This window comes from Lynx canadensis, chromosome A2, assembly GCF_007474595.2.
Source record: "Lynx canadensis isolate LIC74 chromosome A2, mLynCan4.pri.v2, whole genome shotgun sequence".
Taxonomy (NCBI): domain Eukaryota; kingdom Metazoa; phylum Chordata; class Mammalia; order Carnivora; family Felidae; genus Lynx; species Lynx canadensis.
Genome location: NC_044304.2, coordinates 104,818,550 through 104,881,721, shown reverse-complemented (window position 1 = coordinate 104,881,721; position 63,172 = coordinate 104,818,550). Strand labels below are relative to the sequence as shown.

At 36.4% G+C, this 63,172-nt stretch overlaps 1 protein-coding gene across 2 annotated transcripts; it reads right to left on the bottom strand.

Annotated features, from left to right (window-relative positions):
* Positions 1-4,016: 4,016 nt before the first annotated feature.
* On the bottom strand, positions 4,017-21,302 carry TMEM106B (transmembrane protein 106B). 2 transcript variants are annotated; one of them, XM_030308031.3, is made up of 6 exons: positions 21,099-21,302; positions 17,856-18,077; positions 14,529-14,592; positions 7,842-8,001; positions 4,374-4,514; positions 4,017-4,123 (listed from the first exon to the last, which is right to left on the bottom strand). In XM_030308031.3, exons 2-6 carry the CDS (start codon positions 18,073-18,075, stop codon positions 4,073-4,075), a joined length of 636 nt encoding a protein of 211 aa, XP_030163891.1. In that variant the 5' UTR covers positions 18,076-18,077; positions 21,099-21,302; the 3' UTR covers positions 4,017-4,072. The 2 variants fall into 2 exon arrangements, with proteins under 2 accessions (XP_030163891.1, XP_030163892.1); XM_030308032.2 differs by lacking the exon at positions 21,099-21,302 and adding an exon at positions 18,520-18,961.
* Between the last annotated feature and the right edge of the window lie 41,870 nt (positions 21,303-63,172).

Below are 63,172 nucleotides of genomic sequence, written 5' to 3'. Positions count from 1 at the left end.
CATTTAATATAAATAAGTAAAAAACTCCAAATAAGTGCACTAGTCTAATAATTTATATGAAACTATTCAAATTCACAGAGGGCATCATGATTTTTTCCTCAAGTAATTTGGTTTAATTCTACTTACATCTTCAAAAACATTCAAAAGTGGTTCTTAGTTGCTCACTTGTCTTTAATGAGTTTAACTAAAAATTTAATAATCAACTATAAAAATGAAATAATTATGTCCTTTTCATGGTTTGCTAATAAATTTCCAAAAAGAAAAAAGAAAAAAAAGTGTTCCTACCAGTTTGCAGCTCCAGCAGCTTCTGCTCCAGGGAAGCTGATTTCATCTGTGATTCTTTGTGTTTGCTGATCTCTTCAGATTTGCATGGTGGTTTGCATTGCAACCAATACCAGAGAAATACAAACAATTATAAGAGAATACTATGTAAAATTATATGCCAACAAACTGGGCAATCTAGAAGAAATGGACAAATTCCTAAAAATTCACAAACTACCAAAACTGAAACAGGAAGAAATAGGAAATTTGAAGAGATGCGTAATCAGCAAAGAAAATGAATCAGTTATCAAAAATTTCCCAATAGGGGTGCCTTGGTAGCTCAGTCGGTTAAGCATCAGACTTTGGCACAGGTCATGATCTCATAGCTCTCTGTGCTGACAGTTCAGAACCTGGAGCTTGCTTCAGATTCTGTGTCTCCCTCTCTCTGCCCCTCCCCCACTGACACTGTCTCTCCCTCTCTCTCAAAAAATAAAAAAACAATAAAAAAAATTTTTTTTTTTTAAATCTCCCAACAAATAAGAGCCATGGGCCAGATGGCTTCTCAAGGGAATTCTATCAGACATTTAAAGAAGAGTTGACATCTCTTCTTTTCAAATTGTTCCAAAAAATAGGACGGAAGGAAAGCTTCCAAACTCATTCTATGAAGATAGTATTACCTTGATTCTAAAACCAGACAAAGACCCCACTAAAAAGGAGAATTACAGGCCAATATCCTTGATGAAACTGGATGTAAAACTTCTCAACAAGATCCTAGCAAATAGAATCCAACAGAATATACATTAGAAGAATTATTCACCATGATCACGTGGAATTTATTCCTGGGCTTGAGGGCTGGTTCAATATTTGCAAATCAATCAACATGATACACATTAATAAAAGAATAAGAACTATATATCCTCTCAATAGATGCAGAAAAAATATTTGACAAAATACAGCATCCTTTCTTGATAAAAACCCTCAAGAAAATAGGGATAGTAGGAACATACTCCATCATAATAAAGGCCATATATGAAAGAGCTACAGCTAATATCATCCTCAATGGGAAAAAAACTGAGATCTTTCCCCCTAAGGTCAGGAACACGACAGGGATATCCACACTCACCACTGTTGTTCAACATAGTACTGATTGCCTCAGCAATCAGAAAACAAAAATAAATAGAAGCCATACAAATGGCAAGAAAGAAGTCAAATTTTCACTCTTTGCAGATGACATGACACTCTACGTGGAAAATTTGAAAGAGTCCATCAAAACACTACTAGATTTCAGGGTGCCTGGGTGGCTCAGTCAGTTGAGCATCTGACTTTGGCTCAGGTCAGGATCTCACAGTTTGTGAGTTCGAGCCCCGCATCGGGCTCTGTGCTGATAGCTCAGAGCCTGGAGCCTGTTTCAGGCTCTGTGTCTCCTTCTCTCTGCTCCTTCCCCGCTCATGCTCTGTCTCTCTCTGTCTCTCAAAAATGAATAAACATTAATAAACAACAACAACAAAAAAAAACTAAACTAAAAAAAAAAAAAAAACCCTGCTAGATTTCATACATGATTTCAGCAAAGTCACAGGATATAAAACCAACACAGAGAAATCGGTTGCATTTCTATACACCAATAATCCTTTGCAGAAAGAGAAATCAAGGAATTGATCCCATTAACAACTGCACCAAAATCAGTAAGATACACAGGAATAAACATAACCAAAGAGGTAAAAGATCTGTATGCTGAAAACTATAGAAAGGTTATGAAAGAAATTGTAGAACTCACAGGGAAAAGGAAAAACATTCCATGTTCATGAACTAGAAGAACAAACATTGTTAAAATGTCAATACTACCCAAAGCAATCTACACATTCAGTGCAATCCCTATCAAAATAACACCAGCATTCTTCACAGAGCTAGAGCCAACAATTCTAAAATTTTTATGAAACCAGAAAAGGCCCTGAATAGTCAAAGCAATCCTGAAAAAGAAAACCAAAGCTGGAGGCATCACAATTCTGGACTTGAAGCTGTATCACAAAGCTGTAATCATCATGACAGTATGGCACTGGCACAGAAACACATAGGTCAATGGAACAGAATAGAGAACCCAGAAATGGACCCCAAAATGTATGGCCATAATCTTCAACAAAGCAGGAAAGAATATCCAATGGAAAAAAGACAGTCTCTTCAGCAAATGGTGTTGAGAAAACTGGACAGGGACATGCAAAAGAATGAAATTGGAGCACGTTCTTACCCTGTATACAAAAATAAACTCAAAATGGATGAAAGACCTAAACGTAAGACAGGAAACCATTAGAATCATTCAGGAGAAAACAGACAGCAACCTCTCTGACCTTGGCCAGAGCAACTTCCTACTAGACATGTATGTCTTTGGAAGCAAGGGCAACAAAAGCAAAAATGAACTATTGGGACCTCATCAAGATAAAAGGCTTCTGCACGGCAAAAGAAACAATCCACAAAACTAAAAGGCAGCCTACAGAATGGGAGAGGATATATGCAAATGACGTATCAGATAAAGGATTAATATCCAAAATCTATAAAGAATTTATCAAACTCAACACCCAAAAAATAAATAATCCACTGAGGAAATGGGCAAAAGACATGAATAGACACTTTTCCAAAAAAGCATACAGATGGCTAAGAGACACATGAAAAAATGCTCAACATCACTCATCATCAGGGAAATACAAATCAAAACCACCATGAGATATCACGTCACACCTGTCAGATTAGCTAAATGAACAACTCCAGAAACAACAGATGTTGGTGAGGATGTGGAGAAAGGGGAATACTTCTGCACCACTGGTGGGAATGCAAACTGGTGCAGCCACTCTGAAAAACAGTACAGAGGTTCCTCCAAAAATTAAAAATAGATACCCTACGACTCAGTAATTGGCACTACTCAGTATTTATCCAAAGGATACAAAAATGCTGATTCAAAGAGACACATGCACCACAATGTTTAGAGCAGTGCTATCAACAATAGCCAAATTATGGAAAGAGCCCAAATGTCCATCAATTGATAAATGGATGAAGAAGATATGTGTGTGTGTGTGTGTGCACGTTGGGGGGGTGTGGTGTGTGTGCATACATCTGTACACACACGTACACACGCACACACATATATATAATGTACACACACACACACATACATACAATGGAATATTACTCAGTGATCAAGAAAGAATGAAATCTTGCCATATATTATGCTAAATGAAATAAGTCAGAGAAAGACAAACATGATTTCACTCATATGTGGATTATAAGAAACAGATGAAGATAGGGGAAGGGAAGGAAAAATAAGATAACAGAGAAGGAAGCAAACCATAACAGACTCTTAAATAAAGAAAACAAACTGAGGGTTGCTGGAGGGGAGGTCAGTGGGAGGGATGGGCTAAACAGGTGATAGGCATTAAGGAAGGCACCTGTTGGAATAAGCAGTGGGTGTTATAAGTAAGTGGTCAATCGCTGGATTCTACCCCTGAAACCAATATTACACTATATGTTAACTAACTTGAGTTTAAATAAAAAATAAATAATTTTTAAAAAGGTGACAAGGTGTATTTGACCTTAATTATGAAAAATAAGAAAAAAATGAATATTAAGGATATAGACACATACTACACATAAATATTATGCATGTTGACGAGAGAGAAGACAATAGAGATGATCAGAGGCCAGAAGTATTCCAAATGTGATTTCCTGACTGCTAAGATTGTGGGAAATTAAAAAGATATCTATACACTCTATTCTTGATATTTTATAATTTAATGAGAGAACATTATTCAAATATCAAAACTTACTACATATAACTCATTTCTTCTGCTATGATAGTAGGTACCGTATAATCGATCTGAAAGACAAAAAGTGAAAATAAGCCAACTAGAAAGAGAAGCAAAGCATCAAAGATTTCAGACATGTTTCACAATTTCAAAGAGTTAGAAATCTCTCCTTTTGCATGGCTGAGTCTAAGACTTTCTCTTATACGTGCAAAGAACACATGTCAAGTTTGTGAGGAAATCCTCCCCCTCCCTCAGATTAATATGATATAGAAAGTCAAAAGTCATTGAACTCTTCCAAAGTATTTTATGATGGAAACTTACTTGTTTCATATCCAGTGGGCCAATATTGGTTATGTTGTTTAAGCGAGCCTTTCCAATAACAGTTTTTGAAAACTGAACTTGTGCAGTGATATTTTCAACTTCAACAGAATAATAGTTATTGTTTGTTATATTTAGTGTGTTCTGTAAAAGAAAAGGCAAAAAATGTATAATCATAACAAATATGTATCCAAAATCAATTTAAAAAAATGACTTCAGAGGTGCCTGGGTGGCTTAGTCCATTAAGCATCCAACTTCAGCTCAGGTCACCATCTCAGTTTGTGGGTTTGGGCCCCACATCAGGCTCTCTGAGGACAGCTCAAAGCCTGGGGCTTGCTTCGGATTCTGTGTCTCCCTCTCTCTCTGCCCCTCCCCCACTCATGCTCTGTGTCTCTCTCTCAAAAATAAACATAAAAAAAATGACTTCAGCTGTGGCCACACTTATTAGGGGGAAGAAAAATATTGCCAAAAATATCAAAGGATATTAAATAAGCTAATTATTTGGTTTTATGATGAATACTATGTACATAATATGCCGACAATAAGCACACAATTAAAAATTAACGGGTCTACGGGGCGCCTGGGTGGTTCAGTCAGTTAAGCATCTGACTTTGGCTTAGGTCATGATCTCACGGTTCCTGAGTTCAAGCCCCGCATCAAGCTCTGTACTGACAGCTTGAAGCCTGGAGCCTGCTTCAGATTCTGTGTCTCCCTCTCTCTCTCCTTCTCCCCTGCTTGTGCTCTCTCTCTCAAAAATAAATAAATGTGAAAAAAAATTAAAAAATAAACAACAGGCCCAGAAAATGTACATTACAGGAATATAGAAAATGAATGTTAGAAAATGTATTTATGGCCTTAGAAAAATTCTATAAAAATAATTTTTAAATTTCATCTGAATTTCTACTAAATGTTAATATATAAATATCTTCACAGACTATATTAGTAATGTATTTCCTATTCTATCAGGTACAAAAATGACCATTTAACATGTTAAACAGTACTTCATATAAACTTTTTTGTCTAAAAGAAATTGGTATTTTAACTTATACATGAGTAGAGATTTCTACTGGGTCACTTTGGAGAAGAAATGGGATAGATTCAAGTCTATTTGTTGGAAAGAAATTGAGCTACATCATTTCTGTACTTAACAGCAGGGGCAATTTCCACAATTCTAATTCACAGTTATGTCAAATTATTTTAGAAAATGAGCAGTGGGAAAAAAAAAATGTTAAATCAAGAAATAACAGATAACAAAACATCTAAAACAGTCATCACAAATGAAAATCAATAGTAACTAAATGATGAATGTTAAATATTCATAAGGCACATTGTAATGGTTACCATTTATATACAAAGAGCCTTCACAAACTGAAAAGAAAACGACAAAATCTTTAGAGGTAACAAACAAACAAAAAAAGTAAAGCATATGAATAAACAAATCAAAACAGTACAAATATAATTGGCCAAGAAACACTTAAAAACCCTCAAATTCATTTAGAGGTAGGAATAAGCTAGTAAACTTAATATTCATTAAACTAGTAAAGCTTGTAGAAAGCAACAAATTCTATTCTTGGTAGGGATTTGAGCACAAGGGTCAATTTTTACATTACTGGGAAACGTGAAGCATTGCAGCCATTCTGGTAAGTAATCTAGCAATATCCATTAAAATAAAAATACATATATCCTTTGACCTAGCAATCCTACTTTTGAGCATTTATTCCAAAGAAATAAAAACATCATGATGTGAATGAGAATAGTGGCAAAAACAAAAAGAAAAGAAAGTGAATGACCATCCACAAAAATGATTAGTATTAAATTATTGCATGGAATATTACACAGCCCATTAAAAAGAATGTAGTAAGTCTAAGCCAGAAATTCAGGAGAGATTTCTACAAGGTATTAACAAGTGAGAAAACCAACATGCGTAAAATATGTACAAAATATTCTTTTGAAAATAAATATTACTTTAAGAAAAGCCTACAGTGTGAGCTTATAAATTAATATAAATATGGAGAAAGATGAAAAGGTGCAATAAGGGATAAGTGGAAAGAAGAATCTTAGTAAAAAAGGATTAAAAAAAGAATGTACTAGTGACCAGCAATTACATGATCACATTTATGTATTAATTTAAATCATAGTTATAAACGTAGAGTTTTTTTTTTTAATTTCCTAATATAGTAGAAATAATCTTTACCTAAATATACAAACGTTTTTATCTACTTGGCTCTTAATACCCATGTCAACTTAATTTCTAGACACTGCAGGAAAGAGATTGTGAACTTGAGGTCAATGGACCTTCTGATACAGGCCAAAGAATGGGATTCAGAAGAATCTTGGAATCCTTTGTACATGCAAAATAATGTTGGTATAGGTCTTTTTCTGAAGTGCCACAGCTTTCATGAGAATATTAAAAGGATCAATCATATATTGAAGGCTAGAAAGATAACAAAGATAAACATTAAGACAGACAAAAAAAAAAAGGACAAAAAGTTTAGTACTAACAGACATATTGTTACTGACAGCAGTGAGAATCCACTTAATTTGTAAGTCAAGAGAGCACAAGCATAAGCTTTCAAATAATGATTTTTTTTTTTAATTTTTTTTTTTCAACGTTTATTCATTTTTGGGACAGAGAGAGACAGAGCATGAACGGGCGAGGGGCAGAGAGAGAGGGAGACACAGAATTGGAAACAGGCTCCAGGCTCTGAGCCATCAGCCCAGAGCCCGACGCGGGGCTCGAACTCGTGGACCGCGAGATCGTGACCTGGCTGAAGTCGGACGCCTAACCGACTGCGCCACCCAGGCGCCCCACAAATAATGATTTTTAAAAAAAATTTTTTTTTTAATGTTTGTTTATTTTTTGAGAGAGAGAGAGACAGAGTGTGAGCAGTGGAGAGGCAGAGAGAGCGAGAGATACACACAGAATCGGAAGCAGGCTCCCAGCTCTGAGCTGTCAGCACAGACAGCAGTGTTTTCCTGGACAGTAAAACACTATGGATATTTCCCCATATACTAATTTATAAGAGAAATCAAACAGGCACTTGTACCTTATCTTTAGACACAATACAGGAATAGTCTGTTAAAACGGTAAAAATTGTATTTCACCATATATAAGGAAAAGAAAATGTTACCTTTATAACATTTATAGAATCAACCTACTTTTAACACTTTGCAAGAAGCTATTCAAAGGCTGAAAAGTAAACGGACTATAAATATTCTTTTGTCAACAACAGTTTAGTTTATTTACCATTTTAAAGGCAACTTCAAATGCTAAATGATTATGTATACACAATCACCAGTACTTACTATTTGCCATTTTCGGCACAACCAGAAATGATAGAAAAGATCAACAGCAGATATACAGAAAGCAAACTGACCAGTGTCACATTTAATATTCTCTCAGAGGGACAAAAGTGTACTTAATATAATAAAGGAATGTAATCAAATATTTTAATGTAATTTTGTACTTACCGTGATATTTAAATATACTGTACGCTTTTGAACATCATAACTAACGTATGCTGATTTTACGCCAATGTATTTCACGTCAATAGAGCGAGGGAAAAGGAAAAACACAGCCAATCCAGAAAGGAGCAGACAGACAAACACAGAAGCCATCACATACAGCTTTCTGAAAACAAAAATGAGAGTATGAAAATACATGTGCATCAAAAATTACATAATGTAACATTTAGAGAAGATATTTTCAACTTGAATTTTTCCCCTATTATACCAGCAGGAAAAGATGTATAATTTTACCATTTTTTTATATTATAAAAGTAATTAGTAGTGTTGGGTCTGGTCTATAAAGTGTTAAAATGTTCTCCTTAAAAGATGTATGTACCTTTTTGGAGACTGGGATTTCAGGATTACTGAAGGCAGAATATTAACTACAGTCATTCCTAAACCAGGCTGCAACTAGAATTAATTAAGCTGGAGAACTTTATAAAAACATGGATTTCAAGAGTCCCTTCTCTCCCTTCTGAATTTAGCAGAGCAGAATTTTCACGTGAGTTTTGCACGTGATTCCCAAAGTGACTGCTCATCAGAACCACCTGTGAAGCCCTTAAAAGCATAATGACATAACCACAAGCCTCATGAATCTCACTAAGTCTCACTAAGACTTTTTGAGTCTCCTCATCCCAAAGTATTTATGTACTCAGTTTTTAAAATATTGTTTACATTAATCAACTCTGTTTTGATGATGCTATTAAGCTGTTTCTTGAAAATCAAGAAAGGGGATAATAATATGCAGATATAAGACAAGGAAAGAAAAAAAAAACAACTTTCCATGCCTTTCCTAGTCTTCTAACTCTCCTTGACAGGTATCTCTTCCATCTCCCGCTCTTTATTTCCAATCTCCAGAGATAAAAATTGCCTCTATCTTCAATTTTATCCTCAAAATAGGGTTTCAAAGTAAAATTATCCTGGTTTCTCCAATAAACAGCTCTCAGCTCAAAGCCCACAGCACCTTTTATTTTTTTTTAAAAACTAGGTCTTTTATATTAATCTTTTCTTTATGTCCTAGTCATTAAATACTCATTTTATCCTTTCTTCTACTTTCTCTTCCCCACCAATTCCCAAATGCCTTAATAGACGTAATCTTTGCCTGCCCCACAACTGCTATTTCAAATGACTCTTGCACATGTTTTATGTTTCTGAGTATTTTGTCTAAGAAAAGAGAACAAAATGGTTTAAAAAAAAAAAAACAACAAAGATTCGCTAAGTCACTACCACTAGGCCCACACTACTGTTTTGAGCAAACAAAGACGTTCCCACTCACTCACTCTAGATTTCCTCGAAACCTGAGTAGGGTGATGATCACTACTAGATTACCTACTGAATAGTTTAGCACACATTTATAGTACCTACTCTACACCAAACCCCTAAAAAAGGTATAAAAAAAGAGTTCAGAAATCACGACTAAAAAAAATCTGAACTTTGTTGAATTTTCTTCTATTTTAGTGTTGTTATTTTTAATTAGTGCTAGGTGAGCCCGCCGTAATCTATTTAGGATTTAGGGCCTATAAATCAGCTCCAGGTGTTAATATATGATCAATGTCCTAAATTACTCTGCACCCCAGGTTTACAGCCATGAATCTGATGGGATAAACATTCCACATAGTATTTCCTACCAAATTGAAAAACTGGCTAGTACACTGATGAAGACTATAGATGTCTATTATAAAATTCACCAGTCATCATTTTTCTTATGGCTCTAGGGACAGTAATGAATCCTAGGAGGTATAGAACTGATAAAGCTATAAAGATCATGTGGCTTATTTGGACTCAAGTTACATTTCTACTTTTGCCATTTGCTACTTGCAACACTTTCGGCAATTTACTTTTTTTCTCCACTCTAAAATGTGTAGATTTGTTTTCAGGATTAAATGATACAGCTAAAATACGCAGACAAAAGCAATAAATAAATATAATTTCCTAACTACCTCATCACAACTCCCCCAACTTAAAGAACCACAGTTGTTCGTAAAATATTATAGTTGCACTAAAAAATGAGTCATTGTTTTTTCATTGCACATCTGAAACTCCTAAAAATTCTTAAGGGGCTTCCTACGGTTTTCAGATTTCTTAGCTTACTAATGGTGTGGACCTTGCTATTTTCTCAAGCTTCATCTCTACCACTTTCCAACAGCAGCATTTACTTTAGGCAAAAAACCGGATTCCAGCCTGTTACTCTCATCTATGCACATACCGTTCCTTCCGTTGAAACGGTCTACCTCAACTTTTTCTACTTTTCTAAGATTCAGCTAATGCTTCATCTTCTTTGGAGCCTTCCCTAATTCCATAAAATAATTTAGATTCTACCATACTCTGCTCTCATAGTACTCTGGAAATACCTCTAACAGGTAAGACAAAGGTACTGTAATCACAAGCTTACATGTCTATCTCCTCGATAAATTCATAATTCCCTTATACCAAAGATACTTTTGAACAATTTGTATCCCAGGCCTTAGAACAGTGACTGATTTCACAGGTACTCAATAGGTGTCTAGGTTGCCGTCCAATAGTACTTTTCTCTTCATATTTCATTCTGAATACTTACTATTGCTATGTATTTAAATTCACTACTTTTTCCTGAAGTGTCTAATTTGCTGTTAACTCTTCCCATGTAGTTTTCATCTTATTCAGATATTGTAGTTTTCATTTCTAAACATTCTATTTGGATCTTTTTAAAATATCTTCCATGTCTATTCTTAAGCCCCATCTCTTGAAACTACAGAATATAGTTAAAGTAAGTATTTCACTGTCCTTGTCAAATGCTTTCTTCTACGCCATTTATTGGTCTGTTTCTATAAATGGTCTTTCTCATTATGGGCTATATTTTTCATCTTCTTTTCACGCTTGGTAATTTTTAATTGGATGACAGACTCATATATTTTACCATGTTGAATGCAGGATAGTTTGGAATTCCTACATATATTCTTGAGCTCTGTATTGGGATATAGTTGAGTTTCTTGAAAAGAATTTAAACCTTTTGACGTTTGCTTTTAGGTCTTGTTAAGCATGAGTACTGCAGCTTTTAATCTAGGGCTAATTCTTTCTGTTACTGTGGAAATAACCTTCTGAGTACTCCACCCGATTCCCTCTGAATTATGAGATTTTCCACACTTGGTGGAAACTATCCCTGGTCCTATATAAGCGTTAGGGACTGCTCCCTCTGTGTTGTTTTGTATGGTTCTTCCTTCAGCCTCAGGGGCTTTCTTCACACATAAACACTGATCAGTACTCAGCTAGACACTCACAGAGTACCCAGTGGTAACTCTCTATCCTCTGGTACTTTGCCCTACTAACTGTGGTCTTGGCCTCCGAGATTCCCAGGACCATCTATCTCCTCAGTTTAGGGGTACTGCTAAGCTCTGCCTGCACTCTTTCCATTGTACTGTGATCTGATATCTTTTCCTAGACAGTAAAGTGGTACAATCATAGGGTTTACGTCATTAGCTTTCCCTTTCTCAGATATCACTGGCCTGTACTGGCTGATGTCCACTGTCTAAAAATATTGTTTCATTTATCTGTCCAGTTTTTTAGTTGTTTCAGACATAAGAATAAACCTAGTCCCTATGATTCCATCTTTGGTTGGAAATGAAAAAAACAAATTTATTTGATTTTGTACTTGTATCACTTTGTTTTTAGGCTAAGAATCTTATTCCCTAATGACATTAGTACATAATTACTTATCTGCTTTACATAAAGAAGTTTCAAAATTACACTAACATTACTCCTAACAATGCAGCTACTGAGTACAGTTTAAGCTTTTGTTGGTAGTTATCTTTGTCATTTAGAACACATCTTCCTAGACACTGACAGTCAAAGTGCAATGTTTTCAAGTCACTTAAAGTGATTCTTTCATCTGCAGTCATGCCAACAACCGGATATACAGTTAGAATCATTTGTTTCAGTTTGTTTCAATTTTTAGCATTTTTTAAATTTTACTTCCAATTTCCAAACTTTTAAATTCTATTTTAAAAAAATGTACATGGTTGTAAAGTTCAAACAATATAAATATATACACATACACACAGAGATCTCACGTGCTTACCTGTTCCCTCTTCCAAGTTCCCTCCCAAATTCTGAGAGTAATCAATTGTATTAGTCTTAGGTTTATCATTCCATTGTTTCTCTTTCCTTCTCTGTATGCATGTGTGTGTTTTCAGATAAAACCGTACTCTAGATATGAACTGTAGTGAAATACAGAGTTCTTCCTTTTCCATGTTATCATTGTATAGATGTAGCGTGACTTATTCTACCCGAATCCTATTATTGGACATTTCTATTACTTCTAGTCCTTTGCTATTATAAAACACTGGCACAGTGGATAAAAACCATACTTTATTTGACAATTATCCTCAGGAAAACATTTTCAAAGTAGAATTCCTGAGCGAAAGGGTAAATGTGTTATGTAATTTTGCTAGATAACATCAAATTCCCTTTCACCAAGGTATGGATGTGCTCATTTCACACAGTGTTGCCAACAAAATACACTGTCAAAATTTGGAGCCTGGCTGATCTGATAGATAAAAAATGGTATTTCAATGTTTTAATCTGTATTTCTCTTATGATCAAGACTGAACATCTTTTCACATGTTTAAAGGACATCTGCATTTCTTTCTTGTGGATGAGCTGTTCATATCTTACTTTTTGTTTGGTGGTGGCCTTTTCCTCTCAAATTGTGAAATTACTTATAGTGTAAGGATATTGGCCATATGTTTGTGGTAACGTGCAGACATCGCTTCCCAGTTTGCCATTTATATTCTGGCTTCAACTAAGGTTTTGTTTTCAACCTGTAAAAGTTAACCTATACTTTGTCAAATTAATTAATCTTTTCTTTCCTCACTGGATTTTGAATCATACTTAGAGAGTTTTTTTTCATCCTAAGATTATAAAGGAATTAAGCCTAATTTCTTGAATATGCATAACCATCTACAAAATTTATAATAAAGGGTCACATTGACTTTTTAAAATTTTTGGTTCATCTTCTTTCCAATGATACATATTTAAATATGCTGCTCTACTGATTACTTGTTTGGAGCACTGTGGTCAAGAAGCATGTCAATCTGATTTTCTGTCCCTTATAAATTGATCCTTTTGCCTGGGATTTTTCAAAGGGTTTTTCTGTTTTGTTTTGTTTTTTTACCATCAAAGTCCAGTACTTTCACTAGGATGGGTAGCACACAATTTAAAATCATGGCGTGTCTTTTCAGTATGTAGGTTCATGTCTTGTTTTACCTCAGGGAAGTGTTCTCGAATTGAGTATTTAGTATTTGTTCAGTTTGATTCCTTTGGTTTTTCTACAGGGGCTTCAATTACATGTTTGTTCAATCTTCTTTCCTTGTGTTCTATACCATTTTACCTTAAATACTTTTCATTAATGTGTCTGTGTTTTCATTTACTCCTTTGTACGTTCTATATCCTTTGCCATACTTTCCATGGTATCTGTTTGCACTATGTTCTTTCAGTCTTGTCTTCATATCTGAAATTATTTTTTTCTAATTCTTTCAGGGGTTCATAGTCTTATTTCACATCCTCATATTGTTTAGTCATCTCATTTCTGAGCTTTTCAATTTCTGACTCATGCTCTTCTGTCATAGCTTCTATAGGTTTCTTAAGTTACAGTTTTCATCTGTTTTTCTGATATGTTTCCATGATCTGTTAACATTTTATTTCAGTTCACTTTCTTCTTTCTTTTTAACTGACTTTGTGTGACACTTCACTGCAATATTTTTTGTTGCTTGTGTTTAAATGAGATGTTTTTGTACATTTCACAGAAGCTTTCCATTTTCGTGAAGATGGGCCAGGTGGCTTTCCTGAACTCCATCCTCTGTTGTAATAAAGTTGTTGTTTTTTTTTAAGATGGCCTGTATGTATGTCCACTTCTATGGTTCTGAGATTCTCTCTCTAGTTTTTGAAACTTTCCTCCTTTTCCCCTATTCTTTCCCTGTACAAAATGGATCTAATCCCCAATAGGCTTTTCCTTAGGATATGTCTGTCCTTTTGCAAGAGTTTTTGGTGAGTTTTCCTAAGGTCTTTGAGGGCTCAAGGTGGTCTAGTTCCTTCTGATCTTCTCAAATCCCCTTAGTGAATCTCTGTGGCCTCTGTGTACCTTTTCTGCCCTCTCTCCAAGGTACGGGAAGTGGAGGCCTCCCAGGTTATTTTTTGACAGGTTACTCCCATAAGTATTTGCTGGAAGTGGGATCCTCTTCTTTTTGGGTACTAAGTATCAGAGCATTTGCTTGGTATATCAGGGCTCTTAGGACCTTCTGCAATTCTTTTTGTTTCTCTTCACAAATTCCCCACATATGCTAACACTTTCTGATCCTTGCTCTGTCTTCATTCTAGGGTGAGTAGGAGAACCTTAACACTCATTTTTGATGAAAATGTTTGTGTTTCCTACTGCTATTCTAGGTTTGTCTGTTTTAGTAAATAGATTTTTGAGGAAATTCAGATGCTATGCTGCTTTGAAGACCTTACCCCAACCAGGAATCCTTTTTTTTTTTTTTTAAATAATACAAAGCATCTGATGGCATAATTTAACAACCTGATGACATTTTTCATTTTAATAGTGTTAAACTAGAGTAATTACATATAATTCAAAAAGCAAAGAATACAAAAAAAAATTGCTATTTTCTTATCACTTACGTCCTTCTTGGCCTTAATCTCTGATCACTATATGGAATCAATGCCACAAGCTGGTTTTCTTGCCCTAAAAGTAAAAGTACATTTAGAAATTTATTAACACTATTAATTAAAATATAGATTTCTATCTAAGTGTGGTTTAGAAAGATCAGACTACAACCCAGCTCTCATCTCATTACTTTAGTAAACTGCTCTCAAATCTTCAAAAATTATCAAGTAGACATTGAGTTCTAAAAGAGGTAATTTATCTTTCAGAGCTTGATGTCTAGACAAAATAATACAAAGAATGAGAAAGAATAATCTTTTTACTGAAAAAAATCTAAAAAGTCCCAGCTTTCAGAAGATCTGAATTCACCAAGACTTCCTTCAACTGTGTATTTTCCACTTAGATTCTGATTTGGGTATCTGGATAAGGGCAGAAGAAATAGCGCTACCTTGCTGTCCTGAAATCACTATAACTACAGAGGTTCCTACACTATATTCTTGAAAATCAAAAGTGACACACAGAAAGTCTCATGCTTCAAGAGCTTATACAAAATGAGCCTTCCACAACTCATTTAGGCCACACATTGTCTGCATTATGTGACTCCAAAATCCATCCTTTATTTCCTGGGTTGGGCTATATCCAGATTTAACAGATAAGTAGATCTTTAATACGCCAATTTTTCCAATCTCATCAGAACTAGGCTGTTTGTAATAACTCTTAAAGCACTAGAGTCACATTCTCTTTTGTTTTTTAATGATTATTTATTTTTGAGAGACAGAAAAAGACAGAGTGTGTGCAGGGGAGGGGCAGAGAGAGACGGAGACACAGAATCCGAAGCAGGCTCCAGGCTCTGAGCTGTCAGCACAGAGCCCGACGCAGGGCTTGAACTCAGGAGCCATGAGATCACGACCTGAGCCGAAGTCGGACGCTTAACTAGCTGAGCCACCCAGGCGCCCCATAGTCAAATTCTCTTTTAAAGCTTCCTGCAATGCTTCCATTATTCCTCCCTGCCCCTTCCACAACTCTCTCCTCATTTACACTACCTCCCCACACCACATTTAAATATATATTACATACACATGTCTTTTTCTGTGTGTACACATATCCCGTCTTGTTTGGTGGTGTTCATTTGGCTAAACTACAATCCTGCTTAAAAGTAACCTTTTAGCTCCTACGGTGATATCCATACAGCTAAATATTAACAGAGAAAAACATACAACTATGCTCACTGGCTTCATTTAGATCACTAATCTCAAGTGGCCTTTAATGTCAGTCATCATACATTAACCAGGTCACACTCTTAATCTGACTCTCCAAAACCACAATTTCACACTTCAACTTTGTCTTCAGATCTCCAATAGCTCCTTCCCTATCCTCACTCTTAGCTCATCATGTGACAAAACAGAACTTCCACAAGCTCCCATCACCATGTCTATGCACCTACCTGTCTCTGTGTCCATACACTCTACATTCTCTCCTATTACAAAGAGTAAACTACAGGTGCTCCTCTGTAAGAGCAGCCCCCTGCTCTTGTGTGCTACATCTAATAATTCTCCCATCTCCTGCACTATCACCTTTTTTCCTCTATGTATCATTCTCATCAGCATACAAATTATTCACTCCATCTTTTAAAAACTCCCTTTCCTGACTCAGAGCCCCCCCTCCAGCTACCGTCTCTATTCTTTGCTTATATATATAGTAAAACTCCTCAAAAATACTACTTTCTTACTACATAACTTCACTCCTCCTACGCACTATTGATCCCACGCTATACGTGCTATATGCAACCTGCCACAGCTGCCCTTTTAAAGGTATCCAGTGGTCTCTATCCACATCACCAAATCCAATGGTCAGTTCTCACTCCTTACATTACCCGATCTATCAGTAGCATCTAACAGTTGTACACTCTCTCCTCCTTGGTACACTTTCCACATTTATTTCCAGGACACCACAGATACAACGGAATTTCCTCCTTCTACTCTAGGTGCTTTTTCATTGTCTTTGCTAAATCTTCCTCCTGTCACTGAGTTTGAAATGTTGAAATGTCCCAAGGTTCAGCATTAGGGTCTCTTTTTTTTCCATTCACACTGATAAGCTTGATGCTGTCATCCAACTCAGCTTTAAGTACCACCTGTATTATGATGACTCCAGCCAAGGCCTTGCATTTGAATTCCAGACAATTACAACTAAGTCCCTACTAAATAGGTCCACTTAGATGTCAAATATGCATCTCCACACTTACATCTCTAAAACAGAACTCCTGATCTCTCCCTGGATATACACACTCAAACCTTCTTTTCTCTGTTTTAATTAACGGCTACTCCATTCTTCCAGCTATTCAGACAAAAATACCTTCAGAGTCATCCTTGACTTTCTACTATCCACAATCCACTTCCAGGCTGCCAAAAAAGCCAAGTGGTTATACCTCAAAATCATAACCGGATTGCCAGAATGGTCCTTTTTTTTTTTTTTTTTTTTTTTTTCTGTCTTAGCCTAAGGCACTAATCCCTTCACCTACAAAAATCCTTTTATTCTGTATCAGGTACTTATCCCTGCAATGATAAAGCCATCACATTGAAAGGCCAACTCATAGATAAACTTCCCCAACCTAATGCATTGCTTAGAAACTCTGGTATACCTTATGTGGACACTGCCCTTCCCTCATGGTTTCTCCAGGGTTACCTATCAACTTCAACCAGGCAGAAAATGAGGATGGCACAAAGAATTTTCATGATTTCTACTGTCGCCACTTCTACTAAAGTTTGTGTAGGCTACAAACAACACATGAAGATTACTCCCTTCTGAATTTCCCTATGATATGCCACCAACTGATCCCCCCCACCCCCCCGTATGACCCATCTTCATTTACCAACCGTTTTCATGTAGTTCCTCTTAAAAATAACTAATTAGGGCATGACTGGCTTGCTATTATTCTTTACATCGTGAACTAAAAATATTAGGTCACCAAATTACTTAAATTGTTCCTAGTGCCCAACGTGACTATGACCAAATAGGACTAAAAATTTTCAGTCAAAAGACACTGCATATCTAGTATCACAAGGGGGAAAGAAAACAATACTAGACGTAGAGGGGTGGTTTTCATTACTGCTTTGTAAACCTGAATGTGTTTATGGGTTTTTTTTTTTAAATGTTTATGTTTGTCTCTTTGTGTCCGTTTAACTGAAGATAACTGATACACAGTTTTAACTTTAATCCTACAAGTTTTTAAGACACAAAGGGCTATGCTTTGATCTATGGGTTTGCTATCATTACAAATTCATTACAAATCCAGTGCAAATGCCTGGAATAACTCTTTAATGGAAAAATAACACAGTAACACATACCCCTAGGAATTCTTCCTGTTCCTTGACAAGTGGGACAAGTGACACTATCTCTTCCTGTAAATTCCACATACGGAAACTGAGAGACATCTCCACCTCTTCCATCTTCATTATGGACTTCATTATTAACCAGTCCATTCCTCATATTTTCAGTTGATGTGACTCCATCATAAGCATCTTCTTTATTTGAATGCAAAGGCAAATGAGAAAAAGACTTTCCCATGTCTAAAGAAAAAGAAATATCTTACGATAAAATCAGGGTAAAAGTACGTACACTCAAGAACATTATGGGATTTTTATACCAATATAATTAACATAGAGCAAACTTCAAGGGAATATTCAAACTACTTTTTGGATTAGAATTATATTTAATCAGGGTAACAGTTGAAACAAGGGAGCCAAGAGTCCAAAGTGTTTTTTTCTAACAAATTATTATAAAATGGTATCATATGAGACTCATGATGAGAATGGGCTCTCAAACATTAAAAGTGCACATAAGTTTGCACTTTTTAAGGTTCTCTGAAAAGAAAGCGGTCTTCACTAGAATACAACAAAAACATATCGTACCTTTAAACCAATTAGCACGAAAGGCTAAAGTTGCTTTAGGCAGATTATGACTGTTATTATATTGGATCACCAGGTAAGTTTGAAAGAAGACTTTAACTACCTCTTGTTCCTCCTCAGTCTGTACTTTCTAGGTGCTTAAATTCTTCTTTCCAGCTTATCTCTTCTCAGGCAAAAGACCCTGAGGGCCAAGCATCCTGTGATGGTAAGCAAAACACGCCCTTCAAGCAATGAGGGCTTTCCAGACCCCAAGACAATTATGATCTGAATTTACTGGCTACCTGCACGTACCCATCCACCTTTGTCCCACATTTTCCTTATATAAACTCAGAAGTATTTTTAGCACTGTGGAGACAATCTTTGTGACATTAGTCACGGTCTTCCCATGCTGACCTCACTGAAATAAATTCTTCTCTTGTTTCGCTACCACTTGTCTCTCTGCCTTTGGATATTGTTAGTGGTGAGTGGTCGAACCTCATCAATTTGGGACCCTCGGAACCAGGTGCTCTTGTACTGCTAAACCGTGGTTCCAAGTCAAAAGCAGTACTTTCCTGGAGCGCCTGGGTGGCTCAGTCGGTTAAGCATCTGACTTCGGCTCAGGTCAAGATCTCATGGTCCTTGAGTTCGAGCCCCAAGTTGGGCTCTGTGCTGTCAGTTCAGAGCCTGGAGCCTGCATGGGATTCTGTGTCTCCCTCGCTCTCTGCCCCTCCCCCACTCACGCTCTGTCTCTCAAATAATGAATAAATGTTTAAAAAAAATTTTTTTTTAATTTTTTAAAAGGTAGAAGTAGTACTTTTCAGCCTTTTAAAATTCATGCGCTTTTTGATAAGTAAAATCCACAATCCTTCTCATTCTCACATTTCTAGCTTGAAACTTTTAAAGTTTCAACAAAAACAACTCAAAACCAAATCCCGCAGATTTGTCTTTCATTCAACAGTTGACAGAGTTGAAATTTCAAAATTACGTTGAAACTAATATCCCAAGATATTTAACAGAATTCACCAATACAAAGCAACATTTAGAACAATGAATTTCAAAACTTTAGGGTAACAGTATCAAAAATAACATGGGTAAAATTTAAATTTACATTTAACATAAACTTAAAACCAAGTAAGAATAAGTGGTAGTACCTACATATATACCATACCTATACAAAATCACCTCCGCAGGTACGTAATGCAAGAGTACTGCAGTTGAGTCATACAATTTTCAGGATGAAATGAACTTAAAAGTCATATAATCCAATCTGCTGACATTCTCAGGGAAAATTAATAAAAAGGGAAAGCAGAATTACAAATAACGTTTCTGCTCTTTCCAAATTTGACCATTTATCTTTTATCAGTTCCTAAAAATGTATTATTATAGACATTCATACAAAGAGATAAGCATGTCTTTTAGAAATTCTTATTGATTTGAGTAAGGAAAACTGACACTCAGTAATTCAAGTTATAGTATAATATGGAGAAAAGTTTACTTTTTAATACTGGCATGGCACCCACATCCTGGGATCATTCAAACATAGTATATACAGCAGGATAAAAAATATTCACAACCAGATCAATTTAAAATTGTAGAAAGATGAAGGTGCTTATTTTCACTATTTTACTATTTTAAAAAATCTATGTACACATTATCCATGTAAACTGAAAAACATAAATGATCTATAACGTCCACAAATGCATCATCTTCTCTTGGCTTGTCTCAGTGACATTAAACCCAGGCCAAACCAATTTGCCAGTCACAGGTGGTTCAGGGGTGAATTAACATCACTATCTCCACACACTGACCTTGGGACCTGTCTGGAATATCAGTTGAGCAGGGATCAGGGGCCTCAGCAGTGTGGCCACCGAGCCATCCTTTCTGGGATCTTAGCACAACAGGAGTGTTAAGATGTATCCCAAAGAATCCTTTGGGGGAAGGGGGTGGGCGGACAGGGAGGCACAGAGGGCAAGATCAAGTGGCTCTCAGTCTGGACCTGTTTTCTTTCTGTATCTAACAGTTGTCTTGATGAGTCTGCCTCTGACAAGTGTTTATTTCAGCAACGCTAACTGACAAGCATCAGACTTAGGCACTAGGTATCCCCGCCCTCCCTACTGGATATTCCTCACATCAAACAGTATTTAGCCACTTTTATTCCTAAAAACCCATTGGTTTATGAAGAGGTGCTACACCCCCCTTTCTTTTCCCTATATGCAATGTTTTCATCGCAATCTCTTACTGAAAACCCAACATGGATCTAAGACTTAGCAGAGAGAGGAGGGGAAAAAGTACAGCATTCCATCCAATCTAAATGGGTCGTTTTCTTCTATGATAACGAAAGCCGGCACCTTTTGTAAGCTGCATAAACAAAACACAGCACACAGCCTACTCTGGAAAGGTTAAAGATAAGATCAAGGCAACCGTGCAAAAAAAAACTAAAGAAGAGCAAAAGCAGGGGGCACCTGGCCGCACAAGGTGTGGGAACCTGGAATCAACCCTAGGCAGGAGACTGGGTCCGGATAGGTGGTGACAAAACACCGCCATTATCCAACCCTGAGCGCCCCCTGGGTCGCTGGGCTGGGCTGGCTCCCCTGCGGCCTCCCCTGTTCTACCTCTTTCCCCCCGCTTGACTCTTCCCAGGACGCCTCCGCTGGGCTCTACTCCGAAAAAGGGACCGAGGGCCTGCGCGTTCAGATTACTCACCGGCACGCAGAGCGCTGCGCAGTCCCGAGCTGCTCCGGCGCGCACTGGCCAGGGAATAGGGTCACGGGGTCTGCAGTCCGGATCGCTGGGGCTGGGACTACAGGCCTACAAGCGGCCGCCGCGGATTCGGAGCGGGGGAGGGGCAGCAGAACGACGGCTTTGGCTGAGGCCTGGCGCTTCTGCAACCTGCGTCCGCGCCTGCGCAGCGCTCTCTCCTAGGAGGTGTGTGACCCAGCAGTGCGCACGACGCATGCGTCTTTCCTCCGCCCTGCTAAAGTCCGGAAGGGCAACTGCTATGATTGTGCACCCTCCAGGTTATGTTACCTTGGTCTCTCTCAAGTCTTGAAGGTAAAAATTGGCCGCTCCCGCCCTGGAAAATTTAAAAATAATAGTACTTCCTTTTTCTTTCTTTTTTTCCTGTCAGGCCTTTTCCTTTTGCAAAGGGGGAAAAAAAACATACACTATCTACTTCAAACCCTCAGCTAAGAAGCTTTCTATCCACGCCTTGCGAGTCGTCCGTGATTGACACTCGGCGACGCTGGGAGTAGGATAAACTGGTTGGTAGACATGCGTCTGACAGCCGAAAAATCACATCATTTAAAATTTAGAAACTAACCCAGTAGAAGGAAACCAAGCTTGGCAGGAGCCCTAGTTTTGTTTGTTTTGGTTTTGCTTGTGTTTTGCACATGGTTCACCGCCCTCCACTCCCCCTCCTGCCCCCTCCCCCTTAAGTACGTGGTTACAGCAGGATAAGATCCCAGCCCAAGTCCCTGTGCTTCAACTTATCGCTGTGGCTTGGGGCTACTGTCCCCAACGTCTCAAAGGCTAGGTTATCTCCTTTGGAAGATGAGAATAACAATACAATTGCAGACTAGACTCGCTGCCTTCAGAGAATTTAACGTTTAATGAATGTTACCTATTGTTACAATCACGGTCACAGCATACAGAGTAACCAAGAAAGGAAGTGACTGTTTTATTTCTCTTCTGACGGGATCAGTGTGTTTAACTGGTGGAATACTAAGATGTAAAAATAAGAAATATAAGTCAAAATAATATGCAATTTAAGATTTAAAGTTATTACATACACATGTGAGCCAATAAGCCTTCTCAGCCAATGTTGGGGAAAATGTAGTTTCATAACTTTCTGACAGGCATTTTAGCAATACATATCAAGAGAATTAAACATTTGGGGACACCTGTCTGGCTCAGTCGGAGGAGCCTGTTGACTCTTTAGCTCCAGGTGGTGAGGTGGTGAGTTCCAGCACCTTGCTGGGTGTAGGGATTACTAAAAAAAAAAAAAAAAAAAAAAAAAAAAGACTTTTTTAAAGAGTATTAAAACTTAATTTTCACATTCTTTCGCCCAGCAAGCCCACCCTTTGGAATTTATCCTAAAGCTAATGAGAACTCTCAAAAGATTTCTGTACAAACTGTGTTCATTTAACTTAAATGCCCAATAATGGGGCATTGATTAAATCATTCAGCCTCTCTTGTTTAGCCAAATCTTTCTGAAAGGTGGAGGAAGGGGGAGGGGCTGGCATCTTCCACTAACATTGTTTGACTTTTCAAAGTAAGTAGCTTGACTACACAAATCAGAATCTTGGAGACCCCCTCTTCTAGTGGCAAACAGAGATACACAACAGTATTTTGTATACATTTTCAAAGGGTTCACAGATTTTCATAAAGTCCGTCCATTAAGACCACTGGAAAAACCCTGGTTGTAAAATGACAAAGTATTAATGTGGCAAGAAAATGGGTTATAAAACCCATTTAGATAAAAATGGTTGTATGTAGACCTAAATCAGTACAATAACGGTGTTACATTTTCTCGTTCACAAAAGTTGTTTTAGGAAATTATAATTATGAATTAGAGATAGAGGATTCAATCATGGTATATTAATACTAGGTGACCCACATTTCAGAAAACTGAACAGATTCATCCTCTTTTCACAACTTTTTAAAAATTTCCTCAATTAACAAAGTATCATCATTATTTAAATTGGGTTTAACATTTGAAGGAATGAGTTTTAATTTTTATTTATGAAATGGGACACCCATGATTCTGGCTACAGGGGTTCTTCAGAGTTCTTCAGTGGCACCTAAGGTGATGAATTGTGGAAAGATGTCCAAATATATTCAGTGTTTTATGGGTCTTCATTTTAAAAAATACAAATGCCTTAACCATATAAGTAATCCTTTAATATAATGCAATAAATTTGAGGTAAGAATGAATAAAAAAATCAAATTAAAAATTTAAAGTGTAAGTCTTAAGGGAGCTTCTATAGTAAGAGAACTTATTATTTCCACATCTAGTATCCTTTGACTCAAAATGTTTTAAAAGATCTAGTTAGAGGGGTGCCTCAGTGGTTCACTTGGTTGAGCATCTGACTCTTGATTTTGCCTCAGGTCAAGATCCCAAGTTCGTAGGATCGAGCCCCAGGTGGGGCTCTGCACTGAGCCTGGAGCTTGACTAGTATTGGGCTCGACTAGTATTGTCTCTCTCTTCTTGCTCCCTTACCACTTTGCATGTGTGTTCTCTCTCTCTCTCTCTCTCAAATAAAAATAATTAAAAACCGAGTTAGAGCCCATAAATAAATTTATATTTTTTCATTACATATGAAATCTGAAATAGGAACTGGAAGTAGGTGAGAAACTGAAAATTGAGTAGCGATTCTGCATACGTAATTACTCAGTGTAACTCTCTAGTTCTCCAGTCTTCCTGAATCACCCTTTCTAGCAATATGCAAATGAAATAACCTGAACCTTCTGTAAGTAGAAAGAGGTAGGGGTCCTCAGAAAAGGAAGTCATTTTTAGGCCCCCAGCTATTTTCCATGATCTTACTGGCTCTCCTTGCCCTAACATACTTGCGGAACTCCCTAGAAGGTGTCAGAATTACAAATAAAAGCAGAAACCTCAGTAGTTAATGATTTTAAGGAAATCTTAATGATTTAAGGAAATTTTAAGGAAATGCAAAAACTAAAATCTCTAAGAGGCCAGGACAGAGCCTAACTATAACAGAGACAATAAATTAGTGATAAAACTCCCAGTGCCATTTTAAAAGTGAGCCAGGCCCAGCATGCCTTACCTGAGACCAGGAGCTCCAGACATCATCTAGATTATAACTGCTCTGCGAGCATGCCCATAGCTCCTTCTCCTTGTCCGACAGTTACCTCGCTTCATTATGTTAAAGTCTCCACCCATGGAGGAGTACAGGCTTTATTTAGCCTAAGATGCGTGTATCGGCATGTTTTCTAAGTGTGCCTGTGCATTGTTATACCCACCTTTACTTGTGATGTCAAAGCTCCCATTTCTGAATAGTCATCCTAACCCTAAATAAAAGAAACCCACTTAATGCCACTCAGGGAATCATGGCTTTGGAAGTTAGTCACAATGATCTACCGTAGTTGCTGTAAACAAAGTTTCCTTTGTGTGACAGCTTCACCTGGTGTTGTCTCCACCTGTGAGGCACCAAAGAAAGGACTCTAGTTACTTACATTACACTTCCTCAATGGAGTGCATTCCCCAGTTTTTCTAAATATTTCTGAGAAGAAGGGCTTACAGCTCTGCTGATAATTTACTGTCATTATTCGATGTGCTTAGCTCCTGGCTCAAGTCTTGGTCACTGTGTGCTGTCTCGTCACTGCTTCTGGATGCTTCTTTGTTCTCTCTATATCCCTTTGCCACACGTTTAAACACAGTTCTTTTCCATCATATCACAAGTCACCATGAACAAAAAGCTGTATGTGCAACAGTTTACCAAAGACTTGTAGAAATTAAAAAGTGGTTTAAGTACAAAAAACAAAAAAAACAAAAACCAACGGAACAACTTAAAACAATATCAGACACTGATTTTTCACTAAAGTTTGAAGTTCAATTTCTGCCAAGAGTCATGTTGTAGTGATTCCCCTTCTTCCTAAGCCCAGTCTCTTCCATCTCTCCTTCCCCAGCAGCCCACCCTCACTCTCCATTGAGCTTTTTCCCAAATGCTTTTCTATAAGTTCTGAAGCCCAGAACCCCTTTTTCTCAAGCTGCTAGAGATGAAAATGGGGAGTTTCTCTTGCACAGACCAGTTTGGGGCTACCTTTATCTCAACCTCTCTCTTATGAGACTAGCCTAGAGATTTCTTTTTATAACAAAACGACCAATTAATATTTGTTCACCAACACAGCGATATCCTTCCAGTGCTTTCAGAATGCAGTGACATTGGGGCGCCTAGGTGGCTCAATAGGTTAAGAGTCTGACACTTGATTTCAGCTCAGGTCATGATCTCACAGTCTGTGAGTTTGAGCCCTACATCCAGGCTCTGCACTGCCAGCTCAGAGCCTGCTTGGGATTCTCTCCCTCTCGCTCTACCTGTTGCCTGTTCACTCTCTTTCTCTCAAAATAAATAAACATTAAAAAAAAAAATACAATGACACTGTTATCAAAATTTTAGAATTCTTTCTTCTTTTGTTCCTCTATTCAAAATAGAATGACTAGAGCTTAAAAGAACTAACTATAAATATGGAAATTCTTCCTCTGAGATGCCAATTATCAGTTCAAGCACTGGAGGAAAGTGTTTATACCAGTGTTGTCCCACAAAAATGTAATTGAGCAATAAATTTAAGCCATATATGTAATTTTAGCTTTTCTAGTAGCCATGTTAGAAAAAATAAAAGGAAATTTGTAGGTTTAATTATAATAACCCGATATGTCTAACACATTATTGTTTCATAAAAAGTAATGAGATATTTTACATTTTGTTTCGTATGAAGTAAAAAATTTTGTGATTCAGTTCTGAGTAGCCACATGTCAAGTTCTCAACAGCCACATGTGGCTGGGACATATTCTTTTAGACAACACAGCTCCATACAATAATACAAAACACCCGTAGAGTTCCTAGGATTTTCTGATTACATAGAGCTAAAAAGTTTTAATTTAAGAGAGAAAATATCATTTACGTTTACTTAAAAATCTTTTTTTAATGTTATTTATTCTTGAGAGAGATAGAGAAGGAGCACGAGCAGGGGAGGGGCAGAGAGAGAGGGAGACACAGAATCTGAAGGAGGCTCCAGGCTCTAGGCTCTAGGCTGTCAGCACAGAGCCCGATGCGGGGCTTGAACTCAGGAGCCGTGAGATCATGACCTGAGCTGAAGTCGGTGGCTTAACTGACTGAACCACCCAGGTTCCCCTCATTTACATTTTCATCTTAATGTGTGCTAAGATTTTTGTGCTAACCTCAAACTGTCCTTTAATTTTCATTGTGCTTGTTGTCTCTTCCTAAACACTGCTTCTAAAGCTCCTCCATGCCTTGACTTCTAAATTATGACAGTTTGGTACAGATTGGTCTGTTAATCTTACTATTTGTTATATTTTCTAACATGGTATCCCTAGAAAAGATTTCTGGGAATTTTCATGAGTCACAGAAATGCATAGGATGAGTCAGTTAGGTTTAGATTTAAGACAGAGGAGGCAAATAGAAGCTAGCACATCTGTAAGAGATATGTCTGAATGTATGTCTTTGACATGCTAATTTCAACTTTTCAAAGTTCTTAAATATCACTGTGAAATATTGCATGTTCAGTTCTGCTGATTTCCAAATTACTCTTCAGATTTCGAACACTAGTAATTAATAATGATGACCTTAAAAAATATTAGTAAAAATATTAGTAGCATTATATTAGTAATATTAGTAAATTAGTAAGAAATACTAGTAATATTAGTAAATATTAGTATACAGAAGTGGGCATTGGGTATCAGTACAGGACAATGTCCATTCAAGTCAGTGTTCTACTTGGAACAGAAACAATGTGTGTTTCTGAAAGGACCTTTTTTTATCTCTAAGAAATCAATCTGTCCATCTATATTGATAAAAATCTAGTAAGCTAACTAGGTAACTCAACAAAACAATGAAATATGGTAAGGTATGTGAATGATAGAAGAATGCTGTGTAAACATACGTATATACTGTGAAACCATAACCGTCATCAAAATAATCTATTCACACCCACAAAAATTTCCTTGTGTTCTTTTCTTTGCAGGGGGTAGGGGGGAATGCTAGTGCCCCCTTTTTTTTCTTTATTTTGTTTTATTTTATTATTATTATTGTTTTTTTTTTTTAATTTACATCCAAGTTACTTAGCATATAGTGCAATAATGATTTCAGGAGTAGAATCCAGTGATTCATCCCCTACATATACTACCCAGTGCTCATCCCAACAAGTGTCCCCTTAATGCCCCTCACACATTTAGCCCATCCCCCCACCCATAACCCCCCCCCCCCGCACCAGCAACCCTCAGTTTGTTCTCTGTATTTAACAGTCTCTTATGTCCCCCTCCCTGTTTTTATATTATTTTTGCTTCCCTTCCCTTATGTTCATCTGTTTTGTGTCTTAAATTCCACATATGAGTTGAAGTCATATGATATTTGTCTTTCTCTGATTAATTTTGCTTAGCATAATACACTCTACTTCTATCCACATTGTTGCAAAAGGCAATATTTCATTCTTTTTGATTCTTGAGTAATACTCCATTATATATTAAGGGTTTTAAGGGTTACTGATGAACATGTTTTCACGTGCTTATTTGTCATCTTTTTAACATTTTTGGTGAAGTGTTCAAAATTTTGTCCATTTTTTATTGTTATTATTTTGTTTTCTTTTTATGGTTGTGAGAGTTTTTAATTCTGACTAAGGCTGGACTCTATCAGACATGATGTGCAAAAATTTTACCCCAGTTTGCTGTGGTGCTTTCATTCTCTTAACTATCTTTGAAAGAGCAGAAGTTCTTAATTTTGATGGCATCACATTCATTAATATGACTTAGAGCCTAGTGGGGAAGAGAGTTAAGTAAATCAACAATTACAACATAATGTGATAAATGCTATGATAAGAATTTGCACAGCAGGTATAGAGAATGGCATTTGGTTCTGACTTAGGGATTAATAAAGACTTCCTAAAGGAGGAGATATTTGTGAAGGAGTTAGCTGAATAAGGCTGGAAATGGAGTTACCGGCAAGAAAAGAAGGTGTGCACAAGCCTGGAGCTATAAAAGAGTATGATATATTTAACTATAAACATCTGTATGACTAGAACATGGTCTACATATGAGGACAAAAATGCAAAATGAAATTAGGCTAAAACTGAGAAAACAAATTAGTCATGAAGGATCCTGTCCATTAAGGAGTTATGACTTAATGCTAATCATTATGGCCATATATGCATTTTAGAAAGATTATTCTGGAATTGTTACCGAAAATGAATGAGGAGTGGGTAGATGGGATGTGGAGGCTGACCAGATAAGAAATATGAGAAGGATCCAGAACAAAGTTAATGATGCCTGGGGAACAGAGAAGATGAATAGGTAGGGATAATTGGGAAATAGAATCAACAGGATGTGGTTATTACTGAGTATTTCCTGAAAGACTGTGGGAGGAGTTAAATATAGAATTTGGAGAAAGAAATTTTTAAACCTAAACAAAATCAATGATGTAGCTGAGGAATAGAGCTACATAATTTGAAATTTCATGAACTTGTTTAATATATTTTATTTCCTGACAAACTGTTGTAATGAGATCAATGAGATGGCTGATAGACCAAGATGGCCATTAGATTAGTAATAGCTACTGGGAGTCAAGAATTAGTTGAAGCCCAGAGGATGAGGGAAGATGGCGGCGTAGGAGGACGCTGGGCTCACCGCGCGTCCTGCTGATCACTTAGATTCCACCTACACCTGCCTAAATAACCCAGAAAACCGCCAGAGGATTAGCAGAACGGAGTCGCCGGAGCCAAGGGCAGACGAGAGGCCCACGGAAGAGGGTAGGAAGGGCGGCGAGGCGGTGCGCGCTCCACGGACTGGCGGGAGGGAGCCGGGGCGGAGGGGCGGCTCGCCAGCCAAGCAGAGTCCCTGAGTCTGGCTTGCAAAAGCGGAGGGGCCCGACGGACTGTGTTCCGACAGCAAGCGCGACTTAGCGTCTGGGAGGTCATAAGTTAACAGCTCTGCTCGGAAAGCGGGAAGGCTGGAGGACAAAGGGAGGGAGAGCTGCTGAGCCCCCGGACGACAGAGCTCAGTTTGGTGGGGAACAAAGGCGCTCGCCAGCGCCATCTCCCCCGCCCATCCCCCAGCCAAAATCCCAAAGGGAACCGGTTCCTGCCAGGGAACTTGCTCGCTCTGTGCAAACACCCAACTCTGTGCTTCTGCGGAGCCAAACCTCCGGCAGCGGATCTGACTCCCTCTGGCTGCCACAGGGCCCCTCCTAAAGTGGATCACCTAAGGAGAAGCGAGCTAAGCCTGCCCCTCCTGCCGCTGTGCACCTTGCCTACCCACCCCAGCTAATACGCCAGATCCCCAGCATCACAAGCCTGGCAGTGTGCAAGTAGCCCAGACGGGCCACGCCACCCCACAGTGAATCCCGCCCCTAGGAGAGGGGAAGAGAAGGCACACACCAGTCTGACTGTGGCCCCGGCGGTGGGCTGGGGGCAGACATCAGGTCGGACTGCGGCCCCGCCCACCAACTCCAGTTATACACCACAGCACAGGGGAAATGCCCTACAGGTCCTCACCACACCAGGGACTATCCAAAATGACCAAGCAGAAGAATTCCCCTCAGAAGAATCTCCAGGAAATAACAACAGCTAATGAGCTGATCAAAAAGGATTTAAATAATATAACAGAAAGTGAATTTAGAATAATAGTCATAAAATTAATCACTGGGCTTGAAAACAGTATACAGGACAGCAGAGAATCTCTTGCTACAGAGATCAAGGGACTAAGGAACAGTCACGAGGAGCTGAAAAACGCTTTAAATGAAATGCAAAACAAAATGGAAACCACCACGGCTCGGACTGAAGAGGCAGAGGAGAGAATAGGTGAACTAGAAGATAAAGTTATGGAAAAAGAGGAAGCTGAGAAAAAGAGAGATAAAAAAATCCAGGAGTATGAGGGGAAAATTAGAGAACTAAGTGATACACTAAAAAGAAATAATATACACATAATTGGTATCCCAGAGGAGGAAGAGAGAGGGAAAGGTGCTGAAGGGGTACTTGAAGAAATAATAGCTGAGAACTTCCCTGAACTGGGGAAGGAAGAAGGCATTGAAATCCAAGAGGCACAGAGAACTCCCTTCAGACGTAACTTGAATCGATCTTCTGCACGACATATCATAGTGAAACTGGCAAAATGCAAGGATAAAGAGAAAATTCTGAGAGCAGCAAGGGGTAAACGTGCCCTCACATATAAAGGGAGACCTATAAGACTCATGACGGATCTCTCTTTTGAAACTTGGCAGGCCAGAAAGAATTGGCACGAGATTTTCAGGGTGCTAGACAGCAAAAATATGCAGCCGAGGATCCTTTATCCAGCAAGTCTGTCATTTAGAATAGAAGGAGAGATAAAGGTCTTCCCAAACAAACAAACACTGAAGGAATTTGTCACCACTAAACCAGCCCTACAAGAGATCCTAAGGGGGACCCTGTGAGACAAAGTACCAGAGACATCACTACAAGCATAAAACATACAGACATCACAATGACTCTAAACCCGTATCTTTCTATAATAACACTGAATGTAAATGGATTAAATGCGCCAACCAGAAGACATAGGGTATCAGAATGGATAAAAAAACAAGACCCATCTATTTGCTGTCTACAAGAGGCTCATTTTAGACCTGAGGACACCTTCAGATAGTGAGGGGATGGAGAACTATTTATCATGCTACTGGAAGCCAAAAGAAAGCAGGAGTAGCCATACTTATATCAGACAAACTAGACTTTAAATTAAAGGCTGTAACAAGAGATGAAGAAGGACATTATATAATAGTTACAGGGTCTATCCATCAGGAAGAGACAACAATTATAAATGTCTATGCGCCGAATACTGGAGCCCCCAAATATATAAAACAATTACTCATAAACATAAGCAACCTTATCGATAAGAATGTGGTAATTGCATGGGACTTTAACACCCCACTTACAGAAATGGATAGATCATCTAGACACACGGTCAATAAAGAAACAAGGGCCCTGAATGAGACATTGGATCAGATGGACTTGACAGATATATTTAGAACTCTGCATCCCAAAGCAACAGAATATACTTTCTTCTCGAGTGCACATGGAACATTCTCCAAGATAGATCATATACTGGGTCACAAAACAGCCCTTCATAAGTTTACAAGAATTGAAATCATACCATGCATACTTTCAGACCACAATGCTATGAAGCTTGAAATCAACCACAGGAAAAAGTCTGGAAAACCTCCAAAAGCATGGAGGTTAAAGGACACCCTACTAACGAATGAGTGGGTCAACCAGGCAATTAGAGAAGAAATTAAAAAATATATGGAAACAAACGAGAATGAAAATACAACAATCCAAACGCTTTGAGACGCAGCGAAGGCAGTCCTGAGAGGAAAATACATTGCAATCCAGGCCTATCTCAAGAAACAAGAAAAATCCCAAATACAAAATCTAACAGCACACCTAAAGGAAATAGAAGCAGAACAGCAAAGGCAGCCTAAACCCAGCAGAAGAAGAGAAATAAGAAAGATCAGAGCAGAAATAAACAATATAGAATCTAAAAAAACTGTAGAGCAGATCAATGAAACCAAGAGTTGGTTTTTTGAAAAAATAAACAAAATTGACAAACCTCTAGCCAGGCTTCTCAAAAAGAAAAGGGAGATGACCCAAATAGATAAAATCATGAATGAAAATGGAATTATTACAACCAATCCCTCAGAGATACAAACAATTATCAGGGAATACTATGAAAAATTATATGCCAACAAATTGGACAACCTGGAAGAAATGGACACATTCCTGAACACCCACACTCTTCCAAAACTCAATCAGGAGGAAATAGAAAGCTTGAACAGACCCATAACCAGCGAAGAAATTGAATCGGTTATCAAAAATCTCCCAACAAATAAGAGTCCAGGATCAGATGGCTTCCCAGGGGAGTTCTACCAGACGTTTAAAGCAGAGATAATACCTATCCTTCTCAAGGTATTCCAAGAAATAGAAAGGGAAGGAAAACTTCCAGACTCATTCTATGAAGCCAGTATTACTTTGATTCCTAAACCAGACAGAGACCCAGTAAAAAAAGAGAACTACAGGCCAATATCCCTGATGAATATGGATGCAAAAATTCTCAATAAGATACTAGCAAATCGAATTCAACAGCATATAAAAAGAATTATTCACCATGATCAAGTGGGATTCATTCCTGGGATGCAGGGCTGGTTCAACATTCGCAAATCAATCAACGTGATACATCACAGCAAGAAAAGAAAAGATAAGACCCATATGAGCCTGTCAATCGATGCAGAAAAGGCCTTTGACAAAATCCAGCACCCTTTCTTAATAAAAACCCTTGAGAAAGTCGGGATAGAAGGAACATACTTAAAGATCATAAAAGCCATTTATGAAAAGCCCACAGCTAACATCATCCTCAACGGGGAAAAACTGAGAGCTTTTTCCCTGAGATCAGGAACACGACAGGGATGCCACTCTCACCGCTGTTGTTTAACATAGTGCTGGAAGTTCTAGCATCAGCAGTCAGACAACAAAAGGAAATCAAAGGCATCAAAATTGGCAAAGGTGAAGTCAAGCTTTCGCTTTTTGCAGATGACATTATACGTGGAAAATCCGATAGACTCCACCAAAAGTCTGCTAGAACTGATACATGAATTCAGCAAAGTTGCAGGATACAAAATCAATGTACAGAAATCAGTTGCATTCTTATACACTAACAATGAAGCCACAGAAAGACAAATAAAGAAACTGATCCCATTCACAATTGCACCAAGAAGCATAAAATACCTAGGAATGAATCTAACCAAAGATGTAAAGGATCTGTATGCTGAAAACTATAGAAAGCTTATGAAGGTAATTGAAGAAGATTTAAAGAAATGGAAAGACATTCCCTGCTCATGGATTGGAAAAATAAATATTGTCAAAATGTCAATACTACCCAAAGCTATCTACACATTCAATGCAATCCCAATCAAAATTGCACCAGCATTCTTCTCGAAATTAGAACAAGCAATCCTATGGTTCATATGGAACCACAAAAGGCCCCGAATAGCCAAAGGAATTTTGAAGAAGAAGACCAAAGCAGGAGGCATCACAATCCCAGACTTTAGCCTCTACTACAAAGCTGTCATCATCAAGACAGCATGGTATTGGCACAAAAACAGACACACAGACCAATGGAATAGAATAGAAACCCCAGAACTAGACCCACAAACGTATGGCCAACTCATCTTTGACAAAGCAGGAAAGAACATCCAATGGAAAAAAGACAGCCTTTTTAACAAATGGTGCTTGGAGAACTGGACAGCAACATGCAGAAGGTTGAAACTAGACCACTTTCTCACACCATTCACAAAAATAAACTCAAAATGGATAAAGGACCTAAATGTGAGACAGGAAACCATCAAAACCTTAGAGGAGAAAGCAGGAAAAGACCTCTCTGACCTCAGCCGTAGCAATCTCTTACTCGACACATCCCCAAAGGCAAGGGAATTAAAAGCAAAAGTGAATTACTGGGACCTTATGAAGATAAAAAGCTTCTGCACAGCAAAGGAAACAACCAACAAAACTAAAAGGCAACCAACAGAATGGGAAAAGATATTTGCAAATGACATATCGGACAAAGGGCTAGTATCTAAAATCTATAAAGAGCTCACCAAACTCCACACCCGCAAAACAAATAACCCAGTGAAGAAATGGGCAGAAAACATGAATAGACACTTCTCTAAAGAAGACATCCAGATGGCCAACAGGCACATGAAGAGATGTTCAACGTCGCTCCTTATCAGGGAAATACAAATCAAAACCACACTCAGGTATCACCTCACGCCAGTCAGAGTGGCCAAAATGAACAAATCAGGAGACTATAGATGCTGGAGAGGATGTGGAGAAACGGGAACCCTCTTGCACTGTTGGTGGGAATGCAAATTGGTGCAGCCGCTCTGGAAAGCAGTGTGGAGCTTCCTCAGAAAATTAAAAATAGACCTACCCTATGACCCAGCAATAGCACTGCTAGGAATTTACCCAAGGGATACAGGAGTACTGATGCATAGGGGCACTTGTACCCCAATGTTCATAGCAGCACTCTCAACAATAGCCAAATTATGGAAAGAGCCTAAATGTCCATCAACTGATGAATCAATAAAGAAATTGTGGTTTATATACACAATGGAATACTACGTGGCAATGAGAAAAAATGAAATATGGCCTTTTGTAGCAACGTGGATGGAACTGGAGATTGTGATGCTAAGTGAAATAAGCCATACAGAGAAAGACAGATACCATATGGTTTCACTCTTATGTGGATCCTGAGAAACTTAACAGGAACCCATGGGGGAAGGGAAGGAAAAAAAAAAAAAAAAAGGTTAGAGTGGGAGAGAGCCAAAGCATAAGAGACTGTTAAAAACTGAGAACAAACTGAGGGTTGATGGGGGGTGGGAGGGAGGGGAGGGTGGGGGATGGGTATTGAGGAGGGCACCTTTTGGGATGAGCACTGGGTGTTGTATGGAAACCAATTTGTCAATAAATTTCATAAAAAAAAAAAAAAAAGAATTAGTTGAAGCCCACCATAGTAAAAATATATATACATATGTTTTCAAAACTGAAGATTATTAGAGATTCTATAGAGATCATATAGAGATACTATAGAGAATATATTCTTATAGTATTATAGTATGTTAATTACTATCGCCTATGTTTATATTTTGAGGTTATGTGTTAAATAATCAGAACAGCAATCCAGGTGAGACAACAAATCCAGTATGTTATTTGAAAGACACTGGGACTATGCAAGTTGGAGTTCTTGTACTTAAAGGGAAGGAGTAATGACAAAAATAATTTTTCTTCTTCAGTGGCCATAGATATAGATGAAGTCAGAGCATGATAACAAGTTTTATGCGCTCAGTTAGATAACTAGTCAAGTTCAAAAGGTGAGTCCAAAAGCTGAGAAGCAGTGTTTTCAGATTTTAGGGTTAGACAAGATGGTTAGTATTAAAGAAACAAAAAGTTTCAGGAAGAAGCAATCCTTAAAATAGAATAAGAAACCCTGAACAAAAAGCCAACATAATACAAGTTCAGCCAACAAAAATGAGTAATACATTTTTGGCAGGTACTAATCCAATAATTGAGGTTAATGATAACAGAAAGCCTTAAGGTAAGTTCTACTTATATATATATATATGTCTGCAAAAAGGTCAGACTTGTTTTCAAAGTACAGGGAAACCCAAGTATGCACAGGAAGAAAAGAAGGAAGACATGACTGGTATGAGAAACTCAGGGAATAAGAAACAAGGCCAGATATGAGTCACAAGGGATCAAGTAGCTTTTTATGACATGAATGCAAGGGAGAACAATCATAATTAAGTGGTTAGGGGAGAAAAGAAGTATTTTCAGTTTTTTAGTAGGAGTTATCACCACTTTGGCAAAGTGGAGAACTGGGTCCAGAAACCCTTGAGGAGGTGTTCTGAAAGGATTATAATATGGGAAAAATACAGAGCCCAATCAGAAATTTTGAAGTTACAAGAGACTTTTGCTCCAGTTCACAAGCACAAGCAAGAAAGGATTTTAAAAATTGGCGGGGGGTGGGGGGGTGGGGGTGGTGAACTTATCAGACCTGAGGACACAAACTTTAATGAATTTAAATCCAAAAGGTAATGAGAATTTCCTAACAGAGGAGAGAATCACAGCTGCTTTCATTTTTTACAGAACAGTTTATGGTGCATACGTTGCCTTTATACTACATAAATGCACCATAAACAGACATAAAGAGAGACCAGCCAATGTTTAATGGTTGTGTGTGGGTTGGAATGATAGATGACAATCTCATGGAGCTCCAGTCAGAGTAAGTGTGCATCCACCCTTTAACTCTATTCCAAAGGTCTTAACTGAGTGCTCAGAAGTAGTATGTGAAAGGCAGGAATGAGGCAGGATTGCTGGGAGCAGTCCCTTTGAGGATTCCAAGCCTTCATTAAGTTGTACTGCAGCAGCCCTTGGAAGGCTGGGGCAAGGCAATGGGGTGGAGAGGGTTACACTCAGGCACAGTAAGACAGGCAAGACAGGAATAAAGACAACCCTCAGACATGCTGGAAGCTGGGCTTTTGAGCTAAAAGAGTAGCACTTTAGTGGATGAGCTATCAGGTACAAGTAATCTCTAGAGCTTTTCCAGTGCTGAGAACCTAAGCATGTTTTAAGCAACTAAACACTGTAATTAAAGCTTCAAAAGAATCCAGACTTAGCAAATCCAAAGTATTAATATACTCAAACTTCCAAACAAAGAAGTCCAATAGAAAAACTGGCAAGATATTTTTTAGGGCAAATACTATTTAGCCTTCTCTCTCTCTGTCTCTCTGTCTCTCTCTCTCTCTCTTTTTTTATATCTAGCATTTAATAAACCTTATGAGATGTGTGAAGGCAAAAGAAAGTGTGAGCTTGGTCAAGAGTGAACTGTTAATAGAGGTAAACACAAAAATGGCTCATTTGTTGAAATTATCTGAAAGGGACTTTAAAATCACTATTATAAATACGTTGCAGGGTCTGTGGAGAAAGTGGATAACATGGGAACTGTTAAAAAATTGAAATACTAGAAAAATTAATAAAATATCAGTCATAAAAAAATCTTCATAGTATTACCAGCTAACTGGAAGTAGCAGAGAAAAAACTCTATAAATTTAAGACAGATTAATAGAGATTATACAAACCAAATATAAAGAGCAGAAAAAAGGACAAATGGAAGAAAATATCTGATATCTCCAGGACAGTATCAAATGACCTACCACACTATATGTGGAATACTTGGAATACAAGGAGATGTTCTGATCACCAGAACATTTCTAGCAGAAATTTTAGAAGTTCTTTAGGCTAATGTGAAATAATACCAGGTAGAAGTCCTGCTATATGAATAAACATATAGCAGTAATTTTTATTATCTTTATTTTATGTATTTCATCCATTATATCTATCTATAGCTGTATATCTTGAGTAAATATAGTTATGATATAGTTTGGGTTTATAACATACATAGAAGTAAAATATATACCAAAAAGGGCTCAAAATGTAGAAAGAAATGTAAATAGAATTATAGTATTGCAGTGTTCTTATATTTTTCTTTATTATTTGAAGGTAAACTAAGATTTGAAGATAGATAATGTAAAAAAAGTAGGGGAGAATATACTATGAAAACAGTAAGCATAAGAAAGAATGTACCACCATAGTAATATAAGAAAAATAAAACTTCAAGAAAAAGAGTATTACCAGAGATACAGGGGAAAATTCATGTGGTAAAAGTCATTGTTTAAGAAGATATAACAGTTTTCAACATGTATGCAGCTACTAACAGAGTCTTAAACCACAAAACAATAATTGGCACAATTAAATGGAGAAATAGACAAAACTATAATAAATAATTGATCAAATAGACAGAAAATCAACAGAAGTATAGAAAATTTGAATAACACTGTGTACAAACTTGATCCACTGAAGTTAATACAATATTAAATCCATCAATTAAAAGCACAAATTCCTTTCAACTGCACAAAGAACACTCAGCAAGATAAACCAATTATTTGCTAGCATATAAAAAAGTCTCAATAAATTTCAAAAAAATCAGAAACATATAATACATGTTTTGTGACCACAGATTAGAAAACAGTAACAGAAAAATATCTGGAAAATGGCAAAATACTTAGAAATTAAGTAATTCTTTTCTGAATAATCCATGAATCAAAGAAGAAATCACATGGGGAAAAGTGAGAAATATTTTAAATTCTATAATGAGAACATAATATATCAAAATGTATAGAATGCATCAGAAACTGGTGTAAAATGGAAATTTATAACATTAATTGCCTATATTAGGAAAGAAGAGAGGTGCCTGGGTGGCTCAGTTAGTTAAGTGTCAGACTCTTGATTTCAGCTCAGGTCATGATCTCACAGTTCATGGGTTCAAGCCCTGTGCCAGACTCTGTACTGACAGTGTGGAGCCTGCTTGGGATTTTCTGTCTCTTTCTTTCTCTGCCCTTCCCTCTGTTTCTCCTTTTTTAAAATATAAACTTAAAAAAAAAGTTGAAGTCACAGCTTCTACATTAGAAAACAAAAGAGAAGATAAAATTAAACCCAACTTAAGAAGAAGAAATGAAATATTACATATAAAAGTAGAAATTAATGAAGTAAAAGATAAACTGAGAAAATAAAGTCAAAGTTTATTCTTTGAAGTGATTAATAAATTTGATAAAACCCTAACAAAAAAAATGAAGAAATTATAAATTACCAATATCATTAAAAAAATAGGGGACATCATTACATATCTTACAAACATTAAAGACACAATAAAGGGATATTATGAATAACTTCATGCCCATGTTTCTCAGGTGGGGACAGTTTTTCCCAGAGGGGATATTTCACAGTATCTGGAAATAATTTGGTTGTCACAACCGAAGGGAAGAGGTGCTACTGGAATCTTATGGATATAGGCCACGGATGCTGCTAAATATCCTACAAAACACAGAGCATCCTCCCATAGCAAAGCCTCAAATACCCATAATGTTGAAGTTGAGAATCTCTCCATTGTGTTAGTAAATTCAGTAACTTAAATAATTGAGTAAATTTCTTAAAAAATACAGCTTACCAAATTGACACATAAAGGAATAGAAAAATCTATGTAGGCTCACATGTATTAGGGAAATTAAATTGTTATCAAAACCTCACAAAGAAAACTCAAATTTCAGGTGACTTTACCATTAAATTACATCAAGTGTTAAATAAAAAGGAAAACTAATATTAAATAAATTTTTAAAAAACACAGGAAGGAACACTTCCCAACTCATTTTTATGAAGCAACATAACCTTGATATCAAAACTTGGTAAATACAATACCTGAAAGGAAAATTATAGACCCATACACCTTCTCATGATCAAAGATTCAAAATTTGTTAATATTAGCAGATTCAGGGGCTCCTGGGTGGCTCAGTCTGTTAAGCGTCCAACTCAATTTCGGCTCAAGTCATGATCTCCCGGTATGTGAGTTCAAGCCCTGCATCGGGCTCTATGCTGACAGCACAGAGCCTGGAGCCTGCTTTGGAGTCTGTGTCTCCCTCTCTTTCCATTCCTCCCCTGCTCATGTTCTGTCTCTATCTGTCTCTCAAAAATAAATAAATGTTGGGACGCCTGGGTGGCGCAGTCGGTTAAGCGTCCGACTTCAGCCAGGTCACGATCTCGCGGTCCGTGAGTTCGAGCCCCGCGTCGGGTTCTGGGCTGATGGCTCAGAGCCTGGAGCCTGTTTCCGATTCTGTGTCTCCCTCTCTCTCTGCCCCTCCCCCGTTCATGCTCTGTCTCTCTCTGTCCCAAAAATAAATAAACGTTGAAAAAAAAAAAATTTAAAAAAAAAATAAATAAAAAAATAAATAAATAAATGTTTAAAAATATATATTAGCAGATTGAATACAGGAATACATTAACGAATAATACTTGTGGCTAACATAAAACTCAATCTACGTAATTCACAAAATAACAATATAGAAGAAGAAATCATGTCATCATCTAAATAAATGCAGAAAAAAGTAAATTGACTAGTTTTTCAATTCTCATTGATTATAAAAATTTCACCATAAAGGATAGAATCATATATGATGATAAATTGGTAAATGACTTTGTGTCATCATTTCACCGTAATTCTTAGCCAGTGCAATAAAGCATGAAAAAGATTGAAATGCATGAAGTTTATAAACAAAATTGTAAAGAAACAGGATTTTGTGTGTAAAATATTTTATGGGTCCCAGAAAAATATTCCAGAAGTAATATACTATTTTAGTTAGTTCATAGGACACAAAGTAAATATACAAAAATCAATTGTAATGATAATTTTCAAATAAAAATCTAAAAATACCATTTACAATTGCATTAAAAAAATTAAATACCTAGGAATAAACCTAATAAAACTCATGCAAGATACCTATATTAAAAACTATAATCTATTTGAGAGAAATTAATGAAGACTGAAATAAACAGAGATACTATTTTCACAAATTAGAAGGTTCAGTATTAAGGTGTTTCTTTCTCTTCAAATTGGTCTATAGATTCAATTCAATATAAATCAAAATCCTCGAAGTCTTTTTTGATAAAATCAACAATTAGATTCTATAATTTATATGCAAATGGAAGAACTTAGAAGAACCAAAATAATCTTGCCAAAGAACAACAAAATTGAATGACTTGTAATTCCAGATTTCAAGCTATAAAGTTAATGTAATTAAGATAATGTATCATTGTTATTAGAATAGCCGAATAGAATCAATAGAACATAACAGAGTTCAGAAGTAGACTCATGCATTAATTGACCCATGATCAATTAACTTCCTACAAAGTCAGCTCAATAGTGAAAGGACCAGTCTTTTAATTTGGAATCACTAGATGCTTATATAGAAAAATATAGGCCAATGTGTATAGGGCGCCTGGGTGGCTCAAGTCAGTTAAGCATCTGACTTTGGCTCAGGTCATGATCTCGTGGTCCGTGAGTTTGAGTCCTGGGTCGGAGCGTCAGGGCCGACAGCTAAGAGCCTGGAGCCCGTTTTGGATTCTGTGTCTCCCTCTCTCTCTGCCCCTCCCCTGCTCATGTTCTGTCTCTCAAAAATAAGTAAACATTATAACATATATATATATATATATATATATATATACATATATTATATATGTGCCAATCTGAAAAGGCTTACTGTGATTCCAATTACATGACCTTCTGGAAAAGGCAAAACTACATGAGGTAGTAGTGAAGTAGGTGTTACATGAGGTAAAAAAAGATCAGTGGTTGCCAGGCTTTCAGCAGAAGCGAAAGAGGGTTGAAGAGGAAAAGCACAAGGTATTTTTTTAGGATGGTGAAACTATTTTGTATAATACTCTAAGGGTGGGCACATGACACTATGGGTTGTCAAAACCCATAGAACTTTACAATACAAAGAATGAGCCTAAGTGTAAGTAAATTAAAAAAAAAAAAAAAAAAAAAAAAAAAGATTTACCAGGTGTGAGATCCCAGGAGTGATGTAGACAGAATCTATTATAAAGATATGAAATGACTTTGCTGAAGGTATTAGGAGACAAAGATACTGACCTAAGTAACTTCAGAAATGAATAGAGTGTTTAAGTCTAAAGGCAAAAGAAAATGTATATAGGCACTGTACTATAGTTTGTAAAATTGTTCCATGTTGAGCTACAGAATACGAATTCTGATACCACCATACATATATATAGGAATTGAACCAGTAAGTAATTGGATGGTAGACAGGTGGAGCCAAGGTTTTTGTTATTGGACTGGGGAGTGACAGATAAGCACGGGGAAGAGGCTACAATAATAAATGTAGTGTGGGTTACATTTGTATATGCCAGTATAAACTCATATTTAGCTTAATAGGGATATGGATAATTACATTCAGGAATGTTTACAGATTCTTGTATATACACATTAGTATACACACAGATTTCCTTTATCAGTTGAGAGGGTGTGGAAGCAATAACACCTCAGTACCAATGAGCACACCTAGTACCCAGAACTTAATTTCTAATATCATTCTTTAATAATAGGAGCTAGAACTCCTGGGAGAAATGGATTATTCTAGAACTGAATCAGGAATTATACAAGATGAGCCTGGAGAAACTTGTAGTGTCAGAAAATAAGAAATTGCTTAAGGAAACAAATAAACACACACAAGTCATAGGAACTCAATGAGGGGGATATATCAAAGGGACACAACAGCCAAAGGAAAGAGTTTCCAATGGCCAAAGCTTTTACACTTCAAGCAACAATATAAATAAGGTGGTGGTAGATGGTAATCCAAATTATAAAATATACATCCTTGAGTTCATACAGATATATATGTGTATATATATATATATATATATATATATATATAAAAGACTGAATAAATAAATGGGGATAAATAGACAAATGATGTATGTAGAGAAATTTGAAATAATTTATGTAGATATTCTTCTCTCAACGGAGTGGAGCATAACTCCCTACTCCTTAACTGTGAACTGCATATGGTGATTTCCTTCCAAAGAGCACAGTATAGAAGGGGGAAAAATAGTAACTTTGCAGTTGAGAAATCTGATCCACATACCTCAGACAGGCAATCAAGGTGATAAGTCACGCTGATACTATGTACCTTTGGTATAATGCAATGAGAATGGCACTTTACTTCTTTATAAAGTCTTTGTCCCCCAAACCTGTAACTCCACTGTATTGGTCAGGATCCTCCAGAGAAACAAAACCAACTGGATGTATCTCTCTGTCTATATGTATACTGATATTGAGATATATAGAGAGAGAGACAGAGAGAGAGAGAGAGAGAGAGAGAGTGAAAGTTGGAAACCCAGGAAGAGCCAATGTTACAGTTCAAGTCTGAAGGCTATCTGCTGGCCAAATTTTCTCTAGCCCTGGGAAGATCAATCTTTTATTCTATTCAGGCCTTCATCTGATTGAATGAGGCCTACCTCCATTATGGAAAACAATCTGCTTTCCTCAAAGTCCATTGATTTAAGTGTAAATTTCATTCACAAATGCCCTGACAGAGATATCCAGAGTATGTTTGACCAAATGTTGATACTATGGCCTGGCCAGGTTGGCTCATAAAATTAACCATCACACTCAATCGAATCATGAGAAAAAGAAAAGATCTTAACTGAGAGACATTTTATAAAATACCTAACTAACACTCCTCAAAACTTTCATTATTAATAATGGAAGTCTGAGAAACTGTCACGAACCAAGAGGAACCTAAGGAAACATAACAACTAAATGCAATGTTGTGTCCTGGATGGGACACTGAAACAGAAAAAGAACCTTAGGTAAAGACTCTGGAAATGAGAATAAAGTTTGGTAAATTTATCAATATTGATTCATTAATTATAAGAAATGTACCATGGGATATTGGGTGTAAGGTACAAGGGAATTCTCAGTACTATTTTCTTACTAACTTAGGGCAGGAAAATATTTATTAGATGATTTGTTTATTAAATTATTTATTAAATAGATTATTTAAAAGATTTATTAGGACTACAAAAGGAAATATTGATGTATTTGTTGGTCTTTGTCAAAACTAAGGATTTCTTCTTATCAAGTACACCATCAAATAAGCAAGTTAAGGATGGGGAAATACAATTATGTGACAAAAGACCTTTATTTTTACAAATCAACACTAAAAAGATAAAGCATCCATTAAAATGGGCAAAAGACATAGCAGAAACCTCGCAAAAGAATACATAGTAATGGACAATTGGAAAATGAAAAAGTAATGAATATCATTAGTCATCAGGAAATGCAAATAAAAAGCACAATGATACACTGCCTGCTATCCATTTAAAGGGCTAAAAACAAATACAAAAAATTTGACAATACCAAATGCATCAATATTGTTTTATTATTTATTACAAAGTTACCATACTAATACAAAGTATCAATAGTGTAGGGTACATAGGAACTCTATTGGTGAGTATGTAGAGAAACTAAAATGCTCATAAGTTGTTAATGGGAATGTAAAAATAAATTATTTGGACTATCTGGCACTTTCTTATAAAGTTAAACATACATCTCTCTTGTGACCCAGCTATCTACGGAAACATAAAACATACGCCCACACAAAGACTTGCACATAAATATTCATAGCAGCCTATTCTTATTAAGCCAATATTTGAATTAAAACCCTCCTAACAGGGGTGCCTGGAAGGCTCAGTCGGTTGAGCACTCCTCTGGATTTTGGCTCAGGTCATGATTCCAGAGTCATGGAATCAAACTCTGCATCAGGCTCTGTGCTGAGTGTGGAGCCTGCTTAAGATTCTCTCTCTCTCCCCCTCTCTCCCTCCCTCCCACGTACACACACACCTCTTCCTCGTGCTCTGTCTCTCTTAAAATAATAATATAATAATAGATAATAGTAGAAAAAATTAAAACAAAGAAAAAACCCCCAACAAATATCCATCAACAGGTAAACCAAATGATACACATTTGTACATTCATATAATGGAATACTACTCAGAGAAAAGGAACAGACTACTGATACAAGCAGCATGGATGAATTTCTAGAATATTTTGTGATATAAAAAATCTACATGCAAAAAAAGAAATGCATACATTGTAATTCATGTACATAAATTCCAAGAAAAGGTAAAACTTACTGTTTTAGAAATTGTTACAGAAATCTCAAAGTAATTGCCTGAGGTGGAGGTAGAAATGGACAGGAAATGGGATATAAAGAAACTTTCTGTTGATTATATAAATGTTCTTGTTTTGAGGGATAGTTAAAGGGTTGCATGCAGTTACCCAAGCTCATTGAACTGAATACTTAGGATCTTCATCTTAATGTATGTAAATTATACTTCAATAAAAATTTAAAATTCATGCTTAATAAAAAGTCAAAGTATTAGGTACACTTTTCCTTCTCTTCACCTCGCTTCATCTTCCAGTCTGGAGGTTCCTATATGTCTTGTCTTTTCATTACTGAGGCTCAATATATGTTATTTTTACCCTCACACAAATAAGGTCATAAATCTACTTGATAAGTTTGGTGCCCTATTTGATGTGGGTATCCTATGATTCCCATTAATGTTCAGGGTTGGACTCTAAATTCCTATTCTGTGAAGGTTTGCCTTTGTCTGGTCTGTGTTGCCCAGTCTTTTTGTTTCATTTTCTTGTCTCTGTTGCCCAAATTGTTTTCTAGGATGTTGAACCCATTTGACCTTCTGTACCTGCATGAACTTTAAAGTTCCTTCTTGTGTCTGTGTATCTTTATCATTCACTGTACCATCTCCACGATGCAACACCATGGAATAGAGGAACCATATGTTGTTTTTGAAATACATGTTAACATGGCATACTATAATTTTGAAAGAAATTAATTTTATAAAAATAAAATAATGAGGGTGGATAATAAATGGGAATTGATGCTTTGACTGTATTTGAATAGGTGCATTGTCTCCTATACACCTGGCCTGATTTGATCATAAATAATTTGGATAAAACTTAAATTCAGGGGGCGCCTGGGTGGCGCAGTCGGTTAAGCGTCCGACTTCAGCCAGGTCACGATCTCGCGGTCCGGGAGTTCGAGCCCCGCGTCAGGCTCTGGGCTGACGGCTCGGAGCCTGGAGCCTGTTTCCGATTCTGTGTCTCCCTCTCTCTCTGCCCCTCCCCCGTTCATGCTCTGTCTCTCTCTGTCCCAAAAATAAATAAACGTTGAAAAAAAAAAATTAAAAAAAAAAAAAAAACTTAAATTCAGTATGTATAGTAAATGTCATGAAAACAATTGTATATTACACATCTTAAATTCTTTTACATGTTTACTGTTAGTTGTGTTCTGATTTATTTTTAAGGTATGGTTCGACAAAGGGGCACGTGGGTGGCTCAGCCAGTTAAGCATCTGACTTGATTTCAGCTCAGGTCATGGTCTCATGGTTCATGAATTTGAGCCCCGCACTGAGAGTGCAGAGCCTGCTTAGGATTCTCTTTCTCCCTCTCTCTGTCCCCCTCTCTCTGTCCCCCTCTCTCTGTCCCTCCCCTGCTCACTGGGCATGTGCTCTCTCCCTCTCTCTCTCAGAATAAATAAATAAACTTAAAAAAAAAATATTTGGTTGGATGAAATGACTACGATGAGATATAAAATAGGCATGTGATACTCAGAATTTTGAAACAGACAGTAGATATGGATTGAATCCTGTAAACCAAAAGGCAATGTTGATGGTGGCTTAAAGTAGTTAATATCAGATGATAATAGCAACATGCCATTTGCACTTTAATCTAGAGAAGGAGTTAGAGAATATTGTTAGATACCAGAAAAAGAAATGAGAATTGGGTCCTGCTGAGCTGGCTGATTAATTCCACACAATTGTGCCTTTTTTTTCGTCTGGTCACATTTGTTGCAAAATTTAGCTCCTCAGTATCTGACCTTGGGCGTATGGGCTTGGCTGTTGACTGGGTGGCTATTTCACAGGATACTGATGGCTTCCGCAAAAGAATCCAAGTACAAACACTGCCAGGACTCTGCAGTCCTTGTTCTCTTGCCTTTCCTGTCTTATTCTTCCTGCCACTGTTTTCGTTTCTGCTTTCTGCTTGGAATGTGCTCATCACCTTCCAATCAGTTTTATGTTTTTACTGCTTAATCATTATTTCCCAGCTAATGTTAATATACATAGTATATCATCAGTGCCTTACTTTTATTATCCTCATCATTAAGAATTAATGATCTATGTGGAAGTGCCCCCCCCCAACCCCATTTGCTTGTGGATTTACTTGAGCTTTTTCCTTAATGTTATTGTCCTGATGACATTTCCAACCTATTTGCATTAAAATATTTTGGAGAGCTCATAGAATACTTGGCAGCAAGACTTTGAGTTACAAATACAAAAGTAAACAACAGGCAGAGAACATTTGAATAGGCTTTGGCACTAGCCAACTAAACCAATTGAAACAATCTGCTGTTTAAATCTAGTACCTGATGACTAATGGAAAATTACAGAACCTCACTTGTAACCTTGACATTCTTATAAGGCTTTAGTTTTGCAAGAGATCAGGCATGCATATGTAATAAGTAGAGCACCCAAACAAAAATAAGCTTGTTAAAAACAATCATCTGTGAGAATGTTCTTACTAGTTTCTTTGTACTCCTGGCACCAGAACTTGGCTAATTACATAGAGGTCATTGTTGCAAATATGCCTGGGAGGATTCCTTTATTGGGACTCTGTGAACACTTTATATTTAGAATCACCAAACTCACTATATAGAAAGAGAACTATATAAAATTTAGTATGCAATCAACTGGAAACATAATAATACGCAACATGCAGTGGATTTCCGTATTCCTTTTTCACTAAGAAATGGCAATAAAATTTACCCTGGTGTTTGTCAGAATGTTGCCTTCTTTTCAGTCAAGTCTGAATACATTTTTTGTGTGTGTGTGATTTCCTAGTATGTTAGATATTCTGCTGTGTCCCTTGATGCTTATGGTCCCTATTGGTTTATATCTTTCTTTAAATTCTTACTCCAACTCTTCAAAATCTGTTTTAAGCGTTGTGTGTATTAGTTATCATTTTTATGAAGTTTGACATTTTTCATATGTTTTAAATAAAATGCTTAGTGCCAATTTTGTATTTCCAGATATAGCTTATTTTTCTTTTTAGAGAATATTCACTGTACGTATCTCTTTCTTTTATGGATATTCTGTGTTCTCCAGGTAACTGCCTAAGTGGTTTACTCATAAGTGGAGTACAGAATTCTACTGATTTTGAATGAAAGAATGGAGCTGAAAATTGCAGAAATATGTTAACCATGATAACTTTGTGTAATAAAAAATAACCCCTGAAGTATTTATCTTAACTGTTTTATGCTGATATCAGTTAGATTACCTACAAATAATTCTAAACATAGTTATATAGATTATTAAACCTCAAAATTTTTGTTCACAGTTATCTGAAAGTAGGTGGGTTAAACATAGTCTTTTAAGAAACTGAAGGATTTATTTTTAAATATTAAGACCCAGGCGCCAATAAATCATATGGTTTACAATAATTGCCTGTATACTTAATTATATGATTGATATTATATAAGATTATTTTTTTTCCCTTCTTGGAACAAATCATTCCAAAGTTCCACTGACCTGTTTTCCATGTTGGAACCTCACATACAACCTAGATGTGAAAAAATAATGCTTTCAGGTATACGCCAAATTAATATTTTCTCACATAATAGTAAAAATTAATTTCATTTTGACAAAATACCTCAGGAAAGAATTTTTGATCGCCATGGTGGTTGTAGATCCATGAAACTGTTCACAAGATATAGAAGTAGCCTAGACATCTCTTAGGTGTGACAAATGGGTAGACCATGTGTTGTTTCAAAGTGAAAATATAAGCCTTGTTAGGTATACAGGCTGTTTTTCAAATTTCAGTGTTTGAATTCAAGATTTATTCATGTGTTTTTAAGTTATGTCAATGTTTTTCTTTTATTACAGTATTTCATTCACCTCTTAAGAGTTTTTCACAGGGTGAAGTCAGAAGGTACTATCTAAGTGCAGAAGGCAAGGGCGCTAAATTCATGTTTATCAGGAAGTTTGAAAAGTAATTTTATCCCAGACCACATTGCCAGAAATATGGTAGGTAAACAATAAATAGTTGTTGTATGAATAAATGCATATCAGAAAGAGGAATCTTTTTTCACTATAACTTGAACCATATATATTTTATTCAGTTAAGTGAGGCAAAAGCCTGAGATATGGAAAACTGATGAACTGGCTCCACTCATCATTATTATTTAGTCTTTCATTATTACTTATCATCCTCATTGGGGTTGGCTCATTTATTGTCTACTCCCTCTCTGCCAGTTGTCAATACTTTGTTCCCCCACCCCGCCTCCAAAACCATGTAAATGCTCTGAGCTCTTGTAATCATTGGAACTTCTTCATAAAACTCATAAAGCATACTCTAAAGAAAGAAGAAAGTAAGGAACCAACTATAAACTTTGGAATGATATTGAGACTTAGTATATAAGAACATGCTAATTAATAGCCACTTAGGAGGACACTCATTAAAGTGGACCACATGGTCTGACTATAGTACTGTAGTGATAGATAGCATCTGTGCTATAGAAGCAGTGATAGGAGTAATGTCTTCTTTTTCTTATTTGGAATGCCCAACATCTGGTAAACATTTTTTCTCCTTTGCTTCCTCCACCTCCCAGTGGAAAAGTGTTTGTTACAAAACATTGATCTTACAATTAAACATTGATGACATTGTAGTTTAAATTTCTTAGTTTTCTACTGTTTTCTCCATGTACTTGAATCCTACAAGCCTCTCCATTCTAAACCCTCTTCTTCTTTTTTTAAATTTATTTTTTTAATTTTTTTAACGTTTTATTTATTTTTGAGACAGAGTGAGACAGAGCATGAATGGGGGAGGGTCAGAGAGAGAGGGAGACACAGAATCTGAAACAGGCTCCAGGCTCTGAGCCATCAGCACAGAGCCTGATGCGGGGCTTGAACTCACAAACTGCGAGATCGTGACCTGAGCCGAAGTCGGATGCTTAACCGACTGACCCACCCAGGTGCCCCTAAACCCTCTTCTTCTTATGTAGCTCACCAACTTTAAATCAACTGGAATGTTCTTGTAAATCATTCACATTTATATTCACATGTTAATGTATATCAAAAATTTAAAAACTATATGAACAAAACTCACATTTTGTTGCAGTAGAAATGCCTTGAACGTGTCTTTCTTTCACTGACTTACCTTGGATATTTGCAAACACTGTAATCAGCAGTAATGATAAAGCAAGATAATATTTCCTTAGTCATGTTAATGTAAATATGAAATAAAATTTGTATCAGTGGAAAGTAGAAAGCATACAGAGTCAGTGAAAAATAATTTTATTAGGAAAATGCAGAAAAGTATAAACATGAAATGCTAATAGTAACATCATGACATCTGTTTTAACATTGAAGAGAGAAATGGGACACTTGAGTAATGGCAAAGCATCAGAGTCTTTTAATATGACAATGCATACTTGAAACAGATTTATTTTCCATTTGTCATACAGTATAGGTATTCTAATGTGAACAAGCATAGGAGTCATTGAGGACATTTCTAGAGAGAAATTTCCTTTAACAGGATCATAATTCTGCAGTGGAGCACTATCCATGTGTTTTACTGTTCTATTAGAGCTCCCCCCCCCCCCCCCCCGTGGATTTGATTCATCTATCAGCTTTAGTTTTCTAATGGTCTCCAAAAGGGAAGAGAGTATTTTGTTTCACCACAGCTGCTCTCACTTAGATGTATGTTGCTTTTGTACAGAGTAATCAGATGTATTACAGTTTAATGACTGTTGTTTTTTGAGTTAGGAGAGCACAGGCCAGTTATATGGAATTGAACCACATTCATTCAATTGAATAGGTTGATTTAATTCCTGGAATCAGTACTGGTAAATCTGCTGGGAAGCCCCACCAAAATTATTTTGTCAATTATAGAATAGCTTTTGATATAATGGAGACCATAACAGTCTCCAGATTTAGAGGATATTGTAACTTAATTAACAAGCAATATGATTAAGAGTCATTTTCAAATAATAATATTGATCCAATGTAAGTAGCACATGTACTCACAGCAGTTCTTCCTGATGTAGGATCACTTACATTAATTCAGTCTCTCTTTTCCTCTCTCTTTTATACACACATACACACATGTATTATTTACACACACAGACACCATTTTGAGATTTAAGAGGTATGAAAAAGACTGAAATTAATTGATGTATACAGAACCAAAGTCTTATTAGCATACTGCTTTTATCAAGTAGTTAATTCATCATCTGTACTCCAAAAACTTTCTGCATTGTTCAAAAGCCTAAATAATTAAATTGCAATGTCAGAATTTTTTATGTTCTAAGTATTATCCATACTTTGGTATGGATATTAAATGGTCTATTTAAAAACCTATTAAATGGTCAATATATTTTCATCATAACACTCAGATTAAAGGTACCATGTTGAATTTAAAATGTCATGCAGGGGGCGCCTGGGTGGCGCAGTCGGTTAAGCGTCCGACTTCAGCCAGGTCACGATCTCGCGGTTCGTGAGTTCGAGCCCCGCGTCAGGCTCTGGGCTGATGGCTCAGAGCCTGGAGCCTGTTTCCGATTCTGTGTCTCCCTCTCTCTCTGCCCCTCCCCCGTTCATGCTCTGTCTCTCTCTGTCCCAAAAATAAATAAATGTTGAAAAAAAAAAAAATTAAAATGTCATGCAGGAGGGGCGCCTGGGTGGCTCAGTCAGTTAAGCATCTGGCTTTGGCTCAGGTCATGATCTCATGGCTCCTGAGTTTGAGCCCCGTGTCGGGCTCTGTGCTGACAGCTCAGAGCCTCGAACCTGCTTTGGATTTTGTGTCTCCCTCTCTCTCTGTCTTCCTGCCCCTCCCCCATTGTGCTCTGTCATACTCTTTCTCTCAAAAATAAATAAATGTAAAAAAAACACGTCATTTAGAAAAAGAGTTAGTTACTTTAGAGAACACATCAGTTTTTAAGTGTTGGCTTCAAAGTAAATTTCCTTCAGAATATTCTGTTTTCTTACAAAGACACTTTTATACATGGATACAGATTATACCTTGGTTATTACTTTCATTAATAAGGGGATTTTTTTAGAATTGATTATTGCCCCTTAGATTCAGTGTTGTTTGAAAACAAAAAACAAAAAAAAAAAAGGGTGGGGGGCTACTTTCCTGCTTACATCTTTTCATATAGGGAGAAAACAATGACTGGAAGGCACAGGGCTCAAAATTCAGACAAATAAGTGTTGAATTCAGATTTGTGGGTATATGTATGTATGTTTGCATATAGCTCCTCTTCCCTTTAAAAGATTTGGAATGCCTGGGTGGCTCAATTGGTTAAACGTCTGACTTTAGCTCATGTCATGATCTTGCAGTTCATGAGTTCAAGCCCCACGTCAGGTGCCTGCTTCTGATTCTGTCTCACTCTCTGCCCCTCCCCCACTCAAGCTCTGTCTCTCTCAAAAATAAATAAGCATTAAAAAATTTTTTTTTAAAGATTGTTGTTATACTTTAATGAAGATGTGCCTATTAGGGGGGTTGTATGGTAAATATTTAGTCCCTGACATTAACATCTTAAAAGTAATATTTTACTTTTTCTGTGTAAGTAATGTAGAAATAAATTATGACATACGACTTTAGATTTAGATTAAATAAAATACCAAGGTGATATCTTGTACTGTCAAGGAAAGGCATCATTGCCCAACCAATGGAAAGTGAATGGCCTTTGAACCCCTCCTCATCAGTCTGCAATGAATCTATGAGGCTGATTTATCGTAAATTCTTTGAGAATGACCTCATTTTAGCATATTTGACTTATATGAATATTTTAGCATATTTTACTTAACATAATAGATATCATGACTTAATTAGTGATCCAATACTTTAATGCCTTTTTCTACATTTATAATTCTCATTTTAGACTTAATTTTATTATGTTAATGAAAATTCATTTTATCAAATAATAACTCTATGTACTGTACTAATGAGTGTAAGCATACTGACTAGAGTCATAGAAATAGGGTCAAGAATATCATAGCATTCTTAGAGGAATGGGCAATTTATGAAGTTTCCTTCCGTAAAAGAAATTAGGACTTAGAGATATAGTTTATAAAATTTGTTCTTAGCACAATGGCCAGTGGAGGAATTTCTTAGCATGTTTAAGTAATCTTTTTCCAGACCTAGCTATACTCACAAACCCCAATTAATTTATTCTGGACAGTGCTTTCTTATGAAACTTTCTGCAATGAGAGAAGTGGTCCTTTATCTGCACTAATATGCTAGCCATTAGACACATATTGGTATAAAACACTTAAAATGTGACTAATATGACAGTGGAATTGAATTTTAAGTTTTTTTTTTTAATTTTAATTGATTTACAAAGTCACATATGGCTGGTAGCTCCTCTATAGAACAGCACACCAGCATTTATTTTGTATGGCGTTCAGTACAGGGGATGTTTATAATAATTATATTTTGATTCTTACTTTGATAAAGTAAGTAATTGTGTTATTGAGGTTTATTGGGTTGCAAGAGACACTTGTCACCTTTAACTAACTTAAATTAAGAGGAGGATTTATTGGATAGGTATTAAAGTTAACTCAGATTTAAAAATGAATTCATCAACTAAATTTCAGAAAGGCAGCTCCAAGGACTTCAGTATCAGAAAACTGAGATTTTTTTTTTTTAATTTTTTTTTCAACGTTTATTTATTTTTGGGACAGAGAGAGACAGAGCATGAACGGGGGAGGGGCAGAGAGAGAGGGAGACACAGAATCGGAAACAGGCTCCAGGCTCCGAGCCATCAGCCCAGAGACTGACGCGGGGCTCGAACTCCCGGACCGCGAGATCGTGACCTGGCTGAAGTCGGACGCTTAACTGACTGCGCCACCCAGGCGCCCCAAAACTGAGATTTTTTTTGAGGGGCTTCCATTAAAGTGACTAAGCTTAACAATCATCCAGAGAGAATATTATTGTCTTCATGTCAAATGTTTCTCATTGGATCAATATCATTTCATCAGAGTGGAGGTGGATGGGAAATGATATTAGTACTAAAGCCACTACAAGAATCTGTGAGTTCAATAGTCACTCCAGTTGTGTCCAGCACAAATACTAATTTATATTCATATTTAGGAAGTTAGCATGATCTGTGACAGGATAATATTCATAATAGTTAAAATATAGTGTGTAAGGAATTTTCTAAAATCTTCTCTTGCTAGTCAATATGTTTCGTGGTCTGTAAGCGTCAGCAACACTGGAACTTGTTAGAATCTCAGACTACATCTAGACCTGCAGAGTCAGAATGTGCATTTTGACCCATTCTTTTAAATGATTTATATGCACATTTAAGCTGAAGGAGACCACATAAAATTTGTCAAGTCAGCATACTGATAGTTTTCACATGATAATTTTTAGTCATGTATTATTATATAACTTGCATTTTTCATTATAATTATTTGACTGTGGAATGGAATATGGTTTCTCAACCTAAAAATGTTAGTTATGTTTGACAGTAAAGACCCATCAATTTAAACTTTTAGTTAAATCATTCTCCCTAAAGATTAGTAGTTAGCATTCAGTATTAAAAATATAAGGATGAGATTGAAGAATAATTAAATATGCAACTGATATGCCAAATTTTTTATCTGAAGATAAAGTACACTTCAAAGAATTCTTTGTAATTGGAAAAAAGGAAATTGTTAAACTAAAGATATATAAAATTGTATTTAAGAATATTACTTTAAATTTCTGGAAATGCAGTGCATGCATTTATATGTATTACACAAATTTTTTTCTCTGATATTAGGAAGCATATTATTGTTATTTGGAGAACTACTAGAAGTTCTTAAACTCATGTATTTAAAGTGAAATACATGTTAAAGAAATTTATTTTCCTATTTTTTTTAGTGTTTCCTCTGCTTTTAAAGTGCTTGTTTATCTGGAATAAACAATATGAGTAATATTCATAATAGTTAAAATATAGTGTGTAAGGAATTTTCTAAAATCTTCTCTTGCTACTCGGAACATTGATCTGTTCAGGTCAATGTGGAAAAACTCTGTAAGTAAAAGCTGAATTCTGGGTGTATGTGGTATATGTAAAAGACATCTAGTGTAAAACTGAGAATCTGAGATATGTTTGTGTCTGACATGTGAAAACATACATGGAACTGGTATTTATGGGAACTGACCTAATAAATTCTCTGCTAATTTGAATAGTTGAAGGTTGTAAATCTGCTAAACAACCAGAATTTAAAAAAAATTTAAATTCCAAATTATTAGAGAACTGACTTACTAATATGATAATGATGAATAGATTTGGTAGAAAATCATATACTTGGGTCATTAATCAAAATGTTTATTTTAAGAATTATTGGCTATTTTTAACTTTTATATGCATAAGAAAGTTTAGAGCATTCATGTAAAGGGAAACTATATGTAATATGACTTGTTTTAAATTCAGCCTTACTTAAAAAAAAATTCAGCTTTACTTAGACAACAGAATTATGTATGAAACATTTTATTCTGGAATTCAATAACTGTAAGTAATAAATACAATTTCATAAACTATTGAAACATTGTGGCTAACAATTTCAGGAATTAGTGTTGAGAACAAAGGTGAAAAACTCACACATACTTTTAGTACATTATCTTAGACATTGACAAAAAAATAGAAATATTAATATTTTTAATTTACTTTTTTTTAATTTGAGAGAGAGAGAGAGACAACAAGCAGGGAGGAGGAGCAGAGGGAGAGAGAATATCCCAAGCAGTCTCCATGCTCAGCGGGAGCCTAACGCAGGGCTGGAACCCACAACCGCAGGATCATGACCTGAGCTGAAATCAAGAGTTGGTTGTTCAACAGACTGAGACACCCAGGTGTCCCTAATATTTTTAGGTAGCCGCTGTTCTTTGGTGTCACCTGTCTTAAATTATCTTTGTAGTTTCTGCTATTTTGCTAGGTTCTTTTGTTTTGCTAAAAGATATTACAACTTCTTTTGTAGGTTTGGAAACCAAAGTATACCCCCTTGAATTCCATTTCTTTAATCACAGTTTGCTCCCTCCTCTTCTTTTCTCCTCTACTCTATAAAACTTCTCATGGTCCTTGGATTAATTTTATATATCCATCTGTTGTGGGAAACTTGTAGCAGTTAATTACAGAAAGTCTATTCCAGTTCTTCTTAGGTCAACAACATCTTTCATGTGAATTAAGAAACCAACACCATGTAGAAGGAACGTACAAAAATCCATTTATTAGGTATAGTAGAAACAAGGCCAAAAAAAAAAAAAAAAAAAAAAAAGGAAATCATACCTATCACCTTTGGGGCAGGGTAGAAGAATCTTGAAATTTTGGGTGGACAAGGCCATCAATTACCTTTGTTGGATCAAGATTTAGTTGGTGTTGAGCCCCCATTTCTATAGCTTTGCTGGCTGTTATGAAGGAAAAGATATGGTTTGAGTTTGTTCTCAAAACACCATATAAGCAAATATGGGATGGATTGCAGCAAACTCATGCCTTGTTTCTGAGTCAGAACACATAATAACCCAGCTCTGATCATTAAAGCAAAGCTGGATTTTTTTTTTTTAATATATAAGGGAAAGAGTCCATCTTCAAAGAATACATTAGTTTTTCTCAAGAAGGAAACATTTCATATATTAAAAATAAAAACATTTACTTAGGCAGACAGTACTGGTCAGAACAAAATTTTCTGTATACTTTTGATCATAAAACAAGTTCATGATCTAAATATCAATGCTATCATATTCTATGCATTTTTAAAGAAGAAAATTCAAACAGTAATATTCATCAGTTGATAATCTTCAAAATACAGGCTGACTCCTGTTCTTTTTCTTAAACAAGTTTAGACATTCACAAGTAAAAGTGTAAGGAATGGTTTCTATAGAATCAATGTCTTTGATCATATTCAATTCAAGTATATGTTTTTTTTTAGATCAGGAATTAGTATCAGATTTCTATTGAATATTTTATAACAAATGGTATACAACACTCAGCCAACTCTGAGCAGATATTCAAAAGTATTAAAAATTGCTTATTATCTATACAAATAAAAACATTTATAATTCTGATATTTTCTGTAATGAAAACAAGCCAAATACAGGTATCATAAAAAAGCAAACATCAAACAAGAGGTAGTAATTGCAGAAAATATCCCAGACAAAATACATGATAAATTTATTAGCTAAGGGTCACCTATCTCTTGTTGCTGCAAGGAGCCTCATTCCTTAGTCACCCATGTCCATAATCACTCTTTTAGGGAGAGAAGTGGTCATGGGGACAATCATTTGAAGAATTTGAAGGATCTAGTGTTTTGTCAAATGATCAACTATAACTTGAAGGGACTTTCAAAAGTATTGAATCAGACTCAATTTAAATTGCATAGTAGGGACATTTAGCTCATATTTTCTCATGCTAACAGGTGGAGATTTTAGAATACGTCTAGATTTATAGTTTCCTTGTATTCATTCAACAGTCACTGAGTGCCTTCTGTGTGCTAGACACTGTTCTAAATCATAGGCATACAAAAGTCAACAAAATAAGTCCTTGTTTGTCTTCAGGGAACTTACCCGTGGGGAAGTAGGGGAACACTGATAAAAAAACCAATATGGATCAAAACTGCCAAATACTTGGACCACCTGGGTGGCTCAATTGGTTGAGCGTCTGACTTCAGCTCAGGTTGTGATCTCATGGCTGGTGAGTTCGAGCCCCATGTTGGGCTCTGTGCTGACAGCTCAGAGTCTGGAGCCTGCCTCAGATTCTGTATCTCTGTCTCGCTCTGCCCCTCCCCTGCTCATGCTCTGTATTTCTCAAACAAACAAACAAACAAACATTAAATAAAAAAATTATAAAATGTCAAATACTGGTAAGTGCAATGGAGAAATATAAATTAGGATAAAAGAATGATGAAAGGGCTGATGTTTAATGTAGTCCTTTCTGAAAGATTGGTGTTCCAGCAGGAATCTGATCAAAGGGAGGGAGCCAGCTGTGTGATTATCTGTAGGAAGAACATCTCACAGAGGAGTAGCAATGACTCTGAAGTAGGAAACTGTGAGGCATACTTCAGCCTGGAGGTTATCCAGTGTGCCTAGAGAAGAGTGAGCAAGAGGATAGTAATCAGAACTGAGGTCAGAGATCTAGTCTAGGTTCAGCTCATCAAGAATTGTTATTACTGGTCCATATGATGGGAAGCCATGGGAGGAATTAGTAGGGAAATGATATCATGTGATTTACATTTTAAAAGAATCATTTTGGCTATGTGACAAATAGATTGTGAGATGCAGCTAGAACAGAAGTAGGTTGTCCAGTTAAGAGGCTTTGAAACTAGTCTGGGCAAGAGGTGATAGCTTGTATTAGAGTAGTGGTGGTGGAGGTAGTGATAAATGGACAGATTTCAGGTATATTATGAAGATGAATCCGTAGGATTTGGTGATAGATCATGTATGAATGGTAGGAAAGGGAGAAAGGAGGATAACTCCATTGTGTCTTTGTCTTGTTCTCTGTCAACTCTCCCCTTTCCTTGTCTATCCTCTTCTCAGCTCCCCATCTCTCCTTTCTTCTCCTCTTTTGTCTTTTTCTCATATACACCTCATTATCCTTAACTTTCTCTTCTCTCCTTCACTTACCTTCTCTTCTGCTCTTCTCTGTCTCCCACCTTGTCTTTCCTTTTCTGTCCTTTTTTTCCTCTTTTCGTGCTCTCTCATTCTTACCTTAAATATAATCATGTTTTCTGTGCCATAAATTCATTGTAGGGAGCTAAAGTTGGGAGACCTGTAGGAAGACTTTTCATGATTAGGATGATGAGCAACCCATTTGATATGTGGTTAGATTTGGGACTTGAAGGTTGAACAACACTTACTGATGGATTAAATATGGTAGGTGGGGTGAGGAGGTAAATCATAGATGACTGTGATGATTTTGCCCCGAGGAAAGTATAAATTGTAGTATCATCAACTGAAATGGAGAAGCAAGTTTGGCTGGGGGTTATGTATAGGGACAAGGCATTTTTTTTTTAACACTTTCTTTTTGGCATTACCTGCTCAACATCAAGTGGAGATGTAGGGTAGTCTAGGGCCCATGGGAGAGATCAAAGCTAGCTATACTCATTGAGTTGTTCTGCCAAACCTACCCTAGGGAGGCTCCCAATGAGTTATGCTCTTGTAAAATTCCTTCCTCTGGACTGTAAGCAGAACCTGTCAACGTATGACTTCTGACAAATACACTATGACAAGAGTGATGGAATGTCACTCCCATGATTATGTTATATAAATGTCTTAGCAGACTGAAAGGATTCTCTTGCTGGCCTTGAATAAGCAAAGTCATGTGGTGAACTGCCTGCAAATAGGAGCCACATGATAGGCAACTGAAGGTAGCCTCTAGGACCTGAGGGCAGCCTTGACCCAACAGCCAGTTAAGAAGCCGGGCCCTAAGTCACACAGCTGCATGGAGATTCTACCAAAAACCTGGAGGAGTTTTAGAAACAGACATTTGCCTATTTGAATTGTAGCTCAAGAACACAGTTGAGAACACAGCCTGCTTGGCAGAAAAGTTGATTGCAGCCTTGTGAGACACAGGTAAAGTGCTGAAACAGAAACTGCCAAGAGACTAAGTTTGTGGTAATTTGATAGGCATCAACAGATAACTAACACAGTGGTCATCAACTGTAGATGGTATTTAGTACATGGAACTGGGTGAAATCACTTAGACTGTAATGTCCAACAACTAACAATCCAACACTAGTTATAGATCACTTTTTTAGTGAAAAAAATATTATATATCTAAAACTGCAGCCTCTAAGTCTAAATCCAAGTTTTCAGGAAAGAAATTCTTATTTGACAAGCTTAGATGAAATGTCTACCTCTAAACTAAATAAATGTAGCCTGGAAGAATTCAGGATGCCTAGAAGAATCATATTAACAACGGCTACATCTGTGTGGGCAAGAGGAAGGGGAATGTAGTGATCAGAGAAGAAAGTCATTGGCTTGGCAAACACCCTCACATTTTTCAGCTGGATCTGTCCACCTGAAAGAATGTAGAAAGATGTGTTTTTTCTCTTTTTTTTTAAGATTAATTTTTTTTTGGCTAACTCTCTTAAGGTCTGCACCAACCAGAATACTAGATAGCAGTTTTTCTGCTACATGACATATTTTTTTAATAACTCAGATTCATAAAATGAGCAAACCATATTTGCCATAATACCAGATACTAGAGATGCTTTGCATTCATGTCTTAAAATCTGTATCAGAACCTGATGTTCTCTGACATGTAGTATTTTTTATATTGCTTAAGTGTACATACCAGGAGGGGAGCTGTCCATGTTTATTCCTCCTTGACTTGTAGAAAATTATCAGGTTCCCTTAATAAAATACATTTAATCTTCCAAAATGGTGAGAATTAATAAAATACAATAGCACTCTGAACCAATTATGGGGTCAAAGAAAGGATAATCTATTTAGCAGTAGGACTGACTGATATCACAGGTCCATCTCTTTGAGGATTACTGTGAGGCTTACTAGCAATAACGTCTTATACCCTACACTGAGGGCTTTGAATACTTTAAACTTTTGTATTTTGAGTGTTTTAACCTAGACAGTGTTTGCCAAATTCCTGATTATATTTCACTTGGTTTGGATATTATGCCAATTTTACAAGTTACCAAACTGAAGCTTAGGTCAATAGTGTTTTCATCATTTTTATTTTCAGATTAGTATTAATATCCTAAATTACCATAAATAGTTGACCCTCAAATTATGTCAATTATGTGGTTGATTCAAAACTTTGAATTCATTATAAATATTCACATTGTTGATAATTTATGCTGAATTGCTCCTTGGGTTTTTACTTAAAGCATTTTCAGGTGTGAAGGATCACAGACCATCCATTAGTCCCTACAATATGATTTTTTTTTTAATGTTTATTTATTTTTGAGACAGAGAGAGACACAGCATGAGCAGGGAAGGGGCAGAGAGAGAGGGAGACACAGAATGTGAAGCAGGCTCCAGGCTCTGAGCTGTCAGCATTAGAGCCCGACGTGGGGCTTGAACTCACGAACTGTGAAATCATGACCTGAGCCGAAGTCGGACGCTTAACCGACTGAGCCACCCAGGCGCCCCGCTACAATATGATTTTAAAATTTAAGCCAAGAAAAGGTGAAAAAGTCTTGCCATTGTCAACTTTTAAAGAAAAATAAAGTATTTTCTTGCAAATGCATTAATTTCTATAAACGTAATCAGAATTATATATTCATTATGCCTAACTATTCAGTGTTGAGTATCATGTTTTAATTTATTAGTCTCTCATCCATTATATGACACTACATTAAAATATAAAATTTATATGTCACATGTGAATTGGTTGTTTAAACCTCATAATGTTTTATGTAAGTTTTTCAGAGCGCAAGCACCATTTGGATGCTAATATTTTTTGTGATTTTCCTTAGCTGTTTTTAGAATAATTTGAATGTGACACAATTAAAAAGGATTCTTTCTTTATTAAACCAGCTTTCTCCTTTACATTTTCTTTCTTTCTCTCTTATTTCAATCCTTAGTTTTCTTGCTCATACAATTAAGTTGAACCATATGACACTGCAATTTCTTCAATTTCTTTCATTTGGCTCAAATTAATAGAAGAGAAGTTATAATGGAAAACGGATAAATGTTTATCATACCAAGAATATTTGTCTTTGAAGATCCAATGAATAATACTATATGTCAACTTTTTTATTAAAAAAATAAATTGAATGGTGCCTGGTGGTTTGGTTGGTTTAGTATCTGACTTTGGCTCAGGTCCTAATATCATGGTTTGTTGGTTTGAGGCCCCATATTGGGCTTTGCACTGATGGTGTGGAGCCTGCTTGGGATTTTCTCTCTCCTGGTCTTTCTGCCCCTGTCCCACTTGTGCTCTCTCTCTCTCTCTCTCTCTCTCTCAGAATAAATAAACTTAAAAACATAAATTGAAATTACTAGACAAACCTTAGATTTAGCTTCATCAATGTAAACATACTTAAGTCCATCAAGATTCTAAGATCGATTCATCTGAGGTTAATCATATTGTAGACAGTATTGTTTACTGTGTAATAACATTTATCTTACAAAAAAGATGTAATATTTCCACCTGAAAGCACACAAAGCATATTCCTTCTTGATTAATTATTTTGTCTTTAAAAGCTTGATAAATGACCATTCATATTACTGAACTGTGGATTTTGTGTAAATTTCTAGTTATTATACAAATGACCTACATTGACAGGATAGTTCTATAATGCCTTTGTCTTGCTCTATAAATAATCAAGGTGTAAAATTGATAGCCTTTTATATAAATAATATATAATAATATGCTGTAATTTCTATGTTCATATAAAATAACAAATAACCAGATTTCTTGCTCTTTACTTATGTTTTGTTTTAACTAGATTAGTCTATTATTCAGTAATGGTATATATAAGATATAGTCAAAATTAAAAACTGTACCTAATGTTTGAAATATTTTTTTAAATATTTAAAAGTTTAAAATATCTTTAACTTTTTTTAAATGCTGGAACTGTTGGTAGGTATACCATTTGGGATTTGGTGGCAGATATTCAGGTATCAAGATAGATGAGATGAAGCAATGCAAAAGTTTTAGGATTAAAGGTAGCAGGAAGTTTTAGTTTTGAAGCCAATACTGTTTGAAGTTATGCTGAATAACACCAGGGATCCTGTCCATAGTGATCTTGTTAAACACATTTTTTAAAAATTACAATATGGAAATAGTAGCATCAGAAAACTAAATTTCTTAAGTATTTTCCAAAAATGGGCTTTACAAATGTTGGCTAAATTGTGTTTTGGTGGAACTAAAGGAAAAGAACATACAAAACTAGGCCCCCAGTTTAATTTTTAGTTTGTGGCCTAGAGATCTGGGGCAATTTCATTTTATCACGGAAAAATTTCTTTCCATTCTTCTTTTGCTCCCCCTTTCTTCCCCTTTCCCTTCTTCCTTTTCTTCTTCTTCTTCTTCTTCTTCTTCTTCTTCTTCTTCTTCTTCTTCTTTTTCTACTTTTGGTAGAATTAACACAAAAGAGGGAAAAAATGAGTTGAGTAGAAAAATGGGAAATATCCTAAAATGCCACAAAGACTTTTAATAACAAAATGGCAATCTTAAAGATAGGGAAAGATTTGTTAACTTCTTCACGCATGTGTTATGGAGGTCTTTTATCTCCAATAATGCTGTTTGTGAGATGACAGTGATCTGTCTTAGATATCCTCAGTGTTACTCTGTCTATCATTCTCACTGTGAGGCTCTTTATCCAATTTCACAGATGATAATTTCTAGTTTGTAAACCATTGGTTATCAATGAAAAGAAATCATCCAGAACTAAGTCTTTGGCTAGAATAATTAATCTTTATATACTTTAATCCCTATTTGATGAAGTGATCTGCATCAAAGAGTGGAGTATTTACTTCAAATCATACCCTTGGTATACTGATAATCAATTTTTTTCTATCATTATAGTCATCTAGAAGAAAGGGTGAAGAAAATGATATATTTCACATATAGGCCATCATTTATCATGTTGCAAATTATACTGCCTCACTAAATGAGGAATTGTGAATTCTTACCTTCCTATGCAAGGTCAATTCTGGATATAAAATAAGGAATAATTAAGAATAATAAATGAATAATGACAAAAGTATTAAATATTAGTCTTTGTTTAGTTTCTAGGATATAATGTATTATATTCCTTCTCTTCATTCACTTAACACCAATAGTGTATACCAAAGTTTTATGTTGTAGTAGAAAATATATACTAAATCTTGCTTGAAAACCCGTTTTAAAATTCTGTAGCTATACTTCAAGGTTGAATACGTCATTACTTGCAACCAATGGTCTTCAACTAGGAATGATTCTTCCCATTCAGGGGTCATTTCATAATGTTTGGAGACATTTTTGTTTGTCATGATTTAGAGTATGCTAGTGGCACCTAGTAAAAAGAGGCCAGGGATGCTGCTAAATTTCCTACAG

Coding starts and splice junctions, on each gene's coding strand:
- TMEM106B (XM_030308031.3), bottom strand. CDS start 18,075: ATGGGAAAGTCTTTTTCTCATTTGCCTTTGCATTCAAATAAAGAAGAT. Junction 8,002..14,528: donor AGATTAAGGCCAAGAAGGAC/GTAAGTGATAAG, acceptor TTTTGTTTTCAG/AAAGCTGTATGTGATGGCTT. Junction 4,515..7,841: donor CAGTATATTTAAATATCACG/GTAAGTACAAAA, acceptor TTTCTTTTACAG/AACACACTAAATATAACAAA.